The sequence below is a fragment of the Hirundo rustica genome, chromosome 2 (assembly GCF_015227805.2).
Source record: "Hirundo rustica isolate bHirRus1 chromosome 2, bHirRus1.pri.v3, whole genome shotgun sequence".
NCBI lineage: Eukaryota > Metazoa > Chordata > Aves > Passeriformes > Hirundinidae > Hirundo > Hirundo rustica.
The window spans coordinates 114,139,285-114,208,844 of record NC_053451.1 but is presented as its reverse complement, the minus strand read 5'-3'; the positions used below and the strand labels follow the sequence as shown (position 1 = coordinate 114,208,844).

At 48.7% G+C, this 69,560-nt stretch overlaps 3 protein-coding genes across 12 annotated transcripts in view; all 3 read right to left on the bottom strand.

Annotated features, from left to right (window-relative positions):
* Positions 1-3,766: 3,766 nt before the first annotated feature.
* Positions 3,767-27,581, bottom strand: LOC120748593 (cystathionine beta-synthase-like). 2 transcript variants are annotated; one of them, XM_040055175.2, is made up of 17 exons: positions 27,567-27,581; positions 25,052-25,220; positions 22,924-23,066; positions 19,997-20,103; positions 18,134-18,268; positions 17,007-17,086; positions 15,714-15,845; positions 14,732-14,801; positions 13,072-13,163; positions 11,711-11,836; positions 10,662-10,746; positions 9,007-9,112; positions 8,417-8,488; positions 6,906-7,040; positions 6,258-6,366; positions 5,814-5,898; positions 3,767-4,028 (listed from the first exon to the last, which is right to left on the bottom strand). In XM_040055175.2, the coding sequence occupies exons 2-17, from the start codon at positions 25,052-25,054 to the stop codon at positions 3,814-3,816; spliced, it is 1,695 nt and encodes a 564-aa protein (XP_039911109.1). In that variant the 5' UTR covers positions 25,055-25,220; positions 27,567-27,581; the 3' UTR covers positions 3,767-3,813. The 2 variants fall into 2 exon arrangements, with proteins under 2 accessions (XP_039911109.1, XP_039911110.1); XM_040055176.1 differs by lacking the exon at positions 27,567-27,581 and adding an exon at positions 26,678-26,919 and having other exon boundaries at positions 3,773-4,028.
* Positions 27,582-33,107: 5,526 nt separating this feature from the next.
* On the bottom strand, positions 33,108-58,673 carry LOC120749319 (cystathionine beta-synthase-like protein). Of its 2 annotated transcripts, XM_040056606.2 has the most exons (17): positions 58,518-58,673; positions 52,428-52,558; positions 51,498-51,709; positions 51,153-51,259; positions 50,272-50,406; positions 47,696-47,775; positions 47,125-47,259; positions 46,538-46,607; positions 44,884-44,975; positions 44,091-44,216; positions 43,290-43,374; positions 43,003-43,108; positions 42,205-42,279; positions 41,392-41,526; positions 40,348-40,456; positions 37,755-37,839; positions 33,108-35,905 (listed from the first exon to the last, which is right to left on the bottom strand). In XM_040056606.2, the coding sequence occupies exons 2-17, from the start codon at positions 52,467-52,469 to the stop codon at positions 35,796-35,798; spliced, it is 1,704 nt and encodes a 567-aa protein (XP_039912540.1). In that variant the 5' UTR covers positions 52,470-52,558; positions 58,518-58,673; the 3' UTR covers positions 33,108-35,795. The 2 variants fall into 2 exon arrangements, 1 of the variants encoding a protein (XP_039912540.1); XR_005699622.1 differs by lacking the exon at positions 33,108-35,905 and having other exon boundaries at positions 41,415-41,526; positions 58,518-58,657.
* Positions 58,674-68,235: 9,562 nt separating this feature from the next.
* Positions 68,236-69,560, bottom strand: part of U2AF1 (U2 small nuclear RNA auxiliary factor 1) — a 14,196-nt gene continuing 12,871 nt past the window's right edge. For all 8 annotated transcript variants that reach the window (XM_040088872.2, XM_040088864.2, XM_058423905.1 and 5 more), the window contains one exon: positions 68,236-68,941. In XM_040088872.2, coding sequence (XP_039944806.1) covers positions 68,809-68,941 — 133 coding nt within the window. In that variant the 3' untranslated portion in view covers positions 68,236-68,808. The remainder of the gene's footprint in view (positions 68,942-69,560) is intronic.

Below are 69,560 nucleotides of genomic sequence, written 5' to 3'. Positions count from 1 at the left end.
TGGCCTCTTCTCCCACTGCCCCAGTGCCACCTTTGATTTCATTTATATCATCACCCTTTGAAAGCCCCCATTTCCCACTCTTGCAGGCATGCAACTACTTGCAATTATTTCTTAACATCTCTTTAAACAGAAACATTTGTTATTGTATAAGCATAAAGAAAAAAATACTTGAAAGCATGGACTCCATCCATTATCAATTAAAAAAAAAAAAAAAGAAAAAGAAAGACTTTGGAGCTTTTCTGGTTTTTTGCTAGTTTAAGTTACTTACACCTGCTTTAACTTTGCTGGAGTTTACTGTTCTGCCCTTTCCTTTCATTCACACATTTTAATCTAGTGGTTATTTCGCTGTCATTCCCAGAGGACTGGCACAGAACCCAGACACGCTCCCCATGGAAAAGCTGCTGCTGGAAAGGATCTCCCTTCCCCAATCCCTCCTGGCTGCCCCAGCTTCAGCCTCCCCACACAGACAGGGCAGGACACCACCACCAAGCACCAAACTTCGACAAAAATCCTCACCAATCCCATCCACTGCCAAAACATCTGACCCCACCGGGCAGTGAAATTGGGCACCTTCAATTTCCAGCCAAACCACGCCACGGGTCTGTCACTGAGCAGCATCAACAGCCCCCGCTGCTTCCCAGGGAAATGTTCCTCTTCCCCATCACTCGTGGGAAGATCCAGGCTGGCCCTGCCCCGTTCCCCGTGGTTCCCGGGTTACCTGCAGGGTGGCTGGGATGCGGTGCAAATCCTTGGGAAGCGTCCTCGCTCCTGCCCCGCAACCCGCCCGGCACCTCTATTTATGTGGTGAAACCCTGGCGGGGGGGAAAGGGGAGGTGGGGAAACCTCCGAGGTGCTGGGCAGGGCCAGCAAGATGCTTATCTCGCTCCTGGTGTCGGTGCAGTCTGAGCTCAGGCTGATCCGGCGTGTCCAGCGTCTGCAGGTCTGTCCTCGCTCCCCACGCCCCTCTGAGCAAACTTCACCAGGGTTTCTGAAAGCATCAGCGGCCTCCTGTGTTTCACAGGCTGCTGGGGACAGGGATTCCGGGGTCCACAGGCACAGCAAAATGAGTTAAAAGCTCCAGCAAGGCAGCACAGCCAAAATGCAGCCAGCTCTGGGGTGATGCACCCTGAAATGCAGGAGCCAGGGGTGGGCATGGACCTTCCCAGAGCTCACATCCTTGCCTCCACACACCTTCCCAGGACAGGGCAGCTTGACCTGCACCCTTTAAAGCACTTGGGGTTTGTTTTCCTGTGGATTAAGCTGCAGGGAGCAAAGTCCATGGATCTCAGCACAGAAGGGGTGCACAAGTTTCAGGAGCCCTGACCAGCACGGGCAGCCTGAGCTTCTTCCCCCTCCTGGGCCACTTGATGCCTGGTGTGGAAATGTCTCGGCCTGATGTGTTCCTGAGCTCATTGGAAATGTGTTCTTGCAGAACAGAGGGCTGAAGAGCATCCTGGGGCAGGTGGGGCTGGAAAGCAGGGAGGGTTTTGGGAGCACACACCCGTTCACCCTTTGGAGCGGGAGGTGTTGGAGCTGCAGGTCGAAGGAGCACTGGAGCTGGGCACTGCACTCAGGACAGTGGGCTGGGATGCTGCTGGGCCTTCATCCACCTCCTGCTTCCCTCTCATGGCTCCTGAAGCCTGGAAACCCCTGGCTCTGGTCCAGAACCCCCATGCACCACAGGGCTCAAGAGCACTGAGCTGTGCCAAGCTGGGCAGCTGTCTCTCACTGGAGACATAAAATATTGACAGGGTCTCAGTGGCAAGGGAAGGAAAAGGAACTCAAAGGAGCATTTATCCAGAGGGGGTCATCACTGTCAGAGGACAGGCCCAGGGCTGGGTGCAAAAGGGACAGGGGTGGTGGGAGGGACACTGGGACACTCTGCTCCTGCCTCTGATGCTGTGTTCACAGGTGCTGCAGGGATTTCTGCAGACCAGTCAAATGAAAACTCCTCCCTTGCTTCCTGAGGACTTTTCCACGCCAGAGACACGATGGGCAGAGTGGCAGCAGCCAGTCCCTCTCACTCCTAACCCAGCACTCTGGGGTGGTGGAGGGACACCCATCTGTGGGACACCCTTAGGGTCACAGACTGGAAATGTCAGGAGACACAACACCAACATCCCTGGGCAGGGCAATGCCACTGTTGGATGTGCCTTCAAAGAGCAGCCCCCAGGGACAGGGCAAGGGGAGCACCTCAGTGAGGCTGGCTCCAACCCAGCTGGAGCAATCCTGAAATATCTGGAGCTCACACCCAACTTTATGAGCTCCCACACTCATAGCTAACATGCAGAAGGAGCTGTAAATACTCGAGGTTAATACTCAGCAGTCACTTCACCTTTTCTGGAGTGCATCTGCCTGTCCTGGAGCCTGTCTGCATCTGCCTGTCCTGCAGCCCTGCAGCTCTCCTCCTGCTGCTGGAAGCACTGGGCTTTGGGTTAATCCAAAACAGCCAGGATGGTCCAGATTCAGCCTCAGTCCTGGGCTTTGTGGAGTTATGGGGCACTTTCAGACTTACTCATGTGAGTTTGGAATACATGCACGCACTAACATGTTTCACTTTGCAACAGAATTGCTAAAATAAATGCCATACTATGAGGGTTGAGCTAATCAGTTTTTGTTTTTCTGGACAAATATGGTTATTGCTCAAGCAAAAACTCTCAGAAAATCTGATAATAGCTCGTGTCACTCAGGAAACAACAGACAGCAGAGACACTTTTCCTAAATGTAAATACTTCAGCATTCTGTAACTTAATAAAAGTCTTGTACAAACCAGATTAGATTGAGAATATGGAGTAGCCACTTAGCAGCAAGCTGAAGTTGAAATTGGTTGTTGCCAACTTGGAGCAGCTCCTGAAACTTACAGAAAGATTGTAAACCTCTCTGTGTATCTGAGAGCAGCTCCCCCAACCCGGGTTTCAATGGCACTTCAGTTTTCTCCCACAGCCCACTTTGGACATTTGCTTTCCTTTATGTTTTTGGTAGCCATGGCAAATGCTCTTCTGGCCTTTGTTATCAGTTCCTGGAACACAATGGCCTGACAGCAAAGTGAGGACCAAACCTTGCCTTCCCCTCCACCCCTTGATAAGGAGCTCTCAGGATGCATATTCAGGGTGAAGCCATAGCCCCTCTCCCAGGTACTGTTCTGTGGGTCAGTCTTTGCTCCTTGGTTGGGTTCCCCTCACGTGGGACCATGCACCCAGTGCCACCAACTCCCCGAGAGGTGAGGAAGGTGCTTTCCAAAGCCCAGCTGTCACCACAGGGGTGACCATTCACCACCAGCCCAGCACCTCATCCCCTCTGCTCATCACAGCTCTCAGCTTTTCCTTCCCACCCTTCCTGCTGACACCTTTCCCATTCTAGGGCTGTGTGTCCCACCTGTTCCTGCCTCCTTGTCAGACCTCTCCTGCTGCCTTCTTGGAGCCAAACCTGCCCAGGGATGAGGAGGAATGGCTCCTGGGGGTGCCTGCAGCCCTGCCTGGGGTGGGCAGAGGGTGCAGCAGTGATGTGACTTGTCCCCAGCCCTGCTGCTCTTGTGGCAGAAATGGGGTCTGGCCCAGAGGGCTCAGGATAACTCTGAGCTGCTGCAACACGGGCAGTGCACAGGTACCTGCAGCTGGCAAACACACCAAACCTCCTCCTGCTAAAATTTGGGCAGCCACAACCATCCCCTTCCCATCCTCACCTTCCCACATTCCCTGCCCAGCCCCATGCGACAACACACGGCTGTGAAACACGATTTCTTCAGTTATCTCCTTTTTACTGATACCGTGGCTGGCGTTGGGCAGACAAATAATGATACATCACAGTTTTCACCTAGGCATTTTGAGAAAGTATTGGCTGGATTGGGCCAGAGATTCCCTTGATCAGGTGGTTTGGGCCCAGGGGCACACCTGGACCTGCTGGAGGAAGGGGAACAGCCGAGCTGCTCTGCTGCTTCTTGTAGCTCCTGCTGACAAAGGTGAGGAGATCCATGGCTGTGACCACACCAAACACCATCTGCTTCATGAAGGAGCTGCCGTTTCCATCGACTGGAAGCAAAGAAAATTCCAGCTTAGTGGGAAAAAAATAAAAAAGAACACCACCAGCCCCCTCACCACCTTCCAGCTGTGCACAGGCTGCTGTTCATTTATGAAAAGGAAACCTTAACAGGGACAGCATCTGTCTGAGTTCTACCTCCACAGAAATGACTGATGGAGCCTCAGTCAGGTTAGCTGTGATCACAACAGAGAGGTTTTTGCTGCAAATAACAGGCCTTTCTCAGAGCAGGAAACTTAATTTCCCAGTTGTTTTCAACCAACCTCTGTTCCAGTCCTGCTCCTATTACCACAAAACTTTTCAGAGCAAACTCATGAGACTTCCTGAAAGCAGCAGTCAGGCACTTCTCTACCCTGTTCTCATAACATCCTACACCACCACTAATGAAACAGCACTTCAATAATTGTTTTAACTGTCTGATAAATGTTTTCTTAAATAAAAATAAAACTAGCCACCAGAGCCCAAACACAAGATAAAATGCAAGCTCCAAAGGTGTGGGAAGAAAGTAATAAATAAGGGGGTAACTGTGACAGTGTTAAAACAGCAGCTCTGGAAAAGCAAGTGGGTGTTGTTTGAAAATCAGAGCAAGAGGTGCTGCAGACAGCTGGCTGGTATTTTTTTGGTGTCATTTAATTTGCTGATACTGTTCAATTTATATAAAAGCGTGATACAGAAGAGATATTCCTATGTTATGATGGCATAGCTGAGAAAGGAAATTCTGCCTGGCATTAATTTTGGTGACTGAATTGGAAATGTACATCAAAAGGCAGTTCTGAGTGACAGATTTTTGTTTGCAGCCTGGTGAGGGAACATGGATGGACTTGCAAGATTCGGAGTTGGTGGGGCTCTGGGGGAGGAGGACCTGGAGATGGAAGGTTTGGGATGTTTGGACATGGTGGGGCTTGGAGGCCTCAAGATGGACAGGCAGCCTCATCCACTGCTCACCTGAGGGAGGCTTTGCATGCTCAGTGTGTGATGCCATCAAATCAGCATAATTACACCCTTCAGCTCTAATCCACAAGACCTAAACTTGACTGCTTTTTGGTGTCCCTCCCTTTTCCCAGCCAAGGTTAAATCTGTACCCCTAGCAGTCTTTTGGTGTAATTGTACTGGAAAGGTGTGTCAGGTCAGATGTGCTGAGCACCACCAGACCTTTTCTGGCTCAGAGGAGGCACAAGGGGTGATCCCCGCTGCCGCTGATGTGTCAGCAACCCTGCTGCTGCTGTGGTGCTGCTGCAGGGGACTCTGCTGGGTTGGTTTGCCACACCAAGGGGAAGGTGGCTGTGCAGTGGATTGAGAATAACCCAAACCTGCTTTAATGGTGCTCCCAGATTGGTGCAGCATCCCTACACCCGGCCCTGGTCCAGGTAAGACTCTCACAGCTTCCCCAGGCTACACATCAGTGCCCTGATGGCCCGTGCCACAGTGCTTGCTCATGGCCCAACCCGATTTTTCTCAGCTTTCTCAGTTTAGGCACCTGAATTCCACCCAGGCTTTACCTAATGTGGCCAAAGGCTCCTTCTGACCTTGCAGAAGTCTGCAGAGATCCCCAGTTTCCCCCTGCCTTGCTTTGCCCCTCTCCCCTCATCTCTGGTGTCAGGAGGAGATATGGATGGGCAGTGGGCAGTTCCAGGGCTTGCAGAGCAGAATCCCCTGGTGCTCAGGGGCTGCACAGGAGCAGCAGCTGCACTGACACCTGTCAAAATCAGCTTGAGGATTTCCCTTTCCCCTCTCAAACACTTGTGCCAAGCCCGTGGAGATTTTTTGCAGATACCTACACTGCATTTGCTTGTGTACAACGATAGCAAAGTGGTCTTTCTCCAGGATGCAGGAAAGCTTCCCGAGGCTGTCTTCCAGGCTGATCTAAACAGGACAAAATTAACATTTAACCTTTCACTTCACCTGGCAATGGCTGGGCTGTGATTTCGAAGGGTGGTGATTCCCCAGCTGGATGAAATCCCCTGTCAGTGCTTGGCTCCTGGTGTGAAAATCTCCCATATCTGAACCCTGCTGGCTCAGCAGAGCTTTTACAGGTGCTTGTTCTTACTCTCATCTCCAGGATGTCACCATTGCCCTCCCCACTCCTCTCTGCCTTCACATCTCTGCCTTCTCACCAACCTCTTCTCCCAGCTCCTCTCACACCCCAGGGTGGTGGGGTTGCACCTCTCCCTCTCTTCCTGTCCCCAGGCAGAGGCTGACACCAGCCCCAGCCTCCGTGGTACCTTGGAGAACTGGTTGTAGGTGACCTTCATGACAGGGTCTGAGAACTCCACCTTTCCAGCCAGCACGGAGCTGAGGGTGTTGCTGAGGGTCACCATTCCCAAAATAAGCCTGTAAGGGAACAGGGAGTTTTCCAGAAGGTCAGACCTGAGGTAGAACATGCATTTTATGTAAGGGCTGAACTGGTCTGGTTAGAGTTAGTGACTAAATTGTTGCTGCGGTCAGTGGGAGGCACCAGGTTTCTCCTCACTTGAGCAGAACAAGGAAGTCTTTGTCCTCACCAAGCTCTTGGTTTCACAGTAGTTAAAATCTGCTGTTGCAGTCCAGGACTTAGCAGCTGGGAGAAGGAAAACCTGTGGGCTCTCCAGCTGCTTATTTGTGTGGGTTTCCCCCCGGCTCTCACTCCCCTGGGCTCCCCTTGCCTGTGCACTGATCCAGCATCTTCTGACTTTGGTGGGCACTGGACTGGGCTTTAACTGGATCTTTTACAGGAGTTCTATTGATGAATCTTCACAAGGAGGCAGATGATCTTTTTATGCATCAGAGTCTGACACAAGAGCCCCAACTCTGAATGAGTAAATGGGACTTCAGCTTCATCACGACTGATTTTTCTGTGTGAATGCCCACCCGTAGTGAGCAGAAATAGTTACCCTGACTCAGCAACAACAGGAGCTTGGTCATATCCCTTCTCCTGGAGGATCTCAACTGCCTTTTGACAGCTGACTTCTGGGAGGAGAATGAGAGGGGGCGAGAGATTCAGTTTCTGCACCTCGATGTTCCACCACCTGTTGGAAGACAAATGGCAGCGCCGAGCTGTGACTGCTGCACAGCTGTGGCCTTGAGCAGGGGGGCAAGGCCAGAGGAGATGAGGGATAGCCTGTCTGCCTGAAAAGCCAGCCCCACTCCTACATCCAAAGCAGAAAAGCCACCAGGTCCTGTTGAAGCCAAGCTTTCCCTACGCGCAGTGTTCATGCAACTCCAGAGGCGGGGATGAGACCAGCAGCTGGCAAGGAGCTGAGCTGTCCTGAATCCAAGGAAGCTATTGAGGGCTTCACTTCAAGCTCATAAATGGGTGACCTACCAGTTTTACGCCTTTGTTCTGTATCCTTGGTCCTCACAAGGCAGCATTTGCAGCTCCTGCAGGAGAGAGCCTGGCAGAGATGCTCGTGTGACTCTTATGAGGGACAAGTTGAGATTCTTTGTGGGGCAACAGAAGCAGCTCCCAAACATCTCAGCCCTGAGTCCTTGCAGAAAAAGCAGGGCAGTGCTAGAGCCTGGATGGGCCAAGAGCAACTCCAACCACACACAAGACACCTTGGAAATGTATTAAGTTTTTAGGAAATATTTTACAATAACCTTTGGTAAAGGAGATGGTGACATCAGTAATACCTGCTGTCTTTAGGGTGAGACCAAGAGCTTTTCTAAACAACTGACATTTGCTCAGCCACACGTTCACTGGCATCAGCAGTTTGCCTGTGACTCCCTGCCTTGAGGAGACTCTTTCCCCGTGGTGTCCAAGGGACAGCAAAGGCCAACTTTTCTGGCCAGCAGCTCTGGAAGCTGACAATTTCACAGAATCACAGAATTTTTAGGTTGGAAGAGACCTTCAAGATCATCGAGTCCAACCCATCCCTAATACCTCAACTAGACCATGACACCAAGTGCCACATCCAGTCTTTAAACACTTCTAGGGATGGTGACTCCACCACATCCCCAGGCAAGCCATTCCAGTACTTTATCACTCTTTCAGTGAAAAACTTTTTCCTGTGCCCTGCCTGAAAAGAGCTGCAGAGCTGTTTAAAAGGGGGCTTGCTACAACAGGGACCCACCTCCAGAGCAGCCTGATGGTCCTTTGAACATCAGATGTGGAGTAGAGAGAGGTTTTCAGGGAGTTTAGGTGGCCTGGGCCACCTAATCCCCACGAGGGAGTGGATCAGCTACTTTGGAACAGAAATGGCTCCTTTATAGACTTTGACTGGGGAGCTGAGAGATAACCACTCAAAAGAGAGAAGCTGGCATTACAGCCTCCCCAGAGGGGTCTGGACCTTACTGTGTGTTTTTCTAAACACTAAAAGGGAACATTTTCCTTTGAAGATAATGATTTCCAGACACAGAAAGCTGACTCCCTTAGCACAGTTTACCCCAACAGAAGTTGTCTTACCAAGGCTTGTGCTCCTGGACGTCGTTTAGGAACCCATTTTTTATCATCCACTCATCATTCACAAATTTGGACCTAGAAATCACCAACAAAGAGCGAGTCTGTGAGGCTTCCAGAAGAAGCCGTGCTTTGTCTCATGCACCAGACCACAGCACTGCCCCCGGGGCTCTCATGATTTTTGCAGCTGGCTGCTCTCAGCCCCTTTTAAGGTCAGCAGGAGCATCGGGTGCTCAGGAACTCTTCGAAGCACGCCAGCTATTTGTCTTCCTAACTTTAGGCATGCAAGCTCAGAAAGCGTAGCTTGGCTGAGTCCTGCTCCGTGCAGTGAGTCAGTGACGAGAGGAAATAAACCCCAAGTGTCCCAACACCGTTCCCTGGTGATTGCCACGGGGATGTGCTGCTTCTCCCCGTTGTTTGTTTTGCTTTTTTCCTCTGGTGTGCCTGAGGGAGACTCCCAGCTCTGGGCTCGCTCCATGTGCCTTGCTATCAGATTTATTGGGGTGGTTCTCCAGAAGCCCGAGCAGCTGGGCTCAGCTCCTGTCACAGAAGGCCACCCTGGTGCTGGAGAGCAAGTGAAGAATCAGGACACTCACAGGTAGTTCCGGACGGAGTCGGGCAGGATGACGACGCAGCGCTGACCTTCCTTCAAATCCTTGGCAGCTCTCACAGCCACGGACATGGCACTGCCCGAGCTGCCACCTGGATGGGCACCAAGGAAAAGGAGACAAGTGTCAGGGCTGCCCAGGGCACAGTGCCACTCTCCTGGTGTGGGAAGCACAGGCTGTCCCAGCTAAGGGTGCAGAGGTGAAACCTTGTGGGATGCTGGGATGGGAGGACAAGTCAATCCCAAAGCCTTGTAGGCTTTGGGGTCAGGCAGAGGTAGGGAATGGATGGGTTGTGCTCATATGGTGGCTCTTGGGCTTTTGAGGCAGCATGAAAGTCACCTCATGAACTTCATGAACCATTTCTTGTGGTGACTCTGTGGGCAGACCAAGGTCCTATGCTGGGACATTCAGAACACGCTGCCCACACCGCACCCTCCCTTTGCATGAGAAGAGTTCTAGAGCTGCTGGCTGACATACTTGGCAGCCAAAAATTGACTTTAAACGCACTGTAAAGACTGGGGAAAAAAAAAAAAACCCCATAAACATTACATTCATGCTTGGAATACCAGGCCAACGTGATGGGGAAGACTTGAAGGCTCCCCATGTCTGCGTGCACGCATGTGGTTTGCTGCACGTAGGGAAAGCAGGTCCCTGCTTTACAGAGGCAATTCTTCCACCACCAGTCTGAGAGCACTGGAAGTCAAACACATTCCACTATCTGTGTGCCAATTACACGCTGCATTCAAGGCAGCACGTATTTTACGGCAGGTTAATTATCCCTGGGTCACATTTTTCAAAGGAACGAGGAACGGCCCTGAAAAATGCAGCTCAGGGAACGCGAAGCTGTTCGCAAATTATGGCTGAGTTCAAACAAGTGGTTTCTGTTGAAACACAGTGACTCCGTGCCTGCTAGGTTAAATCAACATTCAAGTGTTTCATTACATATATAGAGCCTGATCTTTTCCAAAACTCCCTGGATATGAGTGCTCAGGGCTTTTATCAGCTGTAACTACAAGCCTACGTAGTGTCTGGTCCTGGATGCAAACATCTGTCTGTTTGCTTGGTGTCAGGGAAGGCTGCAAACAACGCTGATGCTCTGTGGAGGCTCTTAGGGGACAGGCAGGGTCTGTCTGAGGGCACCTGTTCATTTTGGGAAGCCAGTGGGATCACTTACAGCTTGCTGGCACGGGGAGAAGTACTCAGTAAGAACATCTCACACTTTCTTTACTTTCAAACCTTGCCGGTCCAAAGCTGGCACCTCTGGCGTGGCAATGACACCGAGCACGGCCTCGCAGAGCTGCTGGCAGAGCCCACCTGTCCTGCCCCGAGCCCCACTAATCCTCCCTTCAGCCTGGGTAACTCTACACTGCCTGAAGATCCAGTTCCACTGCAGAAGTGCTCCAGCAAGGAGAGAATTACTGCTTCTATACTTGTTGTGGCCCGTGAGTCAGACCCCAGACCAGACTGAGGGACTCTGAAGTCTGCAGTGACCTCTGCACAGCCCGAGGCTCAGCCTTTCGGCCCTGCTGACCCAGCAGAGTGAAAAGGCAGAGGGCACCCACCCTGGAGAGTTTTGGTCCCAAAAGGATGAGGTTGAGAAGGTTTGTTAAGGGAACAAACTGTTGTGGCTGCATTGTGCTTACCACACAATAACCCCTCCTCTCTGATCAGCCTGCGGGACATGAGGAACGAGTCTCTGTCGTTGCTTTTGTACCACTGGTCGACCACCTGCAAGGAAAGCAAGGAGGATGAGTCTTGGCAATGTCATTTCAGGCTGCCCTGACCCTCTGAAGCACACCATGGTGCTGATGGCCTCAAGATCTGGGAGCTCTGAGCTGACTTTCCACGCTTGTTGAAAGCATTTGTCAGAACATCCATGGTCTGGAGGGTGTGTTCTTGCTTGCAGACACTCACACCTTTCCAGCCAGCACCTTTTCCTTGGAGAGTGAGGGATTCCTGACAGGTCCAGAGTTGGGATGTGGAAGAGTATTTATGATGTCCCAGGCCAGAGTATGTTAATGGTTGAGAATTTGCCAAAATGAGATCCAGCTACAAGAATCGGTCTGGATTATTAAGGTGACAGCTCTACAGCCATGTGCTGACAGCAGGGATGTAGTTAACACTGAAAGCAGAAAGAATCTGGGGTCTGAGGTGTGATGGACCTTTCTAGAATGTGGCTGGGGCAACACAGGCAGCCTGTGTAAGGGATTTAAAGCTCTGTGGCAGCTGATGCACCGAGAGGGAACTTGACAACAAGAGCTACAAGGTTCATGATCTGCTGTCTTACAGGGCTTGGATCCTGTTGTCCAGCCTGTGCATGGTGCAGGATTTCTGCTCCCTGTGTGTGGTGCCCGAGGCAGAGAAGGCTCAAGAAACAGCAGAGTGATGAGCAGCAGCCTCAGCACAGACATCTGTGTGATCACAGCAAAAGGGGCACACTCTGAACAGCAGTGAGGCTGAGCAGAGGAGGCTCACACTGTGTTATATTCCTGCTTTTTGCCTCTATTTACCTTCTCCTTGTGGGTCAGTTACGATCAGAGTAACTCACAAAGTAACTGGCTGTCCCAATCCCCCCACAACAGCTTGTTCTGCACTGGGAAGACGTGTCAGGGCCACCACACCTCTGGCCTCGGCAGTAGCTAGATGCAAAGCCAGAGATGAGGCAGAGGCCCCTCTTCACACAGGTACTCACTGATCTGTCAAGAACAGTGGGGATGAAGTCATGCCCAATGCCCTCCACCTCGATGGTTGTGGTGTTGCTTCTGTTCATCTCGCTGGGCAGAGCGACGATGGAGCCATCAGGGTCCACGCCAATGATCTTGGAGGGAAAGACATTTTGTCAAACCTAAACGGGAATTCAGAACCAGCCAAACACGAAACTCAAAGGAAAAGTTACCCACACCCTTATCAGCAAAGTTTCCTTCCCCTGATATTCATTAATATTCCTAATCACCGGCAGCATGGAGAGCTTCCAGGATAAAAGGGTGCTGTTTTTCACTGTCTTTTTAAATAGATCCTAGGTAGTCTTCAGCTGTTGCACAAGTGACTGGTGGCTTAAAATGTTATCACTCTCAAGGTGTTTGTCATCACCCCTTTGGCAGAGCCTGCCACTGCGGATAGTGCCAGAGCTCCTTAATCTGCTTGAGGTGAAGCCAGCCAGTGAGCTCAAACCTGTGGAAACCCCAGACATCCTTCCTGGATCTAATTGTGATGGTGACACCTCCCTGGTTATTTGCAGCTTTGTATCTGGGCTGAGGTGCCTCCCCCAGCACACAGCTTGAGAAGGGGTGGTGACACCGCTCCACACTCAGCTGTACACTGCCAGGGAAGCAACCTCACATCCCAGTCCTCCAGTGGTGGGTCCACACCTCTCTGGTGGATCAGAGATCCCTCACACACTGACCAGACCAGAGAGGCAGCTGCTGTCATGTCTCCAGTCTGCCTTGAAGCACGAGCTCTGCAGGATGGGCACTGTGACTGATGTTAACCCCAAAGCACAGAGGGTTTTGCAGTGGCAGAGGAGAAGCACTTGCAGTCTTTGCCCCCCTGAGTGTCCTGCACAGGGCAAGGCACCAGGCAGGGGGAGATTTTAGTGGGGCTCTGGAAACTTTGGTCTCTAGGGCACTTGGAGGGGTCTAGATCAACCTAAACATCACCAAACTGCTTCCAACAACAGCCACGATTGCTGTGAACAAACAAATAGGTGCAGACAACAACTGCTCCCTCAGGTAAGCTCTGGGGTTAGGCAGGAAATGACATGCAGTGACAGGACGAGGGGGAATGGCTTTGAGCTGAAGGAGGGTAGATTTATATTGGATATTAGGAAGAAACTCCTTATAGTAAGGGTGGTGAGGCCATGGCACAGGTTGCCCAGAGAAGTCGTGGGTGCCCCATCCCTGGAAGCGTTCAAGGCCAGCTCTGAGCACCCTGGCCTAGTGGAAGGTGTCCCTGTCGATAGCAGGGGAGTGGAATGGGGTGACCCTTAATGTCCCTTCCAACCCAAACTGTCCTGTCATTCCATAAAAACCCTGGCAGTCCTGCCTCCCACCTTACCTTGCACTCCGGGCACTTCTCCTTCAGCTTCCTGGCCACACCAGTGATGGTGCCCCCTGTGCCAGACCCAATCACCACCATGTGCACCTTGCCTGCAGATCAGGGGGAGAGAGGCTTGCAAGGACTCAGCATGATCATTCAGCCCCCATCCCCTTCATTCATCTCCCTGTGCAGACACAGAGCCCGTGTCCACCAGAACCCCAGGTGAGGAAAGGTCAGGCAGAGGCTGTGCTGGTGGCCAAAGCCTGATCCTGTGCAGAAGATCAGATGATCTTGCAGGACCTGAGCACAGCTGATTCTGCCTCACTGCAGGGAGCTGAAGGTGACCTCCAGATCTCCCACTGCAGTTCTCTATGATTTCTGCATCTTTGGCATCTACTGAGCGGAGGGAACAGCGTGAAGTTGTGCCAGGGCAGGTTTAGGTTGGATATTAGGGAAAGGTTTTTCCCCCAGAGGGTGCTGGGCACTGAACAGGCTCCCCAGGGTAGTGGTCACAGCACCAAGCCTGCCAGAGCTCAAGGAGTGTTTGAACAACACTCTCACACACACATGGTGTGACTTTTTAGGTGTCCTGTGCAGGACAAGAACTTTGACTTTGATGATCCATGTGGATCCTCTCCAACTCAGGATATTCTGTGATTCTGTGGCTTAAGGGGAGAGAATATCTCAGCACATCCATCCCTTTCAAACCACAGCATATCAAAGCAAATCCCACACGTGTTGGACACACATTCTATCCATCACTAACAGGCACAGCTTTTCAGCCTGTGTTGGCATCCACAGTGGAGGGAGGGCTGAGCTCTGCCCTGGCACCTGCCTCTCTCAGATGCAGCCCTACTGGCATCACAATTACATGGATTTAGAACTGATCTAGAAATTATGGATTTAGAAATTATACAGATTTAGAGCTGGTAGGAGCAGAACTGGAGTCTGGCCTTCAAAACCTGGTGCTGCAGCTGCCTTGGGAAAGGGGGACCTGCAATCCACGGCTGGCAGCCAGCTGGAGCAAATCCTAACACTGTAGTAGAGGGAAAGTTGGGGCTCTCTTGTTCCCATTGATACCTGACTGCTTTACTGCTCTGATAACTGCTCTCCAGTTAAAATCCCCAAGTCCTGTTCAAGTTTTACAGTGCTCCCAGAACTGGCAATAAATTTCACTTCTATGTGGACTGGGACAGCCCTTTATCCTCCCCCAACCCTCACTTCCAATGTCACCAGTTTGTGAGGTTTCAGCCTGCTCTGATTTGCAAATGAGAGTGCTGGATCAGATGCAGCCTGCCATGCCCTGCTGGATTTAAATTCCCCTGTGAGGCCTCGTGGGACATCTTGTGTCCCCAGCTGGCAGGTCACAGAGGCGTCGTGGCCACCAAGAGACGTGTTCTTTCTCCTCTAGGTACAGCCTGAATTTCTTAAGCCTCTGGTCTCCTCCCCCAGGCTTTTGCAATGGAGGGGGCAGCCGGGAAGCCCTGCAGGCTGAGGTGTATCTGGAGTGGATTAGGAGAGGTTGCTACACCCTGCGTGTCAGTGTTATTGAGATAATACTGCCTGCCCCTACAGAGGCCCTTTGAGCTGTTTCTAGACATTCAGGTCAATAAATGATGTAAATTAAGCCTCTCAGAGAGGGTTGCAGCCCTCTGCACGTAGAGGCAGCAGCACAGACCTTCACACTGCTCCAGGATCTCCTCAGCCGTGGTGTCGTAATGAGCCAGCGGGTTGCTCGGATTTCGGTACTGTTGATTCCAACAGAGAACAGCAGGAGTTACCGTGTGAAGAGCAGGTCAAATACCAAACCAGCAGCAGCTCCTGACAGAGCTGTACCCAAAGCATGCAGCTGCCCCCTCCTCTCCCTGCAGAGGGGGAAACTATGAGCCCACCAGAACAGGTCACAGGTATTCCTTCTGTTTGTCCCTTTGGAACAGATTTCCAAGCCCACTTGGGGTTTTTCCACACTGGAAGGTTGAATGTGCCCACAAACACTCCAGCACTTGGTGCCCATTAGGTGTGGGGATGGTTCAGAGGCTGGGAGCTGTGAGCTGGAGAAACTGTCCTGATCATCAGCTCTCATGCACAGGGGGATTTTGCAGCGCTGATACTTGTGCACCCCACGTTCACACCCGTGGACCAGGCTGCTTCTGAGAAGCTCATTCAGTCTTTGAGATAGTTTTTTCTTAGAAGGAAGGAGCTTGCCTGGCTTTCCTGCACTCCAGGGGCTCCTTACTCAGGGGTCAGACCTAGTGTCCTCCTGTCCAAGACCCAGCACTGCAGGAACCTCACCAGGATTTGCCCTTTAAAGCATGAGGTTTATTTTTGAGGCAGAACAGAGGCTACTAGCTAGGCTTAAAAAGTGGGGGTTTTTCCAGGTCAAAGTTAAGCCTGGAGCAATTTGAGGAGTCTGTGAATTGTGCACGAAAACCCAGCCTCATGCAGGCTTTGGCAGAAGTGTCACAGGTTTGGAAGTGTCCCTTATTTTGTTTCTGTCCCCCAATGCTTCGCAGAGGAGCGATTAAGTTTCAAATGCCATAAGACACTGACGAGATCTGCCTCTGGTGCCAGCTTGAATGAAGCCCCCAAACACAGGCAAGCTTGGAGAACACACTATAAACTCTCTCAGGAAAGAAAGTCAGTGGAAGGATGGCCTTTACCTGATCCAGGATGTAAGAGTTTGGGATTTCACTTTTCAGCTTCCAGGCAACACGGATGTTGGACTCGGGAGCATCAAAGCGTGTGCATGGGGTCCTCACGATTTCAGCGCCCAGTGCCTTCAGAATATCGACCTTTGGGAGGGAAAGGAGGAGATGCAACACAACTGATCCCACATAGGGATGGTAACCTGAACCTCTGAGGGCTCAGGGCAGCTCCACATGCCAGAGCAGCTTTGCATGCGGGAGACATTTATCATTTGGAGATACAATGCCCAATTCTGGACTGTGCTATCTCTGACATGCTCCAGGGCCTCCTGCCTGAAGCTGGCACATGGATTCGAGCCAGGCCTCTTGCCCTGTCCTACTTGGAGGGCAGGCTGGGGACAGGGTGGAGGGAGGTAACAGTGTGCCACAGGAAAAGGGCAGAGGGGACTGGATGGGGAACAGCATCTCTTGTGTGCTGGGACCAGAGCACCAGCATGCAAAGGGGAGAACAAAAAGCTGGTTTAGCTCTAAGTCCCTTCTCTTCTCTCCCCAAAGAGAGGGAAGGAGCAAATCGGCCCTGGGGTGCCTCCTCTGGGAGATGTGGCTGTCAGTGGGAGAGGGGGAGGGTTGGGACACCTGGAGATGAAGCCCATGGCAGCTGGAGGTAGCATCGGATCCAGACTGAGCTTAAGTGAGACTTAGGCTGAAATGAGGCTGACACTTTGGAGAAGGGCTCATTCTTGAGCCAGGTCAGGGTCCAGGTCTGGCTTCACTGGCATGATTTCAGCTGAGCAGTCTGTGAGGCTCTTGGCTCCCCAGGGTGGGATTCCTGCCATCTCCAGGACAGTGTGTTCACCTGATCATCAGCTCTTGTGCAACCGACTTGAGGCACCACCTCGAGAAAGCAGCTCAGGCAGCTCTAAGTGTCTCCAGGTTAAAGAAAACCACACACACAATGAGGCCAAGTGACCTGTCAGATGTCAGAGGGGAAGTGAGCAGGACTGGCAGGATAGCCCTGACACCTGCCCGCCTCTCCTGCTCTGCCTTCACTTGCAGCAGATCCTGCTGTATTTCTCTGCAGGACACACTGTGTTTGGCTATCCCACCACCCCAGCTGCACTTCTGACACCAGACAGCCACCAGGCCATTTTTTCCCCTCAAGAGATAACTTTCTGACTAGCAGCTGTGGCAGTGGGTGTGCAAGGCTCGTTGGCCTTTAAAGGAGAGGGCTCCAGGAAGGGAGAGGCAGAGAGGGGCGAGGAAGGAGATGCTCCCCGGCTGTGGGGTAAAACCACACAGAGCTCTGACCTTCTCCACGCTCATTTTCTCTGGCAGGACGATGATGCAGCGGTAACCCTTCAGTGCAGCCACCAGTGCCAGCCCAATCCCTGCGTGGTGGGGAGCAAAGGGAATTGGTTGACAGCAGCATTTGGCAGGAGCGGCTGGCGCGCGCCACTTCCTACATTCCTCTCTCCTGAATGGACCCATGAAATGGTCACTGGCGAGGCACAGGTGAGGGAATCCTCCACCAGCCTCCTGGGATGTGCTGGGAGCACCAGGAAGTGTGGGAGGATGTGCTGGCGGGCAAGAGGAGCTGCAGCATCCCTCCTGCCCCCAGGGGTCTGCTAGTGTGGCGCTGAGAGAATGGCAGGGCTGGGCAGAGCTTTTCTCCCCTCACCGAGGCTCAGGCATCTTCCTGTGGTTTTGGAAACACAGCAGAGGGGTGACTTTGCTTCAGGAGTGCCTTCCCCTGCCCCTCAAGCACTGTCAGTTGTGGGGGGACAGACACAGAGGACTCTGCTTGTCACCTCATGGCCAGCAGGCAAAGGGCACCCATGCTCCAGTTTCACCAGGGTGATGGATGGAGCCAGCTGCTCCCAGCTGGAACATGAAGGTGAGGCAGCAGGAAGGAGCAGCATGTCCCTGCCAGGGGCTGCAGGGAACCTGGTGCCATTCCAGCTGCCCCAGGCAGGCAGGGAGCCAGCAGGATCCACATGGGACACAGCTCTGGGGGAGCACAGATCCTTTGGCTCCGTGTCTGGTGGTGGCTGGAGTGACATGATATGGTGGGCTGACGAGTGACAGTGACAAGGGCAAAAATCACAGGAATTCTCTTCCAACCCATCAGGGGAATGGTCTCTGGGAACCTCTGAGAATTCAAAAGCTTCCCAGCCTGAAAACACCCAGGGTTGCCCAAGCTGATGATGCTGCAAGGAGACCTTCCAGGCACACCTGTGCAGGTGTGGGACCCTTGCAGGACCCTCAGGAATTTCAGCATCCCAGGAAGCCCATGGCCACCAGGAGGGGAGCTGAGGGGAGGACGGAGCCAGAGCCGACCTTGTAACTCCAAGCGCAAGATCCCCTCAAATCCCTGCTCCTCAGGAATCCCACCCTGCCCAGTACCCAGGCAGAGGGAGCATCCCTGCCCTTCCCACCTGTGTTTCCTGAAGAGGGTTCGATCAGGGTGTCTCCTGGTTTGATAATCCCGGCTCTCTCTGCGTCCTCCACCATCCTGAGGCTGATGCGGTCCTTCACGCTGCCCCCCGCGTTGAAGTACTCACATTTTGCCACTGGAAAGGGAAAAAAAGGGGAGACTCCATCAGACACCAGCTCCTTGCTCTCCCCAGGCCTCACTGCAGTTTTAGGACAGCTATTCCTCCTCTGCAGGATGGTCCTTTGCTCAGGGGAATCTGCTTTTCTGGGATTATCCATCAGCATAACCTATGCAGAGCCCTTCTTTCCCCCATGTTTCCTCCACTCTGGATGGGTTTGAAGCCAGCCTGGACAGCCCAGGGTGGGTTTGAAATCAGATGGACACTGTCATTGCAAGGTGGGATGTCCCACACTGGCACAACACTCCTTGTTGCCGTGCCTTGAGGACTCTTCTGTGGGCAAGGTCTGTCTCTCCTGGGTCATTGAGGTTTTTAATAGATATCTAAAAAGGTCCCCTTTTTCCTCTCCTGGCACGTTCAAACGGCAAGGCACATCTCAGTCCTCACTGGGGCCTCCAGACCATAGGATTCTTCTTACCAAGGCTTTCATGAAAATCTGCACCTAACTGGTGCTACTGAGCTCTGTTTTATGGAAAACAGGGAGAAATGGGCATTTCCAGGGGTCATTCACTTCACCCTAGCAGAGACAGCTGCCTGAGGCTGAGAAATCAGCCCCGTACCTGAGCAGGGGAAAGAAATCTTGTGCTCATCATCACATTTTATAACGCCAAGTGCCACAACTCCAGCTGCACAAAGATCCCCGGAGGGCACAGAAAACACCAGGCAATCCCATCCAGATGTTTCCTTGAGGCAGCTGTGCTGCGGACACTCCCGTGTTTGCTGGGGAAGGGGCTCTGAGGTGACACACGGCTCAGACAGGACCGTGTAGCTGCTCTGCCTGTTCTGCTCTCCTTCCCCTCCTGGGCCAGGGGAGGGAGACACCATCCCAGAAAATGGGATCTGCCCGGCTTTCCCAGCACCTAAAGCACCATCCTCCAAGGGACAGGCTGATCCAGAGGTGCACCGGGCACTGCACATCTGTCCTCCCCCCTCCAGCAGCTCCCTCCCGTGGTCTCCCAATGTCCCTCAGCTCTCACTGTGGGCAGGGTGAGGCAGTGCAGGGCGGAGGTTGCAGGGTTGGTGGCCCAAATGTCCCAGATCCTGAGAAGGGATCAGCTGGGAAAGCTCCACGTGTCCGTGTGCTCAGTGGGGTCTGGTTGCCCTGTGGGGTCCCAGCTGCCCCACAGCACTGCAAGGTTCTGCTGTGCCATTTCCTTAAGGACGAGTGCTCAGCAAGTCTCTCCTTCCTCAGCTGTGTGACACTCCTGGCATGTTCTGCCTCTGGGAATCTGTCTGTCTGCCCAATTTGGATGAAATTAATTATCAGGGTTAGGAGTTACAGGAAAGGAGACTTAAAAGTCCACATGCACAGATCTCATTTTATCATCCTTGTGATTGTACCAGCCTAAAGCCAGCCCTTACATGAGACAGCTATGTTAACATCTCCTTAGGGAGAGGACTTAGATCCATCCCCAAATTTAGGCCAGCTCTGCTCTGAGCTTATCCTGCAGTTACCTGGGAGGAGAGATGCCTCACCACTATCACCCCGCTGCTCATTGCTGCTTGAAACCTTGTGTTTGATCCAAGAACTCACGGCCTGATAAGCAGGAGAGCCCAACATGAGCCACATCTGCCCCTCCCCATCTGTGCTTCTTCTCACTGAGACTCCTCTGAAGCTCCCCTCCAGCACCACCCCTCACCCTCACCTCGTGGCATGCAAAAACCTGCTGGGAAGGGGACACTCACAGAGCTCACACTTGAGCCCATAGGACTTCCCAATCTTGTTGATTTGGACCATGGGGGTGCAGCCAATTTTCTTGAGGATATTGGGCAAGATCTTCTTTTCTTCTGTCCTGAAATAATGCAGGGAGAAACAAAAACAAAACAAACCAACCAAACAAAGTCATATCAAAGCTATTGTTGTGCAGCACAAACCAAGAGAAAATCTCAGTGAGTGAGGTTTTAGCAACTTCATCAAGGCCACCAAAAGATGCCCCAGCTCCAAGAGAAAAAGTCCCCATCAACATTAAGAGCCACCAGGAGTTACAGTTCCCCATAAGGAGTTATGAGCTATTTTACATAAAAAGTAAGCTAATTAATTTTCAGGGTTGTGCTGAAATGCCTTGCTCTGCAGGGCCCTAGGCCAGATCTAGAGTAAATGAGAAGATGCTGGCAAGCCTTAGGATTTTATGCTATGGGTGGGAAAACCAGGAGACGCAGCACAAGGCTCCTCCTCTTCTCCCCATCCCACACAGCCCCATCTCTGCTCCCCACATTTCCAGCTGCCTCTGGGCCAAGTGTTGCTGGCCAGGACTCCCAAACTTGCAAGGATGGCTCCAAGCCATCAGAGAAGCCCAAACCACAGAGGGTTCTGGGGGGTGTTTTGCAAACAAACCCAGCTCTGTGATGAGCAAAATCCAGATTTGCCAGATTTTGCCCGGATTTGCCAGTCTCTGTCAGACTCCGACAGAAGCCAAGAACCACAGCAACTGCAACCTGAAAAAGACCTGTTTGCCCAGCACACCTGGCCAGGGAACTCACACCCTTGAGCTCTTTCACAGACAGAAGGAGCAGATTGATGAGGGCTGTGCTTGTTCCAGCCACATCCTATTGCCCCCGGTCACAAACCAAGCACAGCTCTCTGCCAGTGGGGTGACAACCCCCCTGTTCCCTCACTGCTCAGCTCTGCTTTGCACAGCCCTCACTTTTTATAGCCCTTTGACCCTTGAATTGGAGTTGTCCTGTCCCCGTCACGGCCAGGCAGGTGGCTGTGTGCTGGCAGGAAGCCCACGTGGCGCAGGGGCAACACACTGGGTTACTCAGAGACTTCACACCCCTCCCTCCAGGTTTTGCAAGTGTGGTATAAACACCACCCTTCAGGGGTACAGGGGTTTAGGGAAGGTCTTTATTACCGAGAGGATCCAGGCTCCTTATCTCATCCCAGAAATGCTGGGATGTGCTGTTACCTCTCCCTCCGTGGGAAGCGTTTGCGGAGACATGGCAGGCTCCACTGAGTGCTGCCAAATGTGAGGCAATCACGCAATAAATGAACTTCCCCCACAGCTGCAGCCATTGCCCATCTGCTCCAAAAGCCACTGAAATGCTCAGGGGTTTCAGTAAGGCTGAGCCATGGCACGAGGAGGCTTCAGCTCCTTCAGGTAATGTTTAACTCCAGCCTGGCTCTCCTGAGAGTGACCTGTGTTACTGCATTACACATCTGGATTGCATCCTGCAGATGCTGGTATCAGCTCAGGGCAGTGGACAAGGATGATTTTCCCCTAGGATTCCAGCTCTTAGTCATGGCTTGCTATTCCTTAAGATGTCCAGGGGAAAACCAGTCCTGGCAAAGCAAAGGGTTCCTGCTGAGGTTATAGTAGGTCAGGACTGGCTTGAGGGATATCAGAACTAGGCTATCTCTCAAAACAATTAAATATCTAATATTCTTAGTTAAAATAACATCTTGTCTCCTCCCTCTGCTTCTACCCCCAAAACTCAATCAGATTTCACCTGGGAATCTCAGGAAGCCCAGAGGTTTTTGCTACATTGCTTGCCATCTGTGCTTTACTCAGAGCAGGGAAACCAGACCACATCTCCCTCCACGCACTGCTGCAAAGCTGTGGCGTGTCCCAGAGTATGTTCTCCCCTGCTACACTGTGGGTTGTGTCTCAGCTCCTGCCCCAGCAGTGCTGTGTGGGCCCCCTCAGCCAGACTCCATTCCCAGAACAGTGTTTGATGCCCAGGCTTGGGGAATGTCTCTCCATCTCCTGTCTGGCACCACCATGGCACCCTGATGCTAAATGGCTAAAAAACAAGAATGCTATCCTGCTCAGAATGATAATTGAGGGGGAACAAAATTAATTTTGACCGAAAAGAGCTGATTCTACCCTCAGGCAGCAGCTGCAGGGGTTGCACTGAGCGAGTGCCTGGATGCACAGCTTGCTGGATCAGCTCCAGGGCTCTGCATTCCATTCCTCCCTCACTCATGGGCCAGACCCAGAGGCTGCTCTGGGCTACCCACATGCTGCTGGCTGTGCCCTGGCCTTGTCCTGCCTGGCATGTGCTCAGGTACGACCATGAAGAGCAGTGCTGCACCTCCCATGAGCTCCAGTTCCTCTCAGCTGGAGCTGGATTGCTGTTCTAACATCCCTGTGCTGCAGGGACGTGCCTGCAGCTCCCCTGACATTTATGGGACAGCCTTATCTTTAATAGCTTGTCTGTGTCTGGTTTGAAGGGTCATTAAAGCACCTCTTTGTCAACTCTAGTCAGGGAAGGGAACCTGCTGCTATGAGGGCAAGGACAGCTCAGAGCAAGCACCTTTCTCTATGCTGTGGCCATTTGCTACTGATCTAAAAGCCCAGGCCCTGGTAAATCCATTTTTTGTGAAGGTCTCTCAGTCATCTAAAATAAGATGCCCCAAACAAGCAGGTGCTCTGGAAAACACAGAGCTGAGACTCGAGCCAGCCACACCTTTCTGCAAAATAAAAGGGAGTGAAAAAAGGTCATCTTGGAGAGGAGCTACCAAGCTGGTTTTGCCATCTAAGAAAATAAACCATCATAAACACAACAACTTCTGGCTTCTGGCCATGACCATCCTGGTGTAACAACAGCACTTCACCTCCAGGAAAAGGTGCTGAACTGCACCCTGAAACGAGCAGCACGGAGGAATTACTTACAAGGGAATACAGGAGTGTGGAGACTCGCTGGCAGGCGTTGTGGCTGTCCATGTGCACTTACTGGGCAAGTTGGGAAGGGTCCACGTGCTGTCCTGACCTCCTGCACCACTGCCATTCATGAGGGGACACATCTTACTCAGCTCCTGCGTGGTGGAAATAGAGGTCATGTGGACAGCTGGGAGAAAAATAGCTGCAGAAGGGGCAAAAAATGGCATTTGGGTGTGAGGGAAGGGTGGCCAGGCTGCTTGGAGCATCCTGCTGGCATTTCAGCCACATGGATCCAGGTAGATAAGGAGGTTGTAGTGATGGAAGGAGGTTGGAAGGAGGTGAATGGATGAAAAGATGTCGTAGTGAGGTGAATGTCAATCCCTTCTCCCAGGGAGCAAGGGGTGTGACTTGAGGAAATGGACTCAAGTTGTCCCAGGAAAGATTATATATTAGGAAAAAAAAAATTAGATTATGCATTTTTAGGGGGAAAAAAAAAAGTCACGGAAAGGGTTGTAAAGCATTTGAATTAGGATTCCCAGTGGAGTGGTGTAGTCACCATCCCTGGAAGTGTTCAAAACACTGTGGACATTGCACTTGAGGACAGACTAAGGGTGAACATGGTGGTTCATAGTTGGACCTGATGATATAACAGTCTTTTCCATCCTTAGCAATTGCATGTTTCCATGGCAAAATTGCTCTTTTGGAGTGGTGTGCTAGACCCCATACATCATCCAGGCATCTTCTCCAGTACAGCTTCTTCCCCATCTCAAAACCATCGCCTCCACTAGAAATTTTTTTGCTCCTAATTTAATTATTTGGTCAAGAACAGCTTTTTTTTCACCTTAGCAATAAAGAACATGCAGGTAAATCCATCCAGCAATAACTGGAGAATACTTTAATGGTGATGGTGGGACTTAGAGGTCACCTCTGCTCTGGCATCCAAGTGTATTAAAATTGAGAAAAAAGAACCAACAAAAATAAAACATCAAAGGTCAGCAAAGGTGCTCAGGGGTACTGAGCAACTCCCACAGTAAAGCTTAAAGAGAGGAGGATTCATCAGGCTGGAAATGAGACAAGAGGCTGGTGCTGAGAGCAGGCTGTAAATCCTGGGGGAGTTGGAGAAGGTGCATCAAATAACGAGCAGTAAATAATAAGGCAGAATGGAATTATCAGGAACAACTACAGGGGCAGAGCAGATAAAAAAAAATAGAATGAGAAAAGGGTTAAACAAGTTCAAAAAAGTTGAGTTCAGTAGCAGATTTTGAGCACACAAGCCCTGATGGCATCAGTGCTCTGTAGGAAGGCCATTTTCTGTGCTGTTCTCTCTGCATTGCTGGTGCATATACAGAGAAAAGATGGAGTCTGGGCTTAGAGTTTGTTTTCAGCATCTGCTACTGAACAACAGCAGAAACAAGGGTTACATGCAGGTTTGGTGTGACCTCTCTGCTCTGATCCTCTCTGCAATCCATCCACCACCCGTCTGTGCTAAGGAAACAAACCACATGGAGGAAAAACCACATGATTTTTGGTATCTGTAAGTTCCTTTTCTGGCTTGTTCACAGAATGAATTTACCTGGATTCAACCATTAGTGAATAAAGGGACCTTGAAGCTCCATAGGGTCATGGATGGAGAGCTGTGTCTCACTTCTGATGATGATGATGAAAGCTGATGTGAAGCTGCTTAGGCTGCCCTGTCTCCCTGCACATCTGTGGTGGTGCATTTTGCACTTAAAGCAAGTGTAAGGCTTTCATCACCTTTACTGAAGCAGAAATGGTCAAAGACACGGTGTTGGACATTCCTTCTGCACTAAATTTTCAGGCTGAGGACACAGACATCATTTTGCCATCTGACAGAACCAAACCAGTGACTCAAAGAAGAAACATCCCGTTTCTAAACACAGAGCTCTGCCTGCAGAAGGGCCAGACCTGCTGCCACGTGAAGGGACCATGGGAAATCCAGTTTAGCTGGGGAGCATCTTCTTCCCCCTGGGCCATAAAGCCGCAGCCCTGCCCCTCCTCAGTCCCTGGGCTCCCTGCAGTAGCTGTGACTCAGTGGCCAGCACGCTGTTGTGGCTAAGTCCACATGATTATCTGAATTATTTGTGGTTTCGCATAGGAGCCCAAGGGCACCCTTAATTACCATTTCTGCTGTCCTCCTCCTGCTTGCCTGCTCGTTTCACCCTCCTGGTGGGAGTTTCTTTGCAGCAGCGTGGCAGGGCAGCCCAAGGTCTGCGCCGTGATTCCCTGGTGGTTTCCGTGCTGGCCCGGAGGATGGGGTTGGGATTGGGTCCCTGAGGGCTGGGATGTCCCTGGAACACAGAAACACACCACACCATTACTCCAGCAACACCAGGGGGATGGAACAGCCCACGGTGTGTGGCTGAACCTTCTCCTTATCCAGAGGCCCCAGAGCATTTCCGAAGATTGAGATGCAACCTCGGGTTGCAACCCCACAACTAAAGCAGACAGAGAACTCTGATCCATTCTCCCACCAGGCCCTCAGCCACCTTTACTTCTCCAGAGACATCACCCCCAGCCTCAGAAAGCAGCAGGAAACCATGAGGGTGCAGGGCAGTCACTCCAAAATGCCTTGGATCCTGTAGCCCACACAAGCTTTCCCAGCAAAATTTGCTTCCCAGTGCTCTTCCCCACCACTGACAAACCTGCTGCTCACTGGGAGGGATTAAAGGGAAAAACTGGCTTGTTTCCTTTGCAAGCCAGGATTTATGTCGGCCTTGAGTGTATCTCCCAAAGCAAATGTGCGTTTACCTGGCTAATTTGCTGGGAAGGAGCAAAAGTCACCTATGGGTAAAGAAGAGATAATCCGCAGTGGATCAGAGGTGGTCAGCATGCTTTCACAACTGACCTCGCCACTTACCACCCAAAATGCTGCCAAAATAGATTTTATATTTTTATTTTCTCTCCCTTTTCCTGGTGATGCCCATCTCTATTATAATCATGGTGGTATGGAAAGGGACAAGGCAAGAGGGTGAAATTACTGGGGCTGCAGGGCCTCACCATGCAAGCCCCCTCTCCCCTCCAGCCCTGCTGCAGGAGGGCTTCATGCAAGGAAGAGCACTGCTGGCTGCCACCTTCTAAAATAAGGTTGCATTCTCCTCACTCTGTTCAGTTTCCCTGACATCTGATACAAAAATAAGTCAAGAATGGGTTTTTCATTTGTTCTCTCACCCAAAGTGAATACAGACATATTTTCTAGACGCCCAGGGAACAAAGAAACAAGAGCTTGGCTAGGTCAACATCTACGTTCCTCTCTGCTGGAGAATTCCTCATGTGTCTCCTCTAGGGCTGGTGCTGCAGGGACGTGTTGGATGTCCTCCTTACGCTTAAAAAAGGCTCTCAAATCACTGCATTTCAGTGCCCAGAGTCTGGATTCATATTTATATTGATATATCAAAAACCCCACAGTGGCTCCAAAGGTAACTTTAAACACTGCCTGAAGTGTAGAACCCCCAAAATGAAACAGCAGATGGCCTGAAATGGCTCCAAAGGATGGGAAGAATCAGAGACTTTTGAAGGCCTTAACACAACACTGGTTGATCTGCTCCCTTGCTGCCAGCCTCAGTCACACCCATCAGCAGGGGCTGGGTGGGGTGTGAGGAGAAAGGACAGCCATGGACAGCCCGACTGCAGCCAAGGGTGGCTGAGAGGAGCGATGTCCAGTGCAAACATCTCCCCACGCTGCCTCCAGCGCAGTTTTGGATCACAAAGCGAAGATACATCCTCTCTGGATTATCAAGACTCTTACCTGCGTCCCAATGCCACTCCCAATCCCTGGCTGAAGCCTCAGGTGTGATCTGGTCAGCCAGCAAATACACCTGACCCACTGCAGGTGTCCTGCCACAGCCCCGTTACTTGCTGCTGAATGAAGGATCTTGAGAGGGCACAAGACTGGGCAAAGGATGAATGGAAATCTCCACTGGAACTGGGAGGCAGGCCAAGAGACCAGGAATGATAACATCCAGCTGCTGCCACTCAATGAAAATATATGACAAGGAGCACAGGCTAATGTTTACAGAGCACTCTGCAGATAGGAGATTGCAGCTATCAGGTTATCAGGCTGCTCTGATAACTTCAAGGGGAAGAAAATCAGATGCTCATTAAGTAAAGTGAGGGAAAAATTAGATGAACTCAGCAAGGCAGAAAGAGGTACATCAAGCTCGCTCCATTAGAAGCAAAAATGCCTTTTTCTTGCCTTATTCCAAAGAAATAGCATTGCTGCCATGGAGCAAGACAAAGGTAACATCAGTTTAATGGAATGATGGAGTGACCCAGGCTGGAAAGGACACTGGGAGGTCCCAGTCCAGCCTCTTGCCCAAAGCTGGAGCACCACTAAATTCAGCCTGAGCTGCTCAGAGTTTTTCCCTCCTTAGATCTTGAAATCCTCTGAGGATGAAGTTGTACAAGCTCTCCAGAAGACCCCCTCCACCACCCACTGACCCTAGTGTGAAGCCAAATCCTCCCTGCTTGCCTGATTTATTCAGGGCTTACTGATAGCACAGCCTATCCCCAGCTGAGAGTCAGCCCTTGCAGAGGATGGGGAGCAGGGGCTGCCAAATCCCAGCCTCCCCACGACACTGAGGGGCCCCCATTCCCCTGGGAGCCTGCCAGGAGGTAAGAGATGAGGCAGTACTCACCCCTGCAGCCCGTCAGCCGAGTGTCTGAGCTGAGCCTCAGCCCCAGTTAATATGTGCTGGTGGCAGGGGATGCGATTGGGTCCTGCCCCTCACCTCGCTGTGCCCAGCACCTGATTGCTCTGCGAGGGGAGGTGACTGGGGTATATAAAAGATAAGCAATTTATTGTTTGTTTTAATACATACTTATCTTCTGAACCCTTCCCCCAGCGATTTGGTGCTGGTTGTAGAATTCTGCTGCTGTTTGGGTTTCGTGTCTTGTGCTGGAACTTAAACCCAGCTTACCCGTGTCAGCCTTGCTGAATCAGGCATAAGTAGTGACAGAAGTGACATTTTGTGTTAGATGCTGTCTGGTGGGGACTCTCTGTGTCCTCTGGGATCCCAGGGTTAGTCTCTGCACCACCTGCAGCCCTAAACCTCTGTCTCCTGCTTCTCATGAAGCTGCTTTACCATTAAATCAGCTGAGAGCACTGAACAGCTTTTGCTCCACGGTGATTCCCAAACACCAGCTGGGGATCAGGAAATTACATGGATGCAGATTTTGCTCGAAGAGGAAGAGCCCGTGAGAATTTCATTCCCTCTTTTCCCCACTCCTCCCCAGAGCCAGGGTACCACACAGAGCTGCCTGGTCCATGCTGGAGCCATGCTCCTCCAAAACACAGCGGTGAAGGAAACTTCAACACTGCTGACGTGATCAGGCAAGAATAAGGCTTGTCAGAATGCTTATTTTGGAACTAAACTTTCAAAAACAAGACTGGTGTAGGTGTTAGCACAGGGATGGCTTTACCTTTGGTCTTTTTGCAATAAATGGACTCTCTGGAAAACATTGCCAGAGGTAATCCATCACAGAAAACTCATGTGGGCTATCTGATGTGACAGAGAACATGCAGCTCTCCTGTGAAGAGGCTGCAAATAAACCCAACCGCAGCAAGAACTGTGTTTTCTGGGCACAGCAGTTACAGAATAACCCAGCCACCGCTTCCTGGTTGTCTCCTGCAGCAGCGTGGAGATTCTTAAAAACAAGATTCTTCCCTTCAGTCACCAAATTGCAAGAAATGGGGATCTTTTCAGCCTGAAAGGAAACAAGATTTAGATGGGTATTGGAGGGCCTGAAGACAATTTTGAAAGGAAATGCTTCCTTTAGAGAAATAAATTGTTTAATTAAATAATTTCTTAAAAAAAAAAAAAAGGTCTAAATGGCAAGTTTGGGGACTTTGAAAGAAAAAAAACCTCCTTTCTCACGGGGCAAGGTTAGAGCTGTTCATTGCATCTGGCCAGAATGCTCAGGCTTAGTTTCTGGCTGGGTTTAAACCACGATATTTTCTCACCACCACCATCCCCAGAGCTGCTGTGCACTTGGGCTCCTCAGTATCACCAGTCCCATGGTCACACACACAGCTGGGTGTTTTGAGGACAGCAGTTATTTTGATGTGGGTTTTCCTGCTTTGTCTGTGCCTGGATTAAGAGCAGAGGAGGAGCTGGGCTGGGGTCTGCACTGGAATCTTTGCCATGCTTCCACCCACATAGGAACGCCAAGTATTTCACAGCCTGTACACGTCATAAAATCTAATTTTACCTTGCTGTTCTGCAGGGCTGGTGTTACTAAATTTAAAAGCCACAAAACACAGGACAGCACAGGACAGAGGTGCTCATTGCCCGCAGGTGCTCATTCCCCACAGCAGGCTTGCACCATCCTCTACCTTCTATCACATGAACAGCTGCTTTGCAGAGTTTAACCTGCACCATTCCGCTGGCTAAACATCAGCGTCCCCAGACTGGGAAGCAACAACTGGAGGGAGCAATCAGCCAGACAAAAAATAAAGGGGGAGAGGTGTTTCTTGTCCCATCTGGGGTGCCAGTTGTTTCTGTCCCATCTCAGGGACGGCAGTTGTCTCTGCCCATCCCAGGGACGCAAGTTGTCAGGGGTTCTTTTTCCCTGGAGTTTAAATTCCCCGGCATTCAGGTGGTTTTAGAGTTCTGGCCCTCTGCAAAGCTCTGTGCCAAACGTAGGAAAAGACGGAGTCTTCAAGGTTACATGCTTCGTTTATTATTTCTTATCTTACAATTTTCTCAGTGTCCAAAAGATGTTTGCCGCGGCTCGGACATCTGGTGACTCCTCCTGTCTCTGGGCTGTCCTTATCTTTTATACTAATTGCTACGTATTCTTTATTTACTATTTCTTACCAATGTCTATCACTATTACTAAAAAGGTCATCTTTACTCTGACCCAATCCTCACTAACTACTTTGTGCCAACGTCACTGCAGAAATGGAGTGAGGGAACAAGAAGGAAGAAGAAGGAGACAACGCCCCAAATTCTCCATCTTGCCCCATTCACTTCAATGCCAAGAATCCCAAACTCACTGTTTTTTCACCCTGTGATATACTAAACTACTATTTTTACACTCTTGTGGCCTGCAATGCTTCCTGCAGTGCAAGAAGCCTCTCCCATGGACTGAAATCAAATCCAGTGTCTCTCTAAGCTCTGGGCTCTGGGCTGGGGTCCCAGACCCCCCTGCCCAGGTCCCTGACCCTCCAGGGCAACCAAAGGAATGCCCTGGACTCCAACAGGGAGGCAGCTGAGAGCACTGGGATGGCTCCAGGCTTTCACCAGAAGGTGTCACACAAAAGACCACGCCCAGGGAGAGGGATTCTGCTTTTAAAACAACATCAAAAAGGCTCCTTGCAGAGGGAGTTTTATAGTTCTCACCTCGTCTTTGCTGTGAGGGTGGGCAGGACTTGGCACAGGGTGCCCAGAAAAGCTGTGGCTGCCCCTGGATCCCTGGAAGTGTCCAAGGCCAGGCTGGACAGGGATTTGGTAAACCTGAGCTAGTGGAAGGTGTCCCTGCCCATGGCAGGGGGTTGGAACAAGATGTTCCTTGAGGTCCCTTCCAACCCAAACCATCCTGTAATTCTGTGACCCCTGTGGGGATGCAGCACTCAGGTTTTACTTTTGGACACTTGAGAGGAAAGACCTCTCATCACCACAGCCACTGCCCCGGCAGTGATTTTTTTTTTTTTTTCCTAGAAGAGACAACCTGGTTTTAAAATGTTCCTGATTCTGCTGTAGCAAGTGGGACGGAATCCATGTTTTCCCTCCCATGTAATTTTTTTATCAAAGCAGTTGAAGCTCCACATCGGGGTTTGAGAAGATGTCAGAAGAGTTAGCAATGTTTTGGGAGGGCCTAGCAAATAACTCAGGGCAGAACAGGCTTTCTTGGCTTATTTTTGGCCAGCAGAGAGAAAAAAAACATCTTCCTGTGAGGGCATGAGGTTAAAACTGCTTCTGGTTGAGCTGAATTGGCCTGTGAGTTGGGAGTATTGGTGATGGTGCCTGCTATCTGAATAGTGTGGGTAAACTGGGAGAAAGGGAAGCTGTCACTTGCTGTTAAAAATATTTTTTTTTACCTGTTAAATGCACTTTGTGTAGAAGTCTTACTGCAGTGCAAAATGACGGCAGCTGAAACACGATTCCAGCTGCCACAGGCCAAGGCAGGAATAGGTCAGAAAAGTTACATTTTTGTGACTGCCACACACCTTCACACCCACCTGTTTCACGAGAGGTCACTGTTTGCTTGTACTGATGCCTTAGGATTTTAGCTTTTATTTTTCCATATATTTATAATCCTGTAATTCTTTAGTGTACAGCTCTAAACTCCACACACAGTGTGAGCTGCTGCCTTCCCATTTTGGTCAGAAAACACAATTCCTCTCCAGGCCTGGGAATCAAGGACACCTCACCGTCCCAGGCCCCGAGAAATGTAAACAAAAGTGAGTTGGGGGGGAGCAAACTTGGGGTGAATGACTTCATTACCTGAAGCTGTAATTGGAAGATTAGCCCCCAATATGAAAATGGACCAAACTTATAAAAGTGTGAAAATCTGTGACACATTGTCCATTTTGGGTGTAGCCCCTGGAACGCTTCATCTGCCTGAAGTGTACCTGAAGGCCCTTCAGTAAATATAACTGCTTTTTATTCCCTCAATTTTGTCTGGCCTCTGTTTTTAGGTAGCCCCAAAAAGGCATCAGTACAACCCACGGAGTACTCAGCACATCTGAGGAGCTTCCTCTGATGCTGCACCTGCTGCTGGAGGCTGTGGGGAGAGCGATGCTCCAGAGACATCCAGGGAAGAGCAGACCTGTAGCTTTTCCTAGAAGGAATGCATCTGAGCAGCTCCAAACACACCGTGTTTCCCACCCTTCACAGGTCAGACCTGCTCTGCTAGTCCTGTGAGGCAGATCAGTTCCTTCCTGCGTCCCGCTGCATCCAACAGTGTCTGGCTGTGAATCCGGACGCTGCCTGCTCTCCAGGGACATGCAGTGTCTGCCACAGGGCCAGGTGGTGCCCACAGGCCTCTTGCCCTGTTTGTTTGGGCACACAAACCCAGCTGGTTGCCACTCGGGGAGGCAGTGACCTCCCCAAGCCTGGGATTTGGCAGGTGTGAGAGAAGCTCTGGCCCGTTCTGAGCTCCTGAAAGAGCTGTGAAACCTGCAGTGTAAACAGCACTTGGCTTTTACTCTGACTAGAGGTGGATTTTTCCATAGACAGGGTGGTGGCAGGTGAGTTGGCTGCTCTCGGTGCCTTCCACGAGTCAGGTCCTGTGGGCTCTGCCCTCACCCACCATCCTCCAGCACGTGACAAAAGGCAGCAGCACTTCCATCAGCAACACGAGTGTGGGTTGGTAGTTGTGCCTTTTTTTTTTTTTTTTTTTTTTTTTTTGGCCCCCAAAGGGGATTTATTGCTTTCACAAGGCAGCTTCCTGGACTGAAGTCCTCCGTTTATCTGCAGAGCCAGCACAGCTGATTGTACCCAGTAATTTTCCTGCTGGTGACGAGGAGGGGCAGCTCCTGAGCTGGGGACAGCCGGGTCCCAAGGGCTGTGACTCAGCTGTCAGAAGTTCTCGCAAAAATCGGGTTTGGGCAGCGCCCTGCTCTCGGCTCCAGCCTGGGGGCTGCTGCTAACGAGGCGCTGAGGGGCCCTGATCAAAGCACAGTTTAGAGCCTGATGGACCTCACCGGGGCGTTAAACTGTCCGGCTCCGTGCTCGGCCCGCTGGAGGGTGGAACTTGATCCCTCAGGCTTCCCGCAGCTCTCCGTGCCCGGGCAGCCTTTGGCCTTTGTCCCGAAGGGTCGCTCCATGCGCGGGGGCGACGCTGGCCCTCAGGCTGTGACACCGGGATCCCTCTCGCCCTCTCTGAGGGGGCTGCCAAAAGGGATGGGGAAGGTGGCGATCTGCTGCCGGCAGCGTCTCAGGTGCCACAAGAGAAGGATGTGCAAGATGGAGTCGCCCCGTTGCTGCTGGATCAGGGGTGAGAAGATGAAGCTGAGGAGAGAGCGCTGTGTGTGTGTGGGTGTGTGTGGGGAGGTACCTGAGCAGCCAGCGCGACAGCGAGGAGCTCCTGCTCCCCTGGCAGGGGACATGGGAACAACTGCAGAGCCTCACAGGCCTCACCCTGACAGCCAGAGGTCTTCTGCACAAATTTCTTACACTAAAACACTCACAATCTTGAACTGGAATTAAAAGAACAACAAGCCAGAGCCGCTCTGCAATCAGACAGCTTTTATTGAACTCCCTGTGTTGTACATTTGTGAACATCTGTGCAATAAATACAGCCCGCGGTGTTGCTTTTTCCCAGCTACTTGAAGCTTAAGAAGTTTTTCTGTTCCCTTAGTTGACACTACACAGTAAGAAAAGCTGTTGGGATGATGGGGGCAATGTCAGGAAACTTCTGACAGTGACCCTTGTGTGAGATTTATAACAGCAAGCAGAAGTTTTTAGAAATGAGCTCGGTGGGCAGATGGGACTGATCTGGCTGCTCAGAGGAGCCCCTGCTAGCCAGGGTTCTGGAGTCAGCCACAGCTTGTACAAGAAATGGGAAACAACATTGGACACGACAACGTGAAAATGAACCTTGAGTCACTGCCTGGCAACTGCTTGCAAAACACTGTACAGATTTTACTGAATAGCTGTCTTCAGGTGAGAAAATAAAAAGTATTTTTCCACAGCCAACATTAGGACTGATAATCTCTTACAGTGACAAACAGATACAGCATAAATTGTTGATAAAAATATCCATGTGCAAAATAGTTTTCGGGTTTAGTCAGCGCTTGCATAAGCAGCAAAGGTAAACAGACGATGCAGGCACTCACTTCAGAAAAAAAAAAAAATATACAATTCTGTTCAGGCTCTGGCCTTCAGCTTCAGGTTATAGAGTGAACAAACTGCAGTGTCTTTCTTGGTCTCCAGAGCATTTGAAACAAAGATAAGCCCAGTTTTAATCAGCCCTACCACACCTAACCAGGATCAGGCCAGCAATGAGGTTCTCAGATGTGCAAAAAAGCATCACATTTACAAAAGCTTTCGCAGAGGAACTTCAGCCCTGCTGGATTCCCTGTCCCCTTCTCTTTGCTGCCTTCATCCCTACCATGGGAAAGAGCTCTGGAAAGTTTTTCAGTTGTGCAGCAACTCCATTTATTTACCCAATTTCTGTGGTCTCACCAAGTTGCTGCTGTGAATAAGAAAGGCCTTTTCCTCCCTGTGCCAGCGCAGAACAGGAGACAGCTCCTGTTCTTAGCAAACCCCAGGGGAGCAGGTGAATTTCTTTGGATCCTTTGCCTTACTTGGAATGCTTTAGACTCCCATCCCTTGTTCCCCACCATTTCTAACCACCTCCTATGTCTCAGTCCACAATTCAGGGATTAATGTATGAACAGTGAACTAGAAAAAATGATTCAAATCTTTACACTCCTTTATAACTGACAAATTTTCTGCCCCACCTTTGACTCCTCTCTTGTGCTGCTCTGAAAAGCAGCTTTGGGAACCTCCTTGTACCATTTTCGTATTTCTTGCTCAATTCAGTCAGGTCAGGACGTGGAGCTTTCACAAGGGAAAAAGGACAAACCTCAGCTACTCAAGCACCTCCCTCCCTGCTGCTGTCAGTGAAGGTCAGATGGAAAACGGGGAAAAAAAAGATCAGATAAAAGCCAGTAAAGTAAATATTCAAAGCAATGCCAAAATCTAGCAGCAGTAACATCAACCCTTAACATTAATCACCCTTTAGAGCCTTTCAATTACTACTGAAGTTGTGCATTTTTAGTAGCTTTTTTTCCAGAGCCTTTGGGAAAAAGCTGTCTTAAATCTTAAAGAATTGTATGAATTTAATGGCACACCACAGTTTAAGGTAAGGATGGGTCACTTTCCTCCAGCAGTAGCCCTAATCTGATGGTGTAGCCAGTGCAGGGCTTTTCTCCTGGAATAAGGCACTGCAGGGTAGGAGAACCTGAAAAGACTTGGAAGTCTCTTGACAGATAATCTTTGGCTCCTCTGAAACAGGCACAGAAAAGGCACTCAGAGATAATTAAGAAGATGGGGAGGGAAGAGGAAAGGTAGCAGATGAAACAGCGTTATTTTTAAAAACCTTCGGGCAAGACGCTTGATCTTACACCTTTTAAATCTCTCCACTTGTGCTTATTTATCAGGATGCCATTGGGAAAAAAAATAGGTCTGTCATGGCAGGGAAAGCTGGTGCACTGTGTAAAACAGTGTCACAGGTTTATGTTTGTCTCTCACATGTCGCTGCCATGCTTCTACTCCAACCAGCTTTTGCTCAGAGCAGGTGGTTGGAGCAAGCCTCAGCTTCAGCCCTGAGGATTTTCTCTTCTTTTACAATGACGCCACCAAAAGGGAAACTCTCCTCTCTTCTCTCCATGCCTCAGTCCCAATTTTGTCTCCACAGGTAATATCTAACTTAACACCCTTGAATGAGGGTAAAAAAAAAAAAAAAATCCAGAACTTTCCAGAGCTCTCTTGGGCCTCTGCTTCAGCAACTCTTTATTTCAACACATTTTATGATTCTGAAACAACATTTTGGAAAGCCAGCCTTTAGACATAATAAGTAAAGAACAAACCAGTTAATTTAGGCAATATTTTTTACACACACACACACATATATATATAGGTAAAAAAATAAATTGTCTTGATAAGAAATATTGCTTAACCTGATTAAGAAACAAGTCCCAGAAGCTGAGGAATACAGTAAGACACATTGGCTGGATAGCTGACACCAGGATGGCTAACTGCTTATTTTCCGAATTTTAAAAACAAACAAACAAACCAACAAACCAAAACCAACCAACAAAAAAAAAAAAAAAAAAAAATTCTATTTAAGACATAAACCTGATTCTTTGCTTGGGATTGCAAAATGTTGAAGAGGCTCCACGCTGCTGCCTGGCTTTAGTTGGATTTCCTCTCCCGCTCCCGCGCGGTGACAAAGTTCAGGAGGTCGATGGCTGTCACGATGCCAAACACCATCTGCCGCTTGCTGGAGGAGCCATCCGTGTGATCTGCACAGAAAACAAAAGGAGTTCTGGCTCCAGGAGGCACAAACACACCCCCTTCCTGCTTGGTTTTATGTGGGAACTCTAGAGGCTGAGAGGTTTGGACTCTCTGTGCTGACAGGCACAGAACTTCAGGGAAGCACTGCGTTTGACCTGAGGCCTTAAAACAGGCTTCCAAAAATGAGTGATAGCACAGGGATCATGGGGATATAGTTTGGATAGCAGCGTGTGATCTCACGGGGTGGAAAACTTAAATTTGGGATTTTAGTGTATGGTGATGTATGGGAGCCAAGGTGGAGAACTTTGGGCATGGATTAGTTGTCTTTTTGCACCTTCTTCAGGAACCTGGGTGGTTTTCTGTAATTGGGTGAAAGATGTCTGCATCAAGGGTTTGGGGTGATCATAATTGGATTAGAAATATAAATAATATAGATATCAACTGTTTATTGGATAAATGGGACTTAAATAGCCTTGAACAGACAACATTTTAGCTCAATTTCTTGACTTGTTAGAGAGAGCTCACATATCTTGAGTTTGTAATACACAAGGATAATAAATTTCAGTGTGGGACTTCAAAAATGTCTCCTGAGTTTTATTTGCCCTGACCTTGGAGCAGGAAAGAACCACGAACTCCAGTAGTTTTAGTGGCAGTGTTTGTAAAATCGGGGGCTGAGCTGCGCCAGGAGCTGTTTGGTGACCCCGGCACACAGAGGGGAACACAAAAGGCACCTTTGGCCAAGAGTCATGGAGCAGGTGACAAGAATTTTCAGCTCAGAAAAGCTCCTCATCAAAAGGGACACTGAAACTTTGTGGAAGGAAGGATAAGGATCCACTGGATTTGTTTTTCTTGACACAAAAATTCAAACCAGGCCCTCTTGTTATAAAGTGTATTTTCCTCAAACATTAATTACTTGAAAGAGCTGCAAGTGGAATTACCCCATTGGAACCACTTGAATGGCCCAAGGGAAGCACATTTTGAGGAAGAAATGTGACACAACCATCTTCCTGCATCCCTGTCAAATACAGAATCAGTGTAAAAACCACACTACCCCATTTATAGCCAAAAAACGTACCAACCATTAATCTTTGCTGCATTAGAGCCCAGGTTCAATGATTTTCTCATTGTGAGCCTAAGTCTTGACCTGGGAACCAAGTGGCTACATAACCTGTGATGGCCCTTCATCAATTTTCTAAATTCCAGTTCCCAAAGTCTGCCTGCGCTGAGATGTTTAGTCTACTTCTGTACTCATTTTTTTTCAGTCAGCTGGACTGTCCTGGGCTTTTTCTTTACTCAATCTCTGTTTCACTGCAAGCTTCCAGTGAGATTCCAGGTTTATAAATAGACAGCTGAGAGCCAAGAGCACATCCTTATGGAGGTTATTAGGAATAACCCTAAATTTGATGGCTCCTCTTCCTCCAGTGATAGTTGAGAAGCTAAAGATAAATTTAAGTCTGGCACGACTTAATATTGTTTTGACTCTCATTTCTCAGCGTTTGTAACTTCGCAAAGTTGTCTGCTATTAGGAAGATCAAACAGGACAAATATTGTTCACATATAAGAGTGGTACACCCCAGATTTGGAGATTTATTCAGTCTTACTAATCCTAGAATGGTTTAGGTTGGAAGGGACCTTAAAACCATCTTGTTCAACCCCTGCCACAGGCAGAGACACTAGACCAGGCTGCTCCAAACCCCATCCAGCCTGGCCTTGACCACTTCCAGGGATGGAAATTAGGCTTAGTAGCACAAAGTTAGACACAGAATGAGGATTTTGCTTCTTCAGAGCTCAGTTTACACATTCACAGTGTTACCACTCAAAGATTTGCTCTCACAAGGTGCAGTACTTTGTACTCACATTGAATTTGTTCATGAACCACCAAAGCAAAGTGGTCTATTTCCAGGATGTGAGAGAGTTTCCCCAAGTTGTCTTTCAGGTTAATCTGAGGAGAGAGTTACAAAACTTGAGTAAAACAGTCCTTTCTATGTTTAGTAATCAATAATACAGAACTAAAATCAGTACATCAGCATTTGTGTACTGCTCCCACCTGAAGCACTAAAAAACACCAACAAATCAAGGCCAACTTAAAGGAACGGTTTTCTTTGTTTCTAATTTCCAAAAAAAATGAAGCACCACATGAAGTTATTCCTTCTGGTTCTGTAAGCATAATATAATGTGAGCTGAAAAATGCTAGTAATCAAAGAAGGTCAAGCATTCCATGTGTCTCAACAAAAGAAGTTACCATAAAAGTCTTTATATTTGGTGATTTTATTCCAAAAAGACTGCAAAAGTGAACGTATCGGTCTGCAAATCATTGTGGAAGTGAATATGATCTGCAAAGGCAGAAGAGCTCAAACAAACAAGCCAAAAACAAAACCAAGGGTGAAAGACTCCTCAGCCAACACTGGATTTGGGTGCAAATCAAGGAACAGAGATTTAATTTTTTTTTTTTTTTTGGTGAAGTTTGCCTTTGCTAAGACTGAACAAGAAAGCACCCTGTGTCAGCTCTGAAAAAATACAGATATTTCCAAAGCACTTCAGCAATCACCTGCTGCAATCATTAAAAAAAAAATGCCTAAAACTGTTCAAACATGAGTTACCAGATGAAGCAGCAGCCCCAGCTCCATTTACCAGGTGACTCTCCCCAGCACCCACCATCTGACATATTTTATTAAAGGAATTCACAGCCAAAAAGAGCCTTGCACTGCAGATTCAAAAAGCCTCTCTATGAGAAATAAATGCCACAGCATGAACAGTGGGGCTGCACTGGAACAGAGAGCTCTGTCTCCATGCTGGCAGTCAGAGGATTCCCAGCAGCCTGTGCTTGATGGACCAGCTACAGTCCAGACTGAGGAACCAACCCTTAAACTTGAGTCCAGGAAAGCAAAGAGGTGGAAAATCTGAATCTTGTGCCACATGGAGTCACCCATCAGTCCCAAATGTGTCTTCAGGGACTGGGCAGGCTGCAGATAACCAGGACAAGCAGCCCCTTGGCAGCACTGGGACAACCATGAAGGCATAAACATGCCTAGAGATGCTCAGTGGAAATTTAACAGAGCCCCCAGGGAGTTTTCACCTCACTACTGCTCGTTCAAGCTTCTAAAACATTTTACCCACGGGTTTTCCTACATTTAGGGTTTGTTTTTAAGCTTACTAGATCTCTAGGCAGTGAGTACTGCACTACTTGTGACTGGGAACCCAAACCACTGGAACTAACATCTGACTCCACAAGGATGGCTCCTCCTGCCACTAGCACTTGTTTGGGTTGGCAAATTATCCTGTGACTGGTGTTTCAAATCCCCAGAGCAAGAGTGTACCAGGGACTCTCAAAAAACCCCAAAAAAACTCTAACCATTCTCCTTCCATTTTAAGAGATTATCATAAAATAATTGTAGTGATCCTACCAAAGCAGGCTGCCCATGTTCTAGAATCACAGAAAGGTTTGGGGTGGATCTTAAGGATCACCCAGTTCCAGCCCATTACCATGGGCACCTTCCACTATCACAGGTTGTTCAGAGCCTCATCTGACCTGGCTTTGAACACTTAGAGGGATGGGAAATCCATGACCTCTCTGAGCAACCTAAAAAAGCCAAAAGATCCATCTTTCCAAAATGTACTTTTGCCCTGGTTTACAGGCTGAGCCTCTTATTTGACGCAGGCTGTGGGATCCCGTAGAGGATACCAGAAGTGATTTTGGTGATACAGATGATTCATTTTACCAATTTCACTCACAGACAAGCCAAATCAGCTTGACTAAAGTGGTAAGAGAAGCAAAATCACAATACTTCTGAGGTTATGTGCATTCCACCATGTTTCTCCATTCACCCAACAATCCAAATGGAAAATAACCATTTTTAGTTAGCAGTCAGCAGTACCACAGCTCGTGTCACTCCCCTTGCAGCCTCCACCAAGAAAACATCAGAAATAAAGGGAAAATAAAGGTTAAGCTGTTCTTTACTGAAGAAACCTTCAAGCTGCCCATGGAAAGAGCCACAACCTCAGAAGTGCAGAGAATTGGCTGATGCAGCCAACACCACAGCAACCACAGAAACCATCACACACTACCAGCCCCAGAACCTCTCGAGGTGTCCAGGTGAGGGAGAACATGAACTAAGCAGTTGTGTTACGCACCACATTTCCCCATGATGCTGGATTATCTGTCTGGGGAAGAAAAAACACATTTCCATTTGTCCATAAAGAACCAGCACCCTTGTCGTGGCTCACAGGTTGAAACGGAAGCATTAAACACACTCCTAGAACACAGCACTTAATCCACTTCGGGACAGTGTTGGAACTTAAATCCTGGTGAAAACTAAGTCAAGGTTTCCACATTTTTAAAAGAAAATTCTATGCTCAGTAACAGCTGCTGGCATGGTCCCAGGTAAACCTCAGCCAGCCTGTGTAGGACTTGCAAGCAGAGAACCAGGAGCTGCAGAATATACCTGCCTACCTGTTGAAATTGCTTGTAGATTACTTTCCTGACTTCATCAGAAGGCTTGACTTTTCCAACAAGCAGTGAGGAAAGCATGTTACCCAGGGTAACCATGCCCAGAATCACCCTGGGGAAGGAGGGACAAGATAGGGATAAACAACACAAAAGCCTCAGGTGCTCCTGCAGAAAAAAGCATCCACTCTCAGCCAGCCTAGAGGAGTCAGTTCAGCTACTTCATGGTAATAATGCAGCATTATCGATGGTACACTTGGATTCTGTGTGTCTGCAGGAGACAAGAGTACAGTTCTCAGCGGTTCTGGAGACTCACACACAAGGCAGGAGGTGCTGCAGGTCCTACTGAGCACCAGGACTTTTCATCTCTGCTTCTTGCAACTGGAGACAGCTACCTGCCATCTCAGAGAGCTTTTGGAAAGCACAAACCACTTCATCTTTTCACACTCTCATCTGTCCTTTTGAAAGGTGTGACAGCCAGAGACAAGCTCACCCCAGTTCGGCTCATTTCCCTTCTCTCTGTGGGGATCTACAACAATTCATCCCTCAGGTCAGCACAACTGAGCAACTCTTCAGCACTCAGCCTGTCTGCAGGAGATCTGCAGGGTGAAAAGGCACATTCCAGCTTGCTGGGGACACCCTGGTTTATAGAGGTCACTGCAGCACTGCACTACAACACCATGTGCTGAAGAAACTCTGAAAACTCTGATAAAGGTGGGCACATTTGGGGCTGGCTGTTTTAAATAGGAATTTTTGCTTTTTTTAAAGTTAAACTGGTATCATTAAAAGAAATTAAATTATCCTGCAGAGACACAATGAGTAAGTATATCATAATAATCATTAGAATCATGTGAAGGGCAGGACAATCCTGGCACGAAAACACAAAGTCCAGCAGTGGTGTGTTCAAGGCAACATTTCTGAACTGTGTTAATGAATGAAAAAGGATGAGTGAGAAGACATTTAAAAGACAGCAAGCATTTAAAAGACATCCCTGAAGATCTGGTGAGGGAAGTGATACACATGGATGAAGAGTGATATATGTGGACATACCCAGATTCATCAACAACCGGTACCTGGTCGAATCCCTTCTCCCGGAGAATTTCCACAGTCTTGGCACAGGTAACAGTTGGAAGCACAGTCAGAGGGGCAGAGAGGCTCAGCTCCTGAATACTGATGTTCCACCACCTGGGGATGGGATGGAAAACAAACCCATGCAAGTCTTATGGAGAACACAGAACCAGCCCTTCATGCACAGGAGCCTCCAGCACCACCGGAAGGACAAAGGAGCTTCAGAGCTCTCAGGTATTATTCCCAATATCAGAAAGTCACTGAAGTGTGAGAAGGCTTGAAAATCAAGCCCCTTTTCCTCATTTCATCTGCTTTCTATGGTTGCAGAGAGTCAGTGGAGAGCACCAATATCCCCAATTTCATTATTTGTCTCTCACACAGAAAGTTTTGCACTCCTACTCAAAGACCTATCTGTATTTACAGTCATTATAGGCAACAATTTAGGGAAGATTCCCTTCCACCTATGTAGACTTGCAGTACTTTGCACTCAAGAACTCTGATTTTAGAAGGATTCTTTGCATATTCCCTTTTTTTTAAATTCCAGATATAACGCTTTTCATTTAAAAACCCAATCATTAAGTACCACATTTTCTTCTGCGGCCTTACAACTCAAGGAAAGATGTCAACTAATTAAAACACATTTGATTAACAGCTGCAATTATACATCAAGACAATAGCATGGAAGATCAGCAAGATCAAAGGAGAAGTGTAAATTGAAATGAGCTTTAAATTAGTGACTGCCATAAACTCGATTGAACAGACTGATGGAAATCCAAATGGACCTGACAGGCCTACCAAGGTTTGTTGCCAAGGTCTTCTTCCTTCATGAACCCTTTCTGAATCATCCATTTGTCACTCAAGAACTTGGACCTGCAGAGCAGCAGGAAGTGAAAAGCTCATTAGCAGGGGTCGAACATCTGACAGTGAACAGAGGTAACTTCACAGCTCACTGTCACCAACAGCTACGGTGTAATTGGAAATAGACCATCATTTGCCATCCAGGCTTAGCAGCCAGGAACATGGAGAAGAAATACTCATGGGAATAGAAAGGAATACCCCAGGAAACAAAGCTCCAACTGCATCAACCACTTGCAGTATCACAGAGACAGAGTCTGGAATGGACATGTGCCTTGTCTGCAGCTTCTGTTTGTCTAATACTGAGCTGGATGCAACATGGCTCAGGAAACTCAGCTAAAAATACCATGTTTTGGGGTATGTTTCAATGTGATTGGAGAAAAACTTCTCAGCACAGCTCGAAGCCCTGACACTTCCACCTGCAAACTCACCCTGAGCGCGGCTGCTGCTGCTGCTGCACACACTGGAACCCTCCCAGGAACGGGATAACCAGTGATCCCCCACAAATAATACACTGAATGCAAGGTCTTTGTTGTGAAGGATGCTAACCAGGGATGATTATCAACCGAAATCAGAGCTCTGAAGGGGGAAATGATCCTCCCTGCTCTACCTCAGACCCCTTTTAGACAGCTCAGAACTTGCGCCCCAAAGACATTCCTTGCTGGGATAATTGGGTGTTCCAAGGCCTGAGGGAGCCCCTCACCCCTCTCCCAGAGAAAAACCCAGCAGGTTCCTTACATGTAGTTCCTGATGGAGTCAGGGCAGATGACAACACAGCGCTGACCCTCCTTCAGCTCCTTGGCCGCCTTCACAGCCACAGACATGGCACTGCCCGAGCTGCCACCTGCCACGACACACGGCCGGGGCAAAACCGTCAAACCACCGAGGGAAGGCCGTCAAAAGAGAGGAGAAAGAAGGTAGCAACCCAGAGTGAGGGAGTTCTGAAGTGGAAGGAGGTCTCTGAGACCTGCACAAGGCACCAGCCCCCGCTTGGAGAAAGGCAGAGGGTTCCTGCCCGCTCTTACCGCACAGCAGCCCCTCCTCGCGGATCATCATCCGTGCCAGGGCAAACGACTCCTCATCATTGCTCTTGTACCACTGGTCCACTGTCTGGGGAGGGGCAGGAGACAGAAACAAGGCTCTGTTTGAGTGAGGAGGGACAGGGGGACTGCACAACCCCGGCTCTTCGAGGGAACAGCTGCCCTGCTGAGCCCGGGGTTTCCACCCTCCTCCAAATGCCAAGTGGGGTTTTTGGGTTTTTTTGACCGAGGTTAAGATGATCACATCAGCACAAAAGGCTCCTTATTGGAACCTTGCTGTGAGAGCAGGCTGCTGTGAGTCAGCCTCAGACAGCATCAGCTTCCTCCCCTCTTGGAGGGCTTCCCAGGGGCACAGGCTCTGCTCAGGACACTGTCACACCACCCGGTCCAGGAGGGGCTGGGATGCTGTGCTGGAAGGTTTGGTTTTGTTGTTCTGTGGGCTTTTTGTGATTGGTAAATTGGCGTTCTTTGTTGTGAGCCTGTTTTATTTTTATTGTGTGTGCTTCATGATTGGCTTTTTCGGGTGTGTTTTGGGGGTTTTTTAAGCACAAAAATAAGTGTGTATTGTAGGAAAATGTTATTTACTCGCAGTGTTGTGACCTGGCATTGTAAAACTAATGTGGCCAGTTCAGAAGCCTTTCAAGGGCTGCTTATGCTGATGGAAAGAACAGGAATTGTCTGCTAGCCCTTCCATTTCAGCTCAAAAAAATACTTCCCCAAGTTGTTCCTCTGTCCTTAACCTCCTGCATCCCAGCAAAGGGCAGTAAACCAAGCAGTGTGACTTACAGATCTATCCAACACTGTGGGGACAAAATCATATCCAATTCCTTCCACTTCATACATTGTCTTGTCAGTCTTGTTCAGTTCTTCGGGTTCAGCAAGGATGGAGCCTTCAGGATCCACACCTATAATCTGGAGAAGCAGTTTCCCCTCAGGCCACAGAGACACACAGCTTTGGGGAGCACAGCCCCTGTGAGCACTGGCCTTGTCACAGCTGCTTGGTTTAGACAGAAAACCTTTCCCTGAGATGAGGTTGTCCTCATTCACATGCCAGGCATCATTACAGACAGCTCATTTTGTGCCAAGTGCAAGCAGATCAGTTTCATTTTCTTTACCACTCCCTGCCCGTGCAGGAAAATTCTCATGATTGAAGCGGGATCCCAAGTTCTGTGAGGAAATCTAACACATCACACAGGAAAACACACAGGCTGCTGTGTGCAGAGACAATTCCACTGGGCAAAAGCTCAGCAGCTCCAGAGCAGCTGGGGAAAACAGCCAGGGAGGAAACTCAAGGCTGCAGAGCACACACCAGAGGAGGAAGTCTCCCAGGCACCCCATGGAGGGATCTGAGGGTCAGTCGTCATCTGCTGAGCCAAACCTGAACTCTGGTCACCAGTGGGAGCAGAGCACGGTGATTTCAGACACTCTGAAACCCTCTCTGCAGCCAGAACTACCTTTGAACTGAGAACACCCAAGAGCTTCCCACAGAGACCCAGGGCAGGCTCACAAGGAGTGGGATGTGCCAAGGGGAGCAGTTTGAGGAGACACTGAAGAGGAAAGCAGTGGGCTTGTCACTTACTTTGCACCCTGGACACTTCTCCTTCAGCTTCCTGGAGATGCCAGTGATGGTGCCTCCTGTGCCAGCCGTGGCCACCACCATGTCCACCTTCCCTGTTGGAGGGTGTGGGAGAGAAGTGTGAAATCCCCAAGAGAAGGATGGATTGAAAGCTCATTTACACCTAAGGATGGACTTCCTTCAACAAAAAAGCACAAAGTGGCTGAAAAGGGCAGGGCAGGGCCCTTTGCTTCCCAGGAGCTGTTTTGAGACCTGCCTTGAAACTTGAAGTTGCTCAATCATCATTTTCTCCAGCAAGGGTTTTGAAATGTCCACCCAGAGGCCTGGCAAGGCACCAAGCTGTGGCACTTTGGACACAGCTGGAGGTGGCCCACAGAGCTGACAGCTGCAGTTTTCCTGTTGCTGTATTTGCTGATACAGACAATTCATTCTCTAAGTTAAACTGAGCAGCCCATTATGTTTGTTAATTAACTGAGTGAGTGCCAGGAGCATGGGATAGGAATCCCTGGAGAGAAATGTTAACACAACTACTCGCTCATTTTCATGTGAAAAAGACAGTTTTGGTCACTAGCAGTCAGAGTGAGTGTGGATATGATAGTTCATCTCTGTGTCACCACCTACAGCTTCTCTGGTGCATCCACAAGACAGCTTTGTTAATTAAAAATAAGTGGATTTTCAGAGGGTCCCCAATTCACACACACAAAATAAACTGCTTACCAGCCAAAAGAATAACACCCCACCAAGCAGGGGAAACTGAACAATGCCTGGGCTGTAAGGGGAAGTAAACAGAAACAAGAATCCTAAATCTGGAACTCCTCTGGACTCTCAGTTTGTGGGATGGCAGCTCGTAAAAGTGTACTCACTTTAACTCAAAGTCTGTCACAGAAAGACAAGCCAAATCCTCTGAACAGCTAGAGTTTGGGGAAGGAGAAGAACCTTTCACCTGGCCTTCACCTTAATGTGAATGGATTTAATTGCTGATTTTCGTATCAGAGGGTGCAATCGGAAGCTGCACTGTTTAATAAGGCAGGTCTGGAGCTCTTCTGCCCCCTATGGAAATGCCCACAGGGCTGCAGCATCACAGGGAATGTCTCCAACAGCTCTCAAACCAACCCCTGAGCTGAGGAATGAGCCCAGCTGAGGCTCTGCTGCCACAGCTCAGCCCCTTCTGGTGCTCAGCTGCCCAGAGCCAGCACTGAGGAGAGCCCTGCAGAGCCAGAGGCTGTGACACAGAGCAGCTGGTGCTCCTGAGGACTCCTGAGTGAAGATGCCTCCAGTGTATTGGGAGTATTTGCTCTGGGAATGTTACAACACTTATTTCTGTATCTGTGATCAAAGAATCACCCTGTTCCATACCAGTCTACCTACTGGGATTTTTTTAAAGGCAACTTAAACACCACTGCTTTCTCCACCTGCTCACAGGCAGAGAAGTCTAAGAAACTAAGAATTCCTCTTTAATGGGGAAAAAAAAACCCCAAACCACCAACATTGCTATGACTACTGAGATAAGGTAACTCTCCAATGACACACAGCACGTGTGTGGGGTTTGCTTTATCCAAATCCATGCTTTTCCCATCTGAGGTCCCACTCTCCAAGGACTCGCAACAGGGCACTGCCAGGGGCTCTTGGAAGGGGTTTAGCAGCAGAGCAGACCTACCATCACACTGCTGCAGGATCTCCTCAGCTGTGGTGTCGTAGTGTGTCAGGGGGTTGCTGGCATTGCGGTACTAAATGGAAAGACAGGTCAGCCATGAAATAGATCACCAATTCAAAAATCATTATTTTGAGGGAGCTCAAAAACATTTCGAACAATCCCCAAGCCCCACGACACCTAAACATACTCCCTGCAGAATGTTTTGTTGTGTATTATCTGGAACTAAGCCTCCTAAGTGACCTAATTTAAGCGCAGTCCTAAGGTGCCAGCACCCTCCCATGCCAAAACCAGTCCTGTCTGTGGGACAGCACTCTTAGCAACATGACCCCTGTGTCCCTTCTTCCTCACAGGATTGCCAACAGTGGAAATGGACACCGTAAATGTTGTGGTTCTGGCAAACACCAGCTCATTGCTGCTCTCTAGTGACTGTAAAAACTTCCTCTCCTACAATGAGGTGACTGCTCAGCTCCAGCTCCAGATCTGGGGCATCTTCTCCTCCAGAGACACATGGAGGGTATTGAACAGACAACCCAGCACACCACAGAGCCTCCTCCATGCTACACCTGCACCTCTGACACCTTGGCTCTCACCTGGTCCAGGATGTGTGCATTGGGGATTTCATTCTTCAATCTCCAGGCCACTCCCACGTGAGATTCAGGAGAATCAAATCTGGCTGTAGTTGGGGTCCTCACAATCTCAGCGCCCAGAGCTCTCAGGACATCCACCTGCAGTAAATAAAGGTGGTCACAAGCCCCCAAAACACCCTCAAGCAGGCTCCCTTCACCCTCAGCCCCGAGGCCAGAACACTTGCAGACTATCCAAAGCTTCAGCACTGTCTTCCTTCACCCTCTGCTCAGCGAGAGACAGCTAACCTGGGGCCACACTTCAACGTGCCAGGCAAACCTCAGGTGGTCCTGACATCTGTATTTAAAACAAGTTTCCAAAGTGGCAGTGCTGTGGGGATGGGTCTTAAAGACATTTTCTATCCATGGCTAGGCAGCCTGGACTCCTCTGGGCACCGGCAGCAGCGCCTCAGCAGAGTTTTCCCCAGCCAAGAGCCTGCGCCTTTGCTGCTGAAACCCCAGCGCGCATCTGCAGCAGGAACTCTGCGAGTGCAGGCACGTTTATCTGTAAATTCCCGAAAGCAGGGGCAGCTCTGACCTTCTCCATGCTCATTTTCTCCGGCATGACGATGATGCAGCGGTAACCCTTCACTGCCGCCGCCAGCGCCAGCCCGATCCCTGCAAGCAAGCAAAGGCACGCAGGGCGCTCAGTGAGCGGCAGCAAAGCACAAAGCCCACGCTGCCGGCCTTGGCACGCCCTGGCTTTCATCAGATTTTCACCAGAGGCTTGAATGGAGTGTCTCTAGAGTGGGGGCAAAGTGGAGTTTCTGCCCGGTGGGTTTATAGATGCCGGTACTTGTTTGAGGTTCACAGCGCAGAGAAAGTGTAGCCAAGGGTGGGGAAAGTTGAGGTGTGCAAACTGCTAGCTTCACCACATCACCTTCCTCCTGTCTCACCCACTTCATTTTTCCAGGAGCAGTTTGGGAAAGGAATGTGATTTAAGCTGGAGAGAGACTAGAGGAATCACTTTGGTTTCTGCCAAAAGGTCCGTAGAGCCTCCATTGTCTCCTGCATAAATCCCTGTTTGCAATGTGCTGAAACTAAACCCTGTCTAAAAATACATTATTTAGAGAAGCATAACTCACACCTCAAACTCAAGTAGTCTTTCATATATTGGGAAGGAAAAGTTTTCTCAGTATATTATGGATAAACAAGGATGCCCAAATACACAAATAAATAAGACAGCAGCAGCCTCATGAAAGCCAAAGGCTGAAGAGAAGTGATCCAGATCTTCCTTATGGCCTGTGATGAAGAAAGGATTTTGAGACCTGAACTCTACTACTTTGTACTTTCTGCTAGTGACCTGGAAACGCAGCAAACATCGAAAGAGGACTTTGGCTGAGGGAGAACTGGGATGCAGAGAGGATAAAAATATAACACATTAGCTCTCACATTCAACACACTCAGTAGCTCTGAGCAGTAAAGAGCAAAAACCAATTCTCTCAGGTTACTGTGTGCCCTGGTCTTTGAGCTTATGTGACCAAAAAAAAAAAAAAAATCAGCTTTCTGAAGTAATTGTCCTGTATCTCCTGCCTTTTTGGATTCTGTGGCAAGGAGAATCATTTATCAGGCACTGACCCAGACAGAGGGATGTCATGGGAAGACCTTGGATACTGGAGGAATGCAACACACAAGGATATTTTCCACTCCATCCCACCGTTCAGGCAGGAGGTACAGCCACACTCACAAAGGCTTCAGCTGCCCTGAATGCCCCCAGAAACCCCTGATCCCCTCTCCAGAGCAGCTGCTGAGCAAACAGCAAGAGATGTGGCTTCCCAGCTGCCTGCTGCAGGCTGGGGAACAGGTCACAGAGCAGCTCATCCCCAGCCCCTCAGTAACATCAGAATAAAGATCTGCCTGCTCCGGTCTGTCCCAAAGCAGCAGTGGGTGGAAGGCCTGAGAAGAGGTTAGGAACAGGACCAGACACCTCTCCTGAGCACATCAGGCAGGAGGAGCAGCTTGTAGCTCACCTCATGAACCTCCTCAGAGGAGGCAGTGTATTAGGTATTTAAGTGTTCCTATTTAACTATATTATGCATTTTATATTTGACTCAAGGGGGAATATTCCTGGTGTGTTTGACTCTCCATGAGTAGAGCAGCTTAACACAATTACAGCTTTGACCCAGGAGCCCAGAGTAACTCCAAACTGCTCAGATCATCAGATGCTCTGTCCTGGCCCCTGGGTTCCTTCCTCCAGCCCTCCACGGAGGAACTGTGGACCCAGGCTGGATCTGCTGGCAATCCAGGTGTGCAGGGGCTCTGCCAGGCTGTGCTGTAAGGATGCAGCTCATCTCCCATCTCAATTATATCAGCATGGGAAGGGCTGTTCCTCAAACCTGACAGAGGGACCATGGGACCTCCCCAACAGAAAGAAGGGGAAGATGCAGATTCACACCATTCTTACAGCTTTTTCCCACAATGATTTCAGTCAGACTTGAATTCCTAAAGACTCTCATGAGTCTGGCCTAGCACTTCTCTGTTACCCTGTTTTTTCTGAGTTTTTTATAGCCTTTTTGATTTTCATAAATGGAGTCAGATCTTTTTAATTGCTGTACAATATTAAGAGCAGTTCTACCTTTTTCCCACAGATGTAACATAAACAAATCCTTTGTTTTTCATTCTCTGTCCTTTGTTTGCATATTTCTAACCTGAAAGCAATTGTAACTGACAGTTGGTCTGGCCACTTGGCTGAGGGGTGAAAAACCCCAGAAGCCAATCTTCTGCTAGACCCACAAATGTGTAAAAAGTAAGAAATAAAACAAAGAAGCTCTCTCTCCGCCTGGATTTCAGCTTTTGGGCTGGACGGAGAAACCTCTGCCCTGCGAAAATCTCTTGTCTGCGTGTGACTGCTTTGTGTGTCTCGGTGACACTTCTCTTCTTTTAAAGCAAAGAGGCTCTGCAATTTAGCACAACTCCTTCCCACCTGCTCTGCCCAGCACAGGACACTGCAGAACTGCTCCTTGTGTGAGATGGAAGAGGCACTGCTCCCTGCACCACGCAGGCAGGAAGAGATTCCCTCTCTTCCTTGCACAGGCTGCCATCTCAACCCTGCCTTTCCCAGGAAAACCACCACAGCACCTCCCCCAGGCTTCCCTCAGCCTCTCCATCCCCTACCTGTGTTCCCAGAGGTGGGCTCAATGATGGTGTCCCCAGGTTTGAGGATCCCAGCCTTCTCAGCATCCTCCACCATCCTGAGGCTGATGCGGTCCTTCACGCTGCCCCCGGCATTGAAGAACTCGCACTTGGCCACTGCAAACACACAACCAGCAGGGCTGGAAGGGATTTCAAAGCTCATCCAGCTCTACCCCCTGTCCTAGGCAGGGACACCTTCCACTAGAACACCTCAAGCCCCGTCCAACCTGGCCTTAAAACACGGTCTTTCCCCTTTCCTGGTAAGTTCTTCAGCCAAAAGAGTTCTGATCAAGCTGAAGTTTGTCCCCATGCTCAGCCTGCACTTTCACTCCAGTACTCCCAGCATTAATCCCCTCACCACCTTCCAGGACTCTGGTCAGAGCCTCCAAATATCTACAGTACAGCTGGGTTTTTAAACCAACCAACCAACCAAACCAAACGTTCCCTGACAGTTCCACCCCTCCAATTATCTTCAGTGATCTTCAGTGGTAACTGCAGAGCTGCATTTTGGACACACTGATGAATACTCTGAGTAGGAGAAGCGGTCAAAAACTTCACACAACTCCTTTAAATTTAAAAAAAATCTACAAAACATTCATAATTTCTATGAAAAACATTCTGCATTTTCTACAGAAACAGAAAAGCTGCAGGAATTGTTCTCATGAAGTACAAACTGAAAGATGTTTTAGATGACTAAATCCTAAAAACCAGAAAATATGCCAAGGAAAAACAGGAATTTTTCCTCACCATCTCCTGCCAATTACCTGCACTCCTGTGGCCAGGTTATGTGACACTACTAACCCGAACTACCCAAGCTTCTGAAACAGCGTTTGTTAGTTTGTTCTGTGCCTGCAGCAACTCACAGAGTTCACACTTGAGCCCAAAGTGCTTCCCAATCTTGTTGATCCGCACCAAAGGCGTGTTGCCAACTTTATTCAGGATGCTTGGCAGGATCTTCGGAGGCTCTGGCCTGGAACAAACACAAACAAAGTCAGTGTATCCACAGGAAGGTCACACAACCACCACAAAGCATTTATTGCTTTTTATTTCAACCAGCTCTCTCCTTTACCAGGCTGGATATTTTAGCTGCTTTAGTTCAAAGGAATATCCACTGGATACAAACTCACAGCATCAAGTCCTTGATCCAAAACGTGGATTAATCAGACCCGGGATTCGTGCTGAAAACCAACAAATCAGGTAACACTTACAGGGTGGCATGATGGTGGGGGGAGGCAGAGAGGGGCTTCCCAAGCTTCCAGGTGCATTTGCTGGGTGTGTCAGGGCGGATCCACTGCCTTTCCTTCTCACTGGCCTTGCAGTTCTCAGCGTCCACCCCACCAGGGACAATATATTTGGCAGGTGCGTGAGGGCATGAGTTTGTATCTGGCTTCTTCTGGGAGGGAAGAGTAGGGATTTCATTCTTGGGGGAGGGAGAAGGAGGAGAAAAGAAAGAAAGAAAAAAAAAAGAGTTGATGCTTCCATGGTACTGTGAGGATGGGGAAGTGTTTCAGGATCATCTGGAGTTGCCAAATCCTTATCACCAACGCGAGAATCTTGCACTGCGAGTTTGGGAGCAAAAGCTCACCACAGTGCTCTGCACAAAGGTATTTTAAACACACATGTGCTCACTGTAACAAGCCTCCACAGACAGAAAAAACCCAGGACTATTCTCTCTCCTCCCACATCAAAAGCTCTCTGAAATAAAACCTCCCCATTCCAAGCAGACTGGATTACAGTAAGGCTGCTTGGTGACTGATTACAAAACTGTGCCAGAAGAAGACTCTGCATTACTGTTGGTGGTCATGGAGAACTCTTCCAGAAAGGTTTCAACAGCACCTTCCTCCACAGCAGCTCAGAGCCCCATCCAAAACCTTAAAACCTGTTGGTCTTGGCCCTTCCCTGAAAAGTTCTCCAGCCAAAGATCTTCTGACAAAACTGGACGTTTCTCCCCTTGTTCAGCCTGCACTTTCATTTCAGTATTCCCAGCATTAATCCCTTCAGTTCATTTATTTTTTATTTATTAAACCCTTGAGTTTCAGCAAAACAACCAAGGAATTTCCCTGGAAACAGACAGGGCTCTCCCAAATCCTGGTGCTGGAAAGAGGGGCAAACAGTATTCCCCAAAGACCTGTGAGTACCTTAGACATGGGAACAGGCCTTTCTGATACAAACTTCTCCATGGTTTTTGCTGAGGGTGGTGGCACAGGGAACTGGATTTTCTTCAGGAGAACGACAGCTGTGGCTCACAACACTGGAATCCTCTTCAAAGCTGGAGATCATACAAGTTAGAAGAAAAAAAAAAAGAAACAACAAACTATCAGGAAACTCTCACAGGGGCAAACCACACACATCTTTTTCACAGGGGGAAAAAAAGAAAGAAGCTGCAAAACCAAGTGAAGATGACTTCTATAAACAGGATTAAAAATAAATCATGCAGCAGAGGTTATTGTGCAAGACTGATGGAGGCTCCCCTGACCCTGTCCCTCCTGCGTTACCTAATCTTCCCTCTGCCCCGTCCTCCACAGCTCAGAGCCAGAAAGTAAGCACAAAACATCTTTTAGCAGACCCTCTGCAGCACCAGGAGCTTGAAAACCACAAAAAAAAAAGTAACAGGAAATATTTCAGTTCACAGGAAATACAGTCCTGGAGACACAAAGGGTGAAAAGGCTTCATGGTGCTGTCCCCAAAAGACCCTGTACACAACTTTGGAAAAGGCTTTATCCAGGAACAGAGGATTCTCCACCCTCAAGGAGAGCAAAATCTCACAAGTTCCTACCCAAAATTAATTAGAGCTGCATGCACAGCCACAGTGATGCTGCCTATACAAACACAGCAAACAGTTCATGCTTCAAGCAGCTGTTTGCTCCAGAAATTAGTAAATATAAAATAGTAAGTTCATTTCTCCTACCAGTTGTTCACAGAGCCTGGCTGTTTCCTGCAGCTGAAATCTTGGAAAGCATGAGGAGGTTTTTTCCCCCTAATATTTTCTTTCCTTCATCATTGCTTTTCAGCAAAGTTCACCTCTTTAAATTACTGAATTGTGCCTGAAAGGCTCCCTGGCCTCATCCTCCTTCTGAGAGATGCACACCAAACACATATTTAAGATCTCGCAGAGTTGATGGTCTGGTGAGAAAACTGGGAAAAAAAAATCTGGATCGCAGCATCAGCGACCTTTAGCATTTGATCCTGCAAGTCAACACTGCTGCCTCGGGCACAGCAATGCCCTCCCTGCATGCTGGGTGGAGGGAAATGCCAAAAGCGTTTAAACTGCTCTCCTCTAGGGGGAAAAAAAAAATAAACCAAACAACAAAACAAAAACCCACCCAAAACCAACCAACCAAACCAAACAACAAAAACAAAACCAAAACAAAACAAAAAACACCCCACAACCAAAAAATAACAAAAAATACCAAAAAACAAAAACAAAAAACCAAAAAAACCCCAAAAACCCCCAAAAACCAAAAACAAAAAAAAACCCCAAAACCCCCCAAAAAACCAACCCAATCCAACCCAAACCAAACCAAAGAAACCCCAAAAAACAAAACAAAAAAAAAAAACAGAAAAAACACCCCAAACCAAAAACAAACAAACAACCAACAACAAAAAACCCTCTGAAAAGATAATCAACTTTCCAGGCTAAGGCTTGAAATCATTTTCCTTCCTGAAATAATTTTCCTTCAAGATAAAAGGATTTCCATGCTGCCAAAACGACGCAGCTCTATTCCATCAGGTTAATACATGCCCAAGAGCCAAGATGGACTATAACCCATCACAGACTACTGACCTGGGTTAGAATGAGAGACACCGGTCTAAAAAAGCAAAGATCCCATAAATACACAAAATCTATCACCACCCTGTCTCTGCTACCAGAAATCTGCTTAATTCCAGTTCCAGAGCGAAACCCAGTTCTCATTTTTCTTTCTGGGATACTCTGGTTCACAGTCCAGAGTATCACTGGGTGGTTTTCTTTTTGTTTGTTTTTTTTGTGTTTGTTTTTTTGTTTTGTTTTGTTTTGTTTTGTTTTTTGGGGGGGCTTTTTTTCGGGGGGTTTTTTGGGGGGGCTTTTTTTTGGTAAAGGAAAAATACTGGAGGAGTTTCAAGGTTTCCTGTGAGGCACACGCTCCCTCAGACAGCTGGCATGAAACACTGGACACAGACAGCGACTGCCCCTGCCACAGGTAACCCTGACAATATTGACAAAGTCCAGCTAAAAGGGGGCCTTGCTGCCAGAGGATGAAATCATTTCAAAATGCAGAAGAAAAGCAGCAAGGGTTTAAAGACAGGAAGCTGCAAATGTTGTTCCGCTTCCAAGTGATCATAAAACAGGAGCACAAAACCTTTTAAAAGCTTGAAAACACCAGCTCTCAGTGTCTTTCAAGAGTGTCCAAAAACTGAGATGAAAGAGGGAGAAATTCATTGCAGTTAAAAAAAAAAAAAAAAGAAAAAAAAGAAAAAAGTTTACAGTATTTGTTTTTTGTATTGATGGCAGGAAAGAAATTGATGTGGCTCTCGAAAAGCTGGCTTTTGGAGGATTCCCTCTGGAGTGGGCAAGGCAATAGCATCTCATTTCCTTTATTGTAAGGCAAAAAAAAAAAAAAAAAAGAATAATTTACTAACAGCAACTCCCATTACTTCTTGAACAGCAGAAACTGAGAAAAAGCTGTATCTATTGCTCTCCAATAAGCTGTGAGATTCTCTCATATTTTTACAATGGCAATATTGATGTCTGATCAAAGCTTCAATAATGGGGCTTCAACTCTGAACAAAGATGAGGAGAGGGATAAAAAGCTAAACACAAGCAGTGCCCACAAAAATCCTGTCACCAAATACTGGCCTTAAGCAACACAATTAATTGCTTACAGCCCTAGGTGACACAGCCTCAGCAAAACAGGGGCAGAGGCGGTCTAGGACATCCAAATCCCCACCCTGATCCTCCCTGCAGGCCCAAAATAGACTTTTTTTCTGCGGAGGAAGGACAGGAGGATGGCAACTCTGCTTCTGTAGCTGCAGCTGAGCGCTGCTCAGCAGAGACCAAGGGAGATAAGCTGCAGGAAGAGCTGCCTGTCTTTAAGGGGAAAAAAAAATAATCTGTCAGCCTGAATTTAATTTTCCTGTAAAGGGGGACACTCCCAGAACTAGTTGGGGATGTGGGTAGAGTCTAACTAGAAAAGCCTGACTGGCTCCTGCCATTATATCTGCAGATCACACGAGGGGAAAAAAAAAAAAAAATTAATCAGAAAATTTACAAAGCCACTTAAACCTAAGTCGTGAAGGGGAGTGGGACTCAGAGGCACAAGATCCAGAACGTCCCACAGGCAAGGCTCACAGCCCTGGATCCATCTCCACAGGGAACCCAAAACGAAACTATTTCCCAACTCCCAGAGAACAGGACTGAAGGGCAGCGAGTGAAGTGAATCCCCGAGCAGCCTGAGCTGAACTCACTGCACAGGCGAGTCAGGAGCTACAATTTCTATGCACAGCGTGTGAGATCAGCACTAATGTACTGGACTGTTCAAACAACCACCAAATTAACTGGAGTCTGGCCCGGAGCACAGATGAAGCTGTCTGAAAGGCAGGTGTAAGAGATGAATCAGAGGGAGATGGCCCCAGGGAGGGAGGAGATACAGAATTCCATTATGCTGCAGCCTGAGAAAGGGAAACTCGATGTTCATAAACCACTGCAGAACAGTTGTGCTGCTCAGCCTGAGTACCACAGGGTCTTACAGAGCTGTAGGATCTTTGGAGATACCCAGATGCAGCAGGACCCATCCAGCCTCTGGAAACACCACAGCTGTAACAGATTAAGGAGGAAATCAAACATTTGAGTTGTTCTGCTGCTGTGGTTTTTCTGTGCGTGGGTGTCCTTGCTACCTCCTCAGGAGCAGCCATCCCTCCTGTGCCAGGAGATATCAAATGACCTGAAGTAACAGGGAATGAATTAACACCTGGCTCTAGGAAGAGATCCTTCAAGAATCCAAAGTCTTATTTCCATTTTCTCCTACAGAGCGGGTAAGCACATGCACGTCCTCTCGATGATCACTCTTTAAAAGCCAGGCTGGCACGCTCACCACTCTCTGAAAGGAAAGGGGCAGTTCTTTATCACCCTCACCTCTGTAACACTGCAAAGATTAAACCCCGGCAGCAAAGCAGCTTCCCTTGCTGTGGCAGTTGTTATTCTAGAAATCAGCCGGTGAGAACAGAGGAGAGTTCAGTCTGCTGTGCCCCACAGGGGGGAAGCTGTGCCTGCAGCCCTCACACAGGTGTCTGACAGCTCCATTTCCTGGGCTCACTCCACGCCTGCCTGGACCCATGTGATAAATCTGAGTGAAGACTGACGTCTTCAGGAGCACAGCAGCATCAGAGAAAAGCCTGCAGAATGCTTTATCCGCGTTTTTACCTGTTGCAGTCGGAAGCTCTCAGTATGTCTTTCCCTGCTTCCCTTTCCCCCTCCTAAGCCCACAGAGATGGACCAACGCTGCAGCAGCGCTCTTGATCAGCCCAGCTCACCAAGCACAGGGAGAGGAGGATTCCAGGAAGGGTGACAGAGGCTCGGACATTAAACAAGCTGCCCAGCGTGACAGAAACAGGGAGCTGCTCTCAGTCTGCAAGACAGGCAGAAGCACAGCAGCCCTTCCCCAGCACCATGGTGCTCCCTGCAAGGCCTCACAACTTTTGCTAGCCCAGGGACCTCTGACAAAGGCTGGCAGAGGGCTGGGCAGGAAGGCAGCTTCGTGGCTGACGCAGGTTTTGTGTGAAAGACCAGCTGCCAGCGCTCCGGCTGCACCTGTGCAGCTTTCAGCAGGATCCCCAGAGCAGCCAGGAGCGCGGCACTGCTGTGTGCCTGGTTCCTGTGCTCACATGCAGGCCAGGAGCCAGAGGCCAGCCCATGCCAGCCTGCCCCGCTGCCAGTGCCAGCTCGGTGAGGTCCCTGAGCTGCAGGACACGGGTCACTCATGGCCCTGGCTGCCACCACCCTCGTTAGGAGCACGCTCTGGCTTCAGGAGAGCTGGGTAAATCACACACAGAGGGTATGGCAGGATGCCGAGAGCCACCGGCTAGCACGGAAAAGGAGGCTGAGTGCAAATGCCCCAGTACTGAGCCGGCACTGGCACCTAAACCACGCTCCATCACTGGTGATCTAACTGCAGAAGAGAAACGCCGGGTTCTGAGCAGGTCCCAGTTTCCCAGGAAAGCCCTTTTCTCCCTCACACGAGATCCCCACGTTCCACCTGCCTCCCTTGCCCTGGGTTTTTCCGCCTTTCCGCAGCGCAAGCGTTGCGGAACACGGAGCTCCCGCGCCCCAAATCGGCAAACAGACTCCAGGCAAGGGTAAACAGTGAGCAACTCCGCTGGAACGGGGCCCAGCGCTCCGAAACCGCCATGGTCAAAGGCTTCAGGATTACAGAGGTACAGAGCAGACGAGATTCTCTGCCAGGATCAGAAGAATCGCTCGTCTCTCAAGCTGTGGTTGGTTCAAGACACCGGGAGCATTATTAACGCTGCTACTGAACAGCTCCCTCAGGTCCCAGCCGAGTTCAGATTCCTTCCAATTGGAAGGGATAATATATGAAATCAAATGTAAAAAAATAAGCTTCACGCTCCGGGGCATCAGCCGGACCTGCCGAAAACCCCTTGCAGGAGAACCTCATGGCACCCACGAGAACAACGGGCAACGAGCCAAGAGCAGCTGGAGAGGCGGTGCCGAACCCCGAGGGAAACCCAAACGGCACCGAGCCATCTCGTGGACCTGGACGAAGAGCAGGGAGCCCATCTCTGCTCCAGGCTCACAAGAGGCGCTCCCAGGCATCCTCCCGCCCGTCCGGGCATCCGCAGCACAGGCAGCAGCGCCCGGGGGGCTCCGGGGCTCCCCTCACCGGCAGCTGCCTCCTCCCGTCGTCACAAAAGCAAAGCGGAAGCCCAGCTGTGTGGCACAGAACGGGTCAGGTCGGAAGGGACCACAGCGCGGCATCTGCTCCAAACTCCCCGCGCAAGCACGTGGCACGGGGACCGCATCCAGACGGTTCTGGAATATCTTCAGCCAGGGAGACTCCAGAGCCTCTGCGGGCAATCCGCCCCAGTCCGCAGCCCTCCATCCTCCATGCCCTGCGGGATGCGGGGCACGGCCGGCCGCAGCTCCCTCTCTCCCCCGCATCCCGCGGATGATGCAACGCGCGGCCATCGGGATGCGGCGGCCCCCGCCCAACCCTCCGCTACGGCCGCCACCTCACCCGCGCGATCCGGACGCTGCCCAGGACACCGGCGCTGTGGGGATGGTGGGGGTGGTGACTGTGATGATGATGAGGAGGAGGAGGATGAAGGTGCGGAGGATGCGCGGGGCTTTAAGAGGAGCCCGCGAGCCGCTGGCCCCGCCCCCCGCGCGCCCCGGCCCGGCCCCGCCCCCGCCACCCCCGGAGGGGCGGGAGCGGCGCGACGAGCGCTGATTGGTCAGTGCGGGGGCGTTGGCCACTGCGAGCCAGCCAATGGGAGCGCGGTCCGCGGGGCCGGAGCACCCGGCGATGTTCGGCGATGTTCGGGGATGTCCGGCGCTGTTCGGCAATGTTCGGGGCTGTCCGGCGATTTTCGGGGATGTCCGGCGATGTCCGGCCGGATTGCTGAGGGAAACCCGGAGGGAAACACCCAGGGTTTACCCACAGGGCCTCCAGAGGCTGTATCCAGTTCTGGTCGCCTCAATTCCGGGAGGACATTCAGGTGATGGAGCGCGTCCAGAGAAAGGCAGCGGAGCTGGTGAAGAGTCTGGAGCACGAGTCCTGTAAGGAGCGGCTGAGGGAGATGGGGGTGTTTAGCCTGGAGGAAAGGAGGCTCAGGGATGACCTTATCACTCTCTACAGCTCCCTGACAGGTTGGGAGTCAGGCTCCTCTCCCAGGCTAACAGCAACAGGACAAGAGAAAATGGCCTCAGGCTGCACCGGGGGAGGTTGAGGTTGGACATTAGGAAGAAATTCTTCACAGCACAGGTGATTAGGCATTGGAATGGGCTGCTGAGGGGCGCGGTGGAGTCACTGTCCCTGAAGAGACTGGATGTGTCACTCAGTGCCATGGTCTAGTTGACATGGTGGAGGTCACTCAAAGGCTGGACTCGATGATCTCAGAGGTGTTTTCCAGCCTAATTGATCCCGTGACCCTGGAGAAAGTGCTCTGCCAGGGACCTTTGAAGATGTTTTACCCGTGTCCCCAGGGGCAGTGGCCATAGTGGGGACACACATGTGGCTCCTGAGCACAGCCTGCGCAAAGCTGCTCATCTGCTTTGGAGGTAAAATACCCACTGCATCTGAGGGGTCTGTCAGGGGCTTCACGCTGGGGCAGCAGTCAGGTGCTCCTCCTAAAAAGGCCTTGGGGTTGTGAAGGCATTGCCCAGGCATCTCAGCTTGCCCAGGCCAGCAGCAGGGGAGAGAGGTGCAGGCAGCCCTAGAAATGCCCATCCCAGGGCAGGGAGCCTGGCAGTCATGGAATGGTTTGGGTTGGGAGGGACCTTAGTGACCATCATGTTCCAACCCCCTGCCGTGGTCAGGGACACCTTCCAGCACCCTAGGTTGATCGGAACCACATCCAAGCTGGTCTTACACACTTCCAGGGATGGGGCAGCCACAGCTTCAGGGAACGTCGGCCAGGAAACCTCACCACCCTCACAGTAAAGAATTTCTTCCTAATAGGTATTCAAACCTTACCCTCCTTCAGCCTAAGGCAGTTCTGATAATGTCTGAGAATGTGACAATGAGTTACTCACCTGGGAAACAGCTCAGTGTCACAACAGCTGCATCCTCACTGTTGTGAACACGGCTTGATGATGTAGAACACGGGGTGCAGGTGAATTTAACACACTCCATGCAAATTCTCTCATAGTATTCTTAAAAATTTGTCCTTGATTATGCAGAAAGTTAAAAACAAAAACAAAACAGAAAAACAAACCCAAACCCAAAAAACTACAGAAATCCTTGCACAAAATCAGAAGATACTGAATGGCCTTGCCAGAGAGAAGTTCCTCAAGAACACAGCCTGTGGCGATGGAAAGTCCAAGCAACAATTTCTTCTGTATCTATAAAAAGTACCAATACAGAGAAAAGCAGTTCAAGGTAGTTTATTTTAGGCTATGAGATTCACCCTGAAGTGTTCCATGTGTTTGGGGCCATTGGAGGAGTTGAGACAGCTGTATGTCTCCATCTGTACACACACTATATAACATATAGCGCTACTTGGAGAGTATTGCATGCTGTAGAAATAGGAAAAATAAGAAATAGGATGTTTTAATTGAGTGGCAAAAGTGACAAAAAAAGACTTTCCAACTGGATGTGACTGGTCTGAAGCTGAGGGATGGGTTTCAGCATTAAAAAGTCAAGGGTCTGTATCTCTGATAAGAAAATGGACCATGACTAGAATGTGGGGTGAAATTTATGAAAAAATTGCAGGAAAAACACTGAGCAACTAAAAACAAATCAAGAGAAGAGCCAGATAATTTTATATCTTCCATACACAGAGACACTGAAGCAACTGTCTCATTACGTTGTTAAAAATGCACAACTTACAGAGAATCATCCACATCAATGACAAATTACAGAATCACAGAAAATTCTGAGTTGGAAGGGACCCACAGGGATCATCAAAATACAATTTCTGATTGAAATGACACTGTTTTTTCCCTATCCTCAGTCTAATTTTACTACAGAAGCATTTACTAGAAAATAGTGTTCTTAAACAGAACAATTGTTTACTCTAAATCATAGTTTGCTGAGTTAATTACGTCTGAAATATGCTGTAAAGTGACATTTGCACAAGTAACCATTAGCCCCACTGGTAAAAAAAAAATCAGTTGGGAAAACACGTGGAATAAGATTGTGGCTTGCATCTGGTGCATTTAAATTACGGGATGTCACAAGAGCGATGCAGAGTGTGAAGATGGTGCTGTGAAGAAGGCCAGGCCCTTGGTTTGGGTCTCAGAGAACCACGAGATGTCAGGGCACAGGCGAGGCGAAGCTATGCAAAAATCCGTGAGTACTTGGAACAGGAGTGCGAGCGCTGACAAACCGTAGCCGTAGCCAAGGAGGGATATCCATACCTTTCATGCCTTGCAGGAGGGACTGGGGAAGAGGCCCTGAGTCAGCTGCTGTGCCTGAAGAAGTGCCAGCCTTGCAGCAACCACTGCAACTTCAGGCAGATGGGTGTCGAGGTATGGAATCGTCAGCACAGATGGATGTGCCAGATCCTGAGAGATGTGAGATAGACACCTCAGAGGAAACTTGTAAGACCGAGTGACAGCGCCAAGTGTGTTGGAAACTGTCTGAACATAATGTGTGAGGCAAATTAGAGGGATTTGTAATTGCAGCACAGCTCTGCACTCAAGATTGAATTTCCTTCACCAAGGCAGCAGCCAGGTGAAGAATGGTTTGGTTTGGAAGGGACCTTAAAGAACGTCTTGGTTCCAACCTCCCTTCCACATGCAAGGACATCTTCCACTCTCTCAGGTTGCTCAGAGCCCCAAACAGCCTGGCCTTGGACACTTCCAGGGATCCAGGGGCAGCCACAGCTTCTCCAGGCACCCTGTGCCAGGGCCTCACCACCCTCACAGGGATCCAACCCTGCCCTCTGTCAGCTTAAGGCCATTCTCCATTGTTCTGTCACTACATGCTCTTCTGGAAAGTCCCTCTCCACTACAAGGGAGTTTTGGTATACACAATAAACTGATTTAAAAGATCTCCACAGCAACACCAACCCACACTGTGCCACTGGCATTAAAGCCATTAAAATCAATCATGGTGGCTGGGAATGGATACACACCACTAATTAGTTCCATTAGGGCTTAGCCCAATCAGTGGGACACAGATTACACCTCATCCCAGCCTTGAGAATAATTCCCATAAATAAGCACCAACTTCGTAAGGAGATCCACTTAATCCATTTCCAGAGATCTGGCAATGATTTGGTTTCTTTCTCTCGTAAGGGACAAGAGGAGCTGCAGTGAGGGTTGGTCTAAAAGCAGAATTATTACCTGATCAGCCATGGAAATAAACAGCTTGTTTAGGAATGGCAAGCAGAGAATGATGTTCCTTGTGTCAGTGATGAGTAGACATGCTGAAGACTGAAGGTTCGAGGAGAGGAACCCCTTGGAGAAGCACAGTGATCAGAGAGGGGGAGAAAAAGGTAAATGCTCTTGTGGTGAGATCACTGAAAGATGAGATCAAGTGGAGGGGGCTTTTTGTGAGCAGCATCTGAAGTGACCAAAAGAACCAATGGAGCTTTGGTGGTACCCAGAGCCCTTTTGGGAAGGGACAGCATAAGCCTATTGCACAAGTCCATGGCAATGTTTTTATGCAAAAGGAGAAAAACATAGCCCAAAAATATTCACTCCTTATTTTAACTGCATGGGATAAGCCACAATTTGGACAGAATCATATTTCAAAATGACCTTTGGCAGACTGCAGAAATCAGAAGACAAAGTAAAATAGGAAGGTGGCTGATAAGGGCACCAGGCACTGAATTTTGCAACCAGGCAGGAGGAATAATCTGCTTGAGTGGCCATTACCTGGACGGTAATTGCAGTGGAAGGGATGACTGCAGTGCTCCGTGTGACTCAACAAGGCCCTGCTGTTGTGTAAAAAGCAAACATCGTGCAGGGTTAAGCAAACAGGGATCCAGCCTGCGGGACGCATGGCACTGCCAGCACCCCTGTGCCGTGGGGAGGAGCCTTGTCCCACCTGGAATGACGTGCCCCGTGTGCGACGTGGCATGGAGAGCACAAGAAGGTGTAGAGGGAAATACGGGCCAGGAGTAAAGACTGAAAGCAGTGAACTGTCAGAGAAAACAGATAGAAACCTTGCTCAAATCAGCTACAAGTACTACAAGGAGAAATAATAGAATTTGTTGCTTGCTCTGTGCTGCAGGTCTGTTCCCTTTGCTGAAGATGCTTTTTTGGTGAGGTGTGACAGCTGCCACCACACGTGTGCTTAAGAATCCCAGGGTGGCCCAAAAGACCCTGGCCTCCTTGGAGACCGAGCAAAGAAGGCAATTAAATGTGTCATTGTTGTGGTCACAAGAAAGGGTAAAATATAACGAATCAAACCCTTGCAGAATGAAAGAATGGCCCAGACATTAACGAGACTGTTACTCGGTCAGATTTTGGTCTGTCAGACTTTGGAATTTCCCTTGCCCATATCCAGTCCAGTGCTGCAATAATTAATGTTGCATGCGATCCCCAAGGCAGTAAGGGCTGGCTGCTCCCTCTCCACTGGTGCTTTGTCCAGAAATCAGTTCTAGATTCCCTTTATCAACTCCTCTCTCCAGGACTTTTCTCCTACAACACAAGAGCAAACATTTTGCATGTTCACTGAAGAGAAAGGGAAAAGGATGATGGAGGATGCAGGACTGTTTTGATCCGTGAGGTTCTCTCTCACTTCTCTCTGGGACAGGAGCAGTATTGGCTCTCAAGGAGAACTGGTGGTAGAGAAGGGAGGAGCAATCACTTCCCTTGGCTCTTCCCACAGCTCCCAGGCCCAGGAGCAGGCTGGTGCAGAGCCTGCAGCAGGAGCAGCTCCCTCCCTCCCTCCCTTTGCCTGGCCGGAATCCCAGACAGCTCCAGGAAGACAGTGAGAAGGATCTGAAACACATCCAGTATTCAGCTGAATAGGTAGCAAGACATGAAATGAAGCCAGGTGCTGGCAAAAACACAGCAGGCCTCAGCCTGGCAGAGTAAAGGCTTTTCCCTGAAAAACAAGGAGCAGGGAGACTCCACTGCTCCCTGCTGCCTCTCTCCCCGTTTCATCTCGCTGCTCAAGCACAGCAGAAACTATATTTTTTTTTTCCTCCAGGCTTAATTACACGTGCAGTCATGGAAGTGCAGAGCTGGAAGAGGCTTGGGAAAAGTGTTCTGCAGACTTTTGTCCTGAACACACGGGTTTGTCCCAAAGGAAAACCTGGATCGCAGTAATTGTCTCTTCCTAGTGCGAACAGCTGGAAGAATGCTGTTAAGGCACTTGGATCAAAGGGGCAGCCACACACGCAGGCTGCCCACCCCTCATTCACATCCCATCTTCATCTGTTGTCCTGTAAAAGCAATCTTGTTGGAAAGCGAACACCCAAACAACAAAAGTTATGCAAAAGTACCGGACCCGATGCTTATCAGAGCACCAAGGAGTCGGCCCTTACATCGAACAGTCGGATAAGCACACCCTGCCCCCTCCCGCCTTTGGCACCTCAAACGAGCCGCCGCTGGCTACCGGAGCCGGGCTGCTGGCAGCTGAGCCGAGCTCTTGGCTACCACCGCTCCACCCGATCCCACGCATCCAATTCACAGCTGAAACCTGAGATCAATTGAATAAACGCCACTCCTGGCAGAAACCACCAGCAGGGGAGCAGGGACCTTCTAAAGCAGTTCTGCTGCTGGAGAACCACGGACTGGGGCTGCGCTGTCCTCTCGCTCGTAGCTCTTCTTGCTAAGGTTGTAATTTTGTAAAAAATAAAACACCAAAGGTTAACAGGAGATCAGAGGTTTCTGACTGACGAGGAGGGACTGTCTGCATAGCTGAGGAGAAGCGCTGAACTTTTCATACAAGCGCATTAACACAATGAAAATCACAAAAAAAATGAACAATTTGGAGACTCTCTCACCACTGACAGGTTGCCCAGAAAGAAAAGCTGAGCACTCCCTGCCCCTGGAAGTGCTCAATACCAGGCTGGGTGGGGTCTGAGGAACCAGGTCTAGTGGAAATGATGGTCATTAAGGTCCCTTCCAACTCAAATTATTCTATGATTTGTATAAAACCAGCTAACTGGATGAATTCAGAAATACTTGTGGATGGCTTTAGAAAGCACCATGTATTAATTCAACGTGAAGATACATTAACTTACTCCACAGACATCTGGATGTAATTTTGGAATTTTTTTTCAAATTGAAATCCTTTTGCTCCAGGGTAAGACTGTACAGCAACAGCTCAGCTTCAGCCTTGCAGTGAGTGATAAATGCAGCTACAAATATTCTCTCCTGTGACAACCTTGCCACTCAGCCCTTACTTCCTTACCAGCTAAAAAGAAACAGCAGCTCAGTTCCGGTTTTCAGCTGGAACTCTTCCTGACCAGGACTGTTTTTAGGGAATCTTCAGCGCAGCAGTGTCTGGAGAATGAAATGATTTACCCACACACTCCCCAGCTGCTATGAAAGCAGTTTCACTCCTAATGCATTAAAGACAACAGATGCTGTTTGAGGTGCTGATGTACAATTGTTAACACCCAAAATTTTGCAGCCTGCATGGTGCAACACCAGGAAGAATCATCTTTAAAAGTCATGATATCCTCTGATTACCTTTTTTTTTTTTTTCCAATTAAACACATTCCTTCTGTAAAAAAGAATTTCGTTATCCTCTGCAGACCACAACAGAAACTTGCAGGTTCTTCCTAACCTTAACAAAAGCGTTATCAATTAAAAGAACCCAAACCAACCCCCCCAACTCCTAACCCCAAGCTGCACTCTTACAATTCAACTTGATCATGTAAATATGGAGAGGCTGGGGTTATTTTAGCTGAAGACATGCTTCACCAGCTCTGAAATTCAAACAGAAGGAAAAGAATTGCTCAAAAAATAGCTTAAGATCTAAGAAATTGAAACTTTACTCTATGTCCTCATTAGATATTTAGAGAGCAGCATCCAATCTAAAGTAAAGGGATAATTTTTGTCAGATTCTTATAAAAAAAAGGCTTTATTTTGAACAAGTTTTCTCCATTTGGTTTTACAGTCTCAACATACATCATATTCATGGACAAGCAGCATTTTCACAGAATAAGAGCCAAATACAAAGAAGAGAAAGCCACTTGGGATTAACAGTTTCAACCTAATTGACTCAGACTTCAGAAAATCCTGTATGCTGTCACTTATTTGAGGTAAAGGAATTCCATAAACTAAGATCCACTGTTCAACAGAAGAGTCAACAATGAAATATTTGAGAAGTAGGAAGCTTGGGTAGGAGGGAAACAAATCTTAAAGACATTATGGGCAACAAGAGAAGGGGGAGGTAGGATTTCCACTTGGTTTGTATTGGTAAACACTTGGTTCTCTCAGGTGTAAATGTTTAACCAAATTGGTGCAGTTTAAATTTGAAAATTGATGAATTTTACTGGTAGCACAGTCTCAGAAGGTGAACCTAACGAGATACGTCATGCACTTAGTTTATCTGCTGAATGCTGTCACTAGGCACCCATCAGAGTATCCAGTAAAATCCGCTGCTTTCAGTGCCCATTCCAACATATTCCAGTTAGATGGGGAATTTCTGGGCAGCTGTGCAATCAGATCATAAAATTATACATTTGGTAGAATTCTAGAATGCTTTCTTGCATAAAATTTTATTGGGGGGGAGAGAAAAATCAACCTTCCACTATCTGTTCATGCAAAAATATACCTGCAGTGAAACAGGATTTAGATAAACAGATTAAAGCCATTACAGGGACACATTTGTACTTGTTTTAAACTAACTTTATAGAACAACTAACTAGCTTTACAGAGCAATTCTTAAACCTCTTAGAGTATCCACATTGTATTAGATACTGTTTAAAAACAAACACTATCCTCACCTTTTGTAGTCCGAGACTTAAATTAGCTCACCAATAATCCTGAATCTCACTCGAGAGAAATATGGTACTAGATTAATATCCTGTAAACTCTAAGAACTAAATTATCAATGTGAAATTCCTAATGCCCAGAAGAAACACATTTCAGCTCACTCATTTAAAAATGCCAGGCACTGCTCAATTTCTTCCAGTAAAGCATAATCTGATTTATGTACTTACAACAAAACATCATGTGGAGATGGGCTTCACTGCTTGAGTGTTATTTCTTCAAAAAGGGTCCTGGCACACCAAGTTCCAAAGTCTGGTTGGCCAAACCATCCAGTGGGAACAAAAAACATTCAAACTGAACTGGTGCAAGAATTTAGTTTAAGAAGCAAAGCAGAATTATTTAGAAAAGCTCATTTTTCAGTATTGTTTTGTTTTCCAAGTTCCAGTGAGAAAAATGGCTTTATACTTAAGAGGCAGAAAGAAGCCGGTTTGTTAATCATCTGTGATGCATCCATAACCTATTGCCATTTTTTCTGGAAGAATCACCAAGGAGCAGATTTATCATTTAGCAAGTTACCTGGCTCAGAACTAAGGAAGCTCTAGCAAATTCTCTCCCCAACTGAAAAGCTGTGTTTTATTGCGTAGCTTCATGTACATAAAATTCTGTTTTGCAGGAATATGATCAATGACCAAAACTTCTTGCTACGTTAAACTCTGAATAAAAGAAGACATGAACGTGGTGAAACTGCAAGTCAACCATTCTACAAACTGTCTCTCAGAATTCCAATACTTCCACTAAAGTTTTAACACTTTGGGACACAACCTACGATTTTCAGCAACTGCGCAATTCAAGCTCAAAAAAAAAAAGAAAAAAGTATTTGTGAAGGAACTGCCATGTGCCCATTAGCTTTCATCACACTCCAGACCATGAGAAAGGTGGAGAAGAGATTTACTTTCCACTAGCATCCAATTAGTTTTCTATGACCTTGAACGCTAACAAAACGCTTTTCACTAAATGACAGGTGAGAGAGCATAAATTAGAAAAAAAAAACCTGTTAGGAAATTTGATCCTTGCATTCAGGACCTTGCATTTCCATCAACAGCACTTCTCTATCATGTTGCATGGAGCATAATTTTGGTGGGCTCTTTTTTCACAAAACCCTCACCTGCCTATTATGAATCACTGCAATAAAAATATTTTTCTTTTCCACACTGCACTAGGCAACTTTTTTCCAGCTAAAGAAAGGAATTTAGTCAAGAATTATAAAAACCTGAACTACAAACTCTGGCACAGCCAGGAGCAGCCACTCAACTATGCCAGAGTGCTTAGAAAATAGGCAGCCAGGAGTAGCAACTCAACTACTCCAGAGTGCTTAGAAAATAGGCTTTAGATTTTACACCAAGAAATTGGATTTATTGTAAATGCCACAGTCACATTGATAGACAGAGCACAGACTTCTGGTAACAAACAAACATACATTTTTGTAACTAAGCGTTTCTACTCAGTAAATAAATGCATTCCGCACAGCCTTCCTCTTAAATGTGCCTAAACTAACCTAAATAAGCAGACAGCATAGCAGAAAAGGGAAACTTATGTGAGTAACTGTTTCTTAAGCAGTATATTATTTTTACTATGTATATAATATTTTATATTATATACACACACATTTTCATCAACAGTTCAAATTATACCCGAGTAAAAGAAAAAAAAAAAACCCAAACCAAAACTGGCGCTCCTCCAATACATTTACCACCTTTCCCTCAGGCAGACTTAATCCAGGTATTTGTCAAGATAGAGGAATGACAGTTAAAAAGACTCCCCCCACAAGAAACAAGTTACACAAAGAATACTGTATCACTACAAATTTTTTATTCAGAAGCCCATCTTTAAAAAAAATGTCATTATGAACTTGTTTGGTCAAACTACAACACTTTCTAGCAGACATACAGTAAAAATGGCATGGCTCAGAATCGACCGGATCGTTCACGATCTCTTGACCGCCTCCTGTCACGCTCACGGCCGCCTCCTCCTCCGCCGCCGCGGCCGCGATCTCTGGATCTAGACCGGCGTTCACGGGACCTCGACCTGGATCTATGCCTTCAAAGAAAGTTTGGACATTTTATTGTTTCATCCCAGGCAGCAATTTACTCGCAGTACCATGCAATTAAGAATGGGAGTGATGAGGGAGAAGAAAGGCAGCGTGTCATTAGAAGGATTGGTTAATTGGCTGCAAAACCCAACGTGTTTACAAACTGCCCAAATTTCATACTGGGGAGTCAGCACAAACAGGTATAAGAATTGGCTGTGCCCTGCAGTCACCTGTTCCAAAGGATGTGCAAACCCTAAGGGAAGGCATGGTTACACTGCTGTTATTTAAAGCAGGAGAAGGGGACACCTGCTTTGGCAGACAGGAATAGCTCCTAGCAACACACACCAAAAGCCTACAGCTGCTTCCAAGTCCACTTATATTAAATCAATTGCATTAATTAGCAATTACAACCCAATTCTCTGTTGTTGTTCCCGCTACGTGATTTCTACCCCCCAGGACATCAGCTCTGGCAAATCATCTTCCTTTCCTCTTAGGCTGATAAATTCAGGAAGGGAGCTAAGACCACCCAGAACATGCTGCTACCACAGCTACTACCAGTCAGCGTTACAGAATCTGAGAGTTCCAGATGTGTAAGAGTGACCAAAGGGTTAACATAAAAAGCACACT

Excerpts from the sequence above, each read along its gene's own strand:
- LOC120748593 (XM_040055175.2), bottom strand. Across the intron at positions 8,489-9,006 it reads GACTCCGTCCGGAACTACCT|GTCCAAATTTGTGAATGATG; the intron begins GTGAGTGTCCTG and ends GGTGATTTCTAG. Across the intron at positions 6,367-6,905 it reads CCTGTTGTTGCTGAGTCAGG|GCTTATTTTGGGAATGGTGA; the intron begins GTAACTATTTCT and ends GTTCCCTTACAG.
- LOC120749319 (XM_040056606.2), bottom strand. The coding sequence starts at position 52,469 with ATGGAGAAGTTTGTATCAGAAAGGCCTGTTCCCATGTCTAAG. Across the intron at positions 37,840-40,347 it reads TCTACAAGCAATTTCAACAG|ATTAACCTGAAAGACAACTT; the intron begins GTAGGCAGGTAT and ends CTCTCTCCTCAG. Across the intron at positions 35,906-37,754 it reads GGTTCATGAACAAATTCAAT|ATCACACGGATGGCTCCTCC; the intron begins GTGAGTACAAAG and ends TTTTCTGTGCAG.